The sequence below is a fragment of the Ranitomeya variabilis genome, chromosome 4 (assembly GCF_051348905.1).
Source record: "Ranitomeya variabilis isolate aRanVar5 chromosome 4, aRanVar5.hap1, whole genome shotgun sequence".
NCBI lineage: Eukaryota > Metazoa > Chordata > Amphibia > Anura > Dendrobatidae > Ranitomeya > Ranitomeya variabilis.
Genome location: NC_135235.1, coordinates 318440775 through 318512863, shown reverse-complemented (window position 1 = coordinate 318512863; position 72089 = coordinate 318440775). Strand labels below are relative to the sequence as shown.

Sequence of the window (72089 nt, the reverse complement as noted above, 5' to 3'; positions counted from 1 at the left end):
ACAGTTACCGCAGTGTCCCCCCCCCCCCCCCTTCCTCAGTCATCAGAGTATCCCCTCTCCTTTTCCTGAAGTCACAGTAGCCCTCCAATCCAATAGTTACGGACCGCCTCAATTTTCCAGGGCTCCTCACTCTCAGCGTTGAGAACAAGGTGTCCTCTTCACCCCCAGTCCTTACCCCCTGAATGTTCCCACAATGCTTTCCTTTCACAATGCATGAGCTGCATCTGAACTGTTAGGAGTGCAACTCCATGTGTCCAACACTAGGTGGAAGCACTGACCATTGATTTCCGAAAGAGTTGGGAACAAATCCTGGCACCAATGACCAGAGTTCTAGCCTCCATGACGCCTGTCTTATGTCACCGGAGTCTCTGCAATTATCTCTTTTTTTTTTTTTTTTTTTTTTGAGAATTGTGTCTTATTTTGTACCTGTTTGGATGTTCTCATTCCCTCTGAAATGCAATGTTTTATGGTCACAAACATATGTAAACAGTCCAGGACCCGCCATTTACCCCTGTTTCTGAACAAATACGTTTTCATGTTTTTTTTTGTACATGTGGTTTAAAGAGGTGTGCGTGTGCGTGTGTGTGTGTGTGTGTGTGTGTGTGTGTGTGTGTGTATGTATGTATGTATGTATGTATGTATGTATGTGTGTATATGTATGTATGTGTGTATATATATATACACGTATGGACGTAGCCCATATTCTGTGCAGATGTTCCTGTATACAATTCCCACTACTTGGTTGTGGCGTTCGGCACTCTGTTCCTGTTTGCATTTTGCATGCTGCCACTATGTGTTGGACAGTTTATGAGGTTTCTTTGCATAGTCCGCACCTTGGGACTTGTTTTGAATGGTAGATTCCTGCTTCTATGGATCTGGTACTTAGTGCTTGCTCTTGTGCCGCTATGATTAGTTCCTCTGTGCTGTCTCGGAGTCCTGCTTTCTCCAGCCATTGGTAGGATTTCTCCATCTCAGCCACCTCCATTATCTGTCGATGGTACATCCCAGGCAGTGGCTTGTCTTGCCTTGGCGCTTCATATTCCTGTTCTTCCTTCCAGATCTGTTGTTGTTGCTGCCTTAGGCTTTCTCTCAGCATCTCATCTTTTGGTGGCATTTTCCTGATGTATTCCTGGATACTCCTTGTTTCATCCATCATGGTGACTTGGATGCTTATCAAGCGTCAACCACCCTCCTTTCTGTTGGTATACAATCTTTGGGTGCTAGACTTAGGGTGGAGACCTCCATGCATTGTGAGGAGCTTTCGTGTCTTAACATCTGCAGCTTCCATTTCTTCTTTTGCCAGCCCACTATGCCAGCCGGGTATCTGATAACTGGCAGGACATATCTATTAATGGTGCAGATTTTATTCTTCCCATTGAGCTGGCTCTTCAGGACCTGTCTTACCCTTTGATGGTATTTATATGTTGCTGCATTCCTTGCCTCCTCATCATGGTTACCGTATCCCTGTGGGATGCCGAGGTACTTGTAGCATGTCTGTACATCTGCTATGTGCCCCTCTGGTAATTCCACTCCATCAGTCTTGACTACCTTGCCGCTCTTTATTACCAACCGGCTGCACTTCTCTAGTCCAAAGGACATCCCCATGTCTTCGCTGTAGATCCTTGTCAGGTGGATCAGTGAGTTGATATCTCGTTCGTTTTTTGCATAAAGCTTGATGTCATCCATGTAGAGGAGGTGGATGATGGTGCTTCCACTCTTGAACTTGTACCCATAGCCAGACTCTGACTGAGGGGGTTGAAGCCTATGCAGAACAGCAATGGAGACAGTGTATCACCTTGGTATATGCCGCATTGATGGTCACTTGGGCTAGTTGTCTTGAGTTGACTTCCAATGTTGTTCTCCATAGCCCCATTGAGTTTCTGAGGAAGGTTCTTAATTTCCTGTTGACATTGTAGAGAGCCAAGCATTCACAGATCCATGTGTGTGGCATTGAGTCATAGGCTTTCCTGTAGTCAATCTAGGCTCTGCTGAGATTGGTCTGTCTGGATCTTGAGTCCTGATCGACTGCTCTATCTACTAGGAGCTGGTGCTTAGAGCCTCTGGTCTTGGTCCCAATGCCTTTCTGAGCTGGATTCATGTTCATATGGTTCTGTAGCTTGGTGGCTATGATGCCTGACAGGAGTTTCCATGTTGTTGTAAGGCAGGTTATTGGGCGGTAGTTGGATGGAGCTGTTCCTTTGTGAGGATCCTTCATGATCAGCACTGTGCTATCTTGTGTTAGCCAAGCTGGGTGGTGGCCTGCTCCTAGCTCCTGAGCCTTTGTTTAGCAGTCTCTAGGGCTTCAGTTGGGGTCAGGCCTTTGCACTTGTCTAACTTGGTCTTATTCTTGATCTTTTCACCCTTCTGTATTTGTTAGTTGGCTGACTTCCCTTCGTGTCCCCTTGATCTTGGTCTCCAGTCTTCTTTTCCAAGGGGGGCACATACTTCTGTTGTTCTTGCCGGTTGCAAATGCTGACAAGCATTTCTATGATTGCTGAGGCAGTAGCATAGATCAGTCTATTGGTTTGAGTTATGGTGGTGGTAGGTATTGATGCAAGTGCTCTATTGGCATCTTCTAGCATACTGTCTGGTGGTGTTTCCTTGCTGAGCCTTGGCAGTTGATCTCTGGTATTGATGGTATTTAGTTTATCTAAGATCTTCTGTTTCAGATTTGGCTGAATATATAATTTTTTTTTTAGCTTGGATATTCAAATACTTTATATCTTTTATACATCTTTTTTCATGATACACGGGGCCTAATTGTTATATTTTCACATTCTCTTCTTTATTTATTCATATATCGAATATATGAAGGTCCTTGAGACTTCCTGTTATGCTGTATTAAGAAGCTGATGCATGTACCTCATGTTCTGTGTAGATACAAGTTGATTTACCTCATATAATCTAGTCTCACAAGTTTCCTCTGTGACCAAACAATGCAACAGGGATCACATGATCACTAGGTCAGGAGAAGAAAGTGACATTAGCACTTCCCATTATTGTGTATACAGCGATCAGTAAGGCAAAGACGGTAATAAACCCCCTCTGCTTTCTCTATGGGGAGTCTGGCTGTGCCTGACAGATGGGTCCCTGGTCCTGCAGCTGCCTAATCACTTGTAGTTGCTACTATGCAGTAAAGTTGTAGAACGTCACAGCAGAGTAAAATATGGGTGGTCCAGAAGTAGTTAACAATATCTGTGGCGCCTCTGTGACTCGGGTGAAAGTTATAATGGACCACACTGGGGTGCATGTTCGTTATCCAGCATTAGCAAATGTGTCCATGAACTTGTGGCTTTAAGGAAGATAAAAAGGTTGTCTGAGACAGAATTAGTTTTTCACATATTTGTTCTGTGATATCTGTATTCAGCTGTAGGGCCTCATCTGATTAAGGCCATACTGTAATATATACACACAGTGGGAAAATAAGTATTTGATACACTGCCGATTTTGCAAGTTTTTTCCACCTACAAAGAATGGAGAGATCTGTAATTTTTATCGCAGGTACACTTCACCTGTGAGAGACAAAATCTTAAAAATCCAGAAAATCCCTTTGTATGATTTTTACATAATTAAATTAGCATTTTATTGCATGAAATAAGTATTTGATAGAATAGAAAAACTGAAATCTTTGTTTGCAATTACAAAGGACAGACGTTTCCTGTAGTTCTTGACCAAGTTTGCACACACTGCAGTAGGGATTTTGGCCCACTCCTCCATACAGATCGTCTCCAGATCTTTAAGGTTTTGGTGCTGTCGCTGGGCAACATTGAGTTTCAGCTCCCTCCAAAGATTTTCTATTGGGTTCAGGTCTGGAGACTGGCTAAGCCCCTCCAGGACCTTGAAATGCTTCTTATGGAGCCACTCCTTTGTTGCCCTGGCTGTGGGTTTCTGGCCATTGTCATACTGGAAGACCCAGTGACAAGGGCTTCAATGCTCTTACTGAGGGAATGAGGTTGTTAGCCAAGATCTCACGATACATGAACCCCATCCATCATCCCTTTAATACGATGCAGCCATCCTGTCCTCTTTGCAGAAAAGCACCGCAAGCACACCAAGTATGGTGTTTCCCTAACCATGATTCAGCTTTGGACAATGTTCTTGGGATTGTACTCATCCTCCTTCTTCCTCCAAACATGGCGAGTGGAGTTGATACCAAAAAGTTCTATTTTGGGTTCATCTGACCACATGACTTTCTACCATGCCTGCTCTGGATCATCCAAGTGGTCATTGGGGAACTTCAAACAAACCTGGACATGTGCTGGTGTGAGCAGGAGAACCTTGCGTGCCCTGCAGGATTTTAATCCATGATGAATGAGTGTGTTACTAACGGTAATGTTTGAGACTGTAATCCCAGCTTTCTTCAGGTCATTGACCAGGTTCTTCGTGTAGTTCTGGGCTGATTCCTGACCTTTCTCAGAATCATCCTAACCCCACGAGGTGAGATCTTGCTTGGAGCCTCAGACAGAGGAAGATCTTGTGTTTCTACCATTTTCTAATAATTATGCCAACGGATGCCTTCTTACCAAGCTGCTTGCCTATTGTCCTGTAGCCCATCCCAGCCTTGTGCAAGTCTACAATTGTCTCCCTGGTGTCCTTAGACAGCTATTTGGTTTTGGCCATGGTGCAGAGGTTTGTGTGGACAGGTCTTTTATGCAGGTAACAAGTTCAAACAGATGCAATTAATACAGGTAATGAGAGCAGAGTAAGAAGTTTTTCTTTAAGGGTACGATCCCACGGTCTGTATTTGGCAGCACTTTGGACGCAGCACATGTCCATTGTGTCCAAAGTCTGCTGGCTTTTGAACGCAGGAGATTCCGCATGTGTTTATTGAACTGTGTGGAATCACCGTGTCCAATACATTGTACAGTTCTCCGCAAGATAAATTGACATGCTGCAGTCTGGAGAGACGCGCTGCATGTCCATCTTCGCTGGTGATCCGCAGGTGTCTCAGCACGCATAGTGGACATGGGCTTTCTTGAAATCCCTTCCACTATGCTGTAACATCTGGACACTGCAGATGTACGCAGCGTCCAACCTGCAGCATTTACTGACCGTGGGAACATACCCTAAGAAGCCCAACAGGTCTGTGAGAGCCAGAATTGTCGCTGGTTTGACGGTGATCAAATACTTCCGGTATTTTCAGGCATATAAGACCTTTTAACCCCTGAAAATCTTCTTAAAAGTCAGGGATCGTCTTATAAGCCGGGTCTCGTCTTATAGGACGGGTGCATATGGTGGGTGGTGGGGGGAGTAGTCCCGATGACGAAGAGAGGGGGCGTCTCACTGGGAAGGTGTAAGTGGAGTATCCCCCATTACCTCATTGTAGCAAAGCAGCGATGCTCTCTGTGCTGGGGGGCAGCGTTGGCGTATCTCTGTACAGCATCGGGGCTCCGCCGGCATTTCCTCAAAGCCCGGAGGCACCGGCAGCTCCATTGTTGCGATGCCGTGGCCTCCAGGAAAATGGCCACTGGGGGCGGCGTATGCTCAGATTCAGATCTCGTCCCGACGCCCCCTCTCTTCGTCATCGGGACCACTCCACCCCACCATATGCACATTGGTCACCCGCCATAAGAAGACCCCGACTTTTAAGAAGATTTTATATTTTAACTAGAAAAGTTGGGGGTCGTCTTATATGCCGGAAAATACAGTATTTCATGCAATAAAATGTTATTTAATTATTTAAAAATCATGCAATGTGATTTTCTGAATTTTATTTTTAGATTCGGCCTCTCACAGTTGAAGTGTACGTACGATAAAAATTGCAGATCTCTCCACTCTTTGTAGGTGGGAAAACTTGCACAATTGGCAGTGTATCAAATACTTATTTCTCCCACTGTTTATATACTGCTGTTGCTGACCATCATTATCTGCTCTTTCTTTGAAGGTATAAAGTTCATGGTGCTTTCGGACCCACGACAGGCTGGCATAGATTCATTGCTCCGCAAGATTTATGAACTGTATTCTGACTTCGCTCTCAAAAACCCATTTTACTCCTTGGAGATGCCAATTAGGTAAGGAAAACAATCTAAAATTTAGTAAACCCCTTAGGCTGCTTTCACACATCAGTTTTTTGCTGTCAGTCTCAATCCGGCGAATGTTGCCACCACATCCGTTTTTTTTCTCATAGACTTGTATTATTGTCCTCACGTTTCATCCGTTGTTCGCCGGATCCGATGAAAATTGTTTATCCGCCGGCCGGAGAAAACGGACATAGTAACTTTTTTTGTGTCCGTCGAAAAAACAGACCACGACGCATCCGTCGCCGTCCCTCGTTTGCTAGAATGGAAGCCTATGGCGACGGATTCTGTTTTTTTTTAACTGCGCATGCTCCGATTTTTTTTATTTTTTTAAATTTTTTTTTTTTAGTATCCAATTAGCTGGATCAGCTAATCGGATCCGGCAAAAAAAGGGATCCGTCGCATCAGTTTTTCACAATCTGCGACGGATCTGTATTTTTCAACATTCGACAGATTGTGACAGATGGCAAAAAACTGATGTGTGAAAGCAGCCTTACTATGTCATATATAGGGCGCCCATGTGCACCAGAACAGCAGCCACTTTTACTGGACAGTGTGGCTCATACAGAGCAGCAGTAAACTACTGTCTGTAAGTCGTAATAGATCATATTAACAGACTTCAACTCCCTTTTAACCCCATTGCGCACCCTGCCGTACAGGTACATCCCAGTTGGGGTGCGAGTATATGGAGTATGCTCAGGAGCTGTGCCCGCTCTATACAGGGCAGATACTGGCTGTAATACTCAACCGGCATCTGCCTCTAACAACAGCGATAAGCTCCAGCCACGATTGCTGCTGTATTAATTATTCAAATGCTTTTTCAATCTGTGATAGTGGCATTTAAATGGCGCAATCATCGGTGCTCATGTTCATCAGTGCATCCAGAACAACCACGGGAGACCGATATGATACCTTGGCATTTGGAAGCCTGCTTGGTGGCCCCAATTGCTGCCATCTTGGCCCTCCTTTGAAGCTCAATGCTTTGAGCTTCAAAAGAGACTCCGATTTATACTATATACTGCAAGTTATGGCAATGCAGTATATAGTACAAGCCATCCAACGATTGCTGTATATGGTATAAACTAGCCAACAATTGCTGTACATGGTATAAACTAGCCAACGATTGTAGTATATAGTATAAGCTATCCAACGATTGCTGTATACGGTATAAACTAGCCAACGATTGCTGGATATGGTATAAGCTAGCCAACGATTGTAGTATATAGTATAAGCTATCCAACGATTGCTGTATATGGTATAAGCTAGCCAACGATTGTAGTATGTAGTATAAGCTATCCAACGATTGCTGTATATGGTATAAGCTAGCCAACGATTGTAGTATGTAGTATAAGCTAGCCAACGATTGCTGTGTATAGTATAAACTAGCCAACGATTGCTATATATGGTATAAACTAGCCAACGATTGTAGTATATAGTATAAGCTATCCATCGATTGCTGTATATATGGTGTAAGCTAGCCAACGATTGTAGTATATAGTATAAGCTATCCAACGATTGCTGTATATATGGAGTAAGCTAGCCAACGATTGCTGTGTATGGTATAAACTAGCCAACGATTGCTATATATGGTATAAACTAGCCAACGATTGTAGTATATAGTATAAGCTATCCAACGATTGCTGTATATGGCATAAACTAGCCAACGATTGCTGTATATAGTATAAGCTAGCCAACGATTGCTGTATATAGTATAAGCTAGCCAACGATTGCTGTGTATAGTATAAACTAGCCAACGATTGCTGTATATGGTATAAACTAGCCAACGATTGTAGTATATAGTATAAGCTATCTAACGATTGCTGTATATATGGTGTAAGCTAGCCAACGATTGTAGTATATAGTATAAGCTATCCAACGATTGCTGTATATATGGTGTAAGCTAGCCAACGATTGCTGTGTATGGTATAAACTAGCCAATGATTCCTATATATGGTATAAACTAGCCAACGATTGTAGTATATAGTATAAGCTATCCAACGATTGCTGTATATGGCATAAACTAGCCAACGATTGCTGTATATAGTATAAGCTAGCCAACGATTGCTGTATATAGTATAAGCTAGCCAACGATTGCTGTATATAGTATAAGCTAGCCAACGACTGCTGTATATGATGTAAGCTAGCCACCGATTGCTGTGTATGGTATAAAGTAGCCAACGATTGCAGTATATAGTATAAGCTAGCCAATGACTGCTGTATATGGTATAAACTAGCCAACGATTGCTGGATATGGTATAAGCTAGCCAACGATTGTAGTATATAGTATAAGCTATCCAACGATTGCTGTATATGGTATAAGCTAGCCAACGAATGTAGTATGTAGTATAAGCTATCCAACGATTGCTGTATATGGTACAAACTAGCCAGCGATTGCAGTATATAGTATAAGCTAGCCAACGATTGCTGTGTATAGTATAAACTAGCCAACGATTGCTATATATGGTATAAACTAGCCAACGATTGCTATATATGGTATAAACTAGCCAACGATTGTAGTATATAGTATAAGCTAGCCAACGATTGCTGTATATAGTATAAGCTAGCCAACGATTGCTGTATATAGTATAAGCTAGCCAACGACTGCTGTATATGATGTAAGCTAGCCACCGATTGCTGTGTATGGTATAAACTAGCCAACGATTGCAGTATATAGTATAAGCTAGCCAATGACTGCTGTATATGGCATAAACTAGCCAACAATTGCTGTATATGGTATAAGCTAGCCAACGACTGCTGTATATGATATAAGCTAGCCAACGATTGCTGTATATAGTATAAGCTAGCCAACGATTGTAGTATATAGTATAAGCTATCCAACGATTGCTGTATATATGGTGTAAGCTAGCCAACGATTGTAGTATATAGTATAAGCTATCCAACGATTGCTGTATATATGGTGTAAGCTAGCCAACGATTGTAGTATATAGTATAAGCTATCCAACGATTGCTGTATATGGTATAAGCTAGCCAACGATTGTAGTATGTAGTATAAGCTATCCAACGATTGCTGTATATGGTATAAACTAGCCAGCGATTGCAGTATATACAGGTCCTTCTCAAAAAATTAGCATATAGTGTTAAATTTCATTATTTACCATAATGTAATGATTACAATTAAACTTTCATATATTATAGATTCATTATCCACCAACTTAAATTTGTCAGGTCTTTTATTGTTTTAATACTGATGATTTTGGCATACAACTCCTGATAACCCAAAAAACCTGTCTCAATAAATTAGCATATCAAGAAAAGGTTCTCTAAATGACCTATTACCCTAATCTTCTGAATCAACTAATTAACTCTAAACACATGCAAAAGATACCCGAGGCTTTTAAAAACTCCCTGCCTGGTTCATTACTCAAAACCCCCATCATGGGTAAGACTAGCGACCTGACAGATGTCAAGAAGGCCATCATTGACACCCTCAAGCAAGAGGGTAAGACACAGAAAGAAATTTCTCAACAAATAGGCTGTTCCCAGAGTGCTGTATCAAGGCACCTCAATGGTAAGTCTGTTGGAAGGAAACAATGTGGCAGAAAACGCTGTACAACGAGAAGAGGTGACCGGACCCTGAGGAAGATTGTGGAGAAGGACCGATTCCAGACCTTGGGGAACCTGAGGAAGCAGTGGACTGAGTCTGGCGTGTGCAGGAAATGGGCTACAGGTGCCGCATTCCCCAGGTAAAGCCACTTTTGAACCATAAACAGCGGCAGAAGCGCCTGACCTGGGCTACAGAGAAGCAGCACTGGACTGTTGCTAAGTGGTCCCAAGTACTTTTTTCTGATGAAAGCAAATTTTGCATGTCATTCGGAAATCAAGGTGCCAGAGTCTGGAGGAAGACTGGGGAGAAGGAAATGCCAAAATGCCTGAAGTCCAGTGTCAAGTACCCACAGTCAGTGATGGTGTGGGGTGCCATGTCAGCTGCTGGTGTTGGTCCACTGTGTTTCATCAAGGGCAGGGTCAATGCAGCTAGCTATCAGGAGATTTTGGAGCACTTCATGCTTCCATCGGCTGAAATGCTTTATGGAGATGAAGATTTCATTTTTCAGCACGACCTGGCACCTGCTCACAGTGCCAAAACCACTGGTAAATGGTTTACTGACCATGGTATTACTGTGCTCAATTGGCCTGCCAACTCTCCTGACCTGAACCCCATAGAGAATCTGTGGGATATTGTGAAGAGAAAGTTGAGAGACGCAAGACCCAACACTCTGGATGAGCTTAAGGCCGCTATTGAAGCATCCTGGGCCTCCATAACATCTCAGCAGTGTCACAGGCTGATTGCCTCCATGCCACGCCGCATTGAAGCAGTCATTTCTGCCAAAGGATTCCCGACCAAGTATTGAGTGCATAACTGAACATTATTATTTGATGGTTTTTTTGTTTGGTATTAAAAAACACTTTTATTTGATTGGTCGGGTGAAATATGCTAATTTATTGAGACAGGTTTTTTGGGTTATCAGGAGTTGTATGCCAAAATCATCAGTATTAAAACAATAAAAGACCTGACAAATTTCAGTTGGTGGATAATGAATCTATAATATATGAAAGTTTAATTGTAATCATTACATTATGGTAAATAATGAAATTTAACACTATATGCTAATTTTTTGAGAAGGACCTGTAGTATAAGCTAGCCAACGATTGCTGTGTATAGTATAAACTAGCCAACGATTGCTGTATATGGTATAAACTAGCCAACGATTGTAGTATATAGTATAAGCTATCCAACGATTGCTGTACATGGCATAAACTAGCCAACGATTGCTGTATATAGTATAAGCTAGCCAACGATTGCTGTATATAGTATAAGCTAGCCAACGATTGCTGTGTATAGTATAAACTAGCCAACAATTGCTGTATATGGTATAAACTAGCCAACGATTGTAGTATATAGTATAAGCTATCCAACGATTGCTGTATATATGGTGTAAGCTAGCCAACGATTGTAGTATATAGTATAAGCTATCCAACGATTGCTGTATATATGGTGTAAGCTAGCCAACGATTGCTGTGTATGGTATAAACTAGCCAATGATTGCTATATATGGTATAAACTAGCCAACGATTGTAGTATATAGTATAAGCTATCCAACGATTGCTGTATATGGCATAAACTAGCCAACGATTGCTGTATATAGTATAAGCTAGCCAACGATTGCTGTATATAGTATAAGCTAGCCAACGACTGCTGTATATGATGTAAGCTAGCCACCGATTGCTGTGTATGGTATAAACTAGCCAACGATTGCAGTATATAGTATAAGCTAGCCAACGATTGCTGTATATAGTATAAGCTAGCCAACGACTGCTGTATATGATGTAAGCTAGCCACCGATTGCTGTATATGGCATAAACTAGCCAACGATTGCAGTATATAGTATAAGCTAGCCAACGATTGCTGTATATAGTATAAGCTAGCCAACGACTGCTGTATATGATGTAAGCTAGCCACCGATTGCTGTGTATGGTATAAACTAGCCAACGATTGCAGTATATAGTATAAGCTAGCCAATGACTGCTGTATATGGCATAAACTAGCCAACGACTGCTGTATATGATATAAACTAGCCAACGATTGCTGTATATAGTATAAGCTAGCCAACGATTGCTGTATATAGTATAAGCTAGCCAACGATTGCTGTATATAGTATAAGCTAGCCAACGATTGCTGTATAATAGTATAAGCTAGCCAACGACTGCTGTATATGATGTAAGCTAGCCACCGATTGCTGTGTATGGTATAAACTAGCCAACGATTGCAGTATATAGTATAAGCTAGCCAATGACTGCTGTATATGGCATAAACTAGGCAACAATTGCTGTATATGGTATAAGCTAGCCAACGACTGCTGTATATGATATAAGCTAGCCAACGATTGCTGTATATAGTATAAGCTAGCCAACGACTGCTGTATATGGTATAAGCTAGCCAACGATTGGCTAGCTTATACCATGTACAGCAATCGTTGGCTAGCTTATACCATATACAGCAGTCGTTGGCTAGCTTATACTATATACTATATAAGCTAGCCAACGATTGCTGTATATGTATCAGCTAGCCAGTGATTGCTGTATATAGTATAAGCTAGCCAATGACTGCTGTATATGGCATAAACTAGCCAATGATTGGCTAGCTTATATCATGTACAGCAATCGTTGGCTAGCTTATACCATATACAGCAGTCATTGGCTAGCTTATACTATATAAGCTAGCCAACGATTGCTGTACATGGTATAAGCTAGCCAGCGATTGCTGTATATACACCGTGTGCAGAATTATTAGGCAAGTTGTATTTTAGAGGATTATTTTTTATTATTGATCAACAACTATGTTCTCAATCAACCCAAAAGACTCATAAATATCAAAGCTTAATATTTTTGGAAGTTGGAGTGTCTTTTTTTTTTTTTTTTTAGATTTGGCTATCTTAGGAGGATATCTGTTTGTGCAGGTAACTATTACTGTGCAGAATTATTAGGCAACTTAATAAAACCCAAATATATTCCCATCTCACTTGTTTATTTTTACCAGGTAAACCAATATAACTGCACAAAATTTAGAAATAAACATTTCTGACAAAAACAAAACCCCAAAAAATTAGTGACCAATATAGCCACCTTTCTTTATGATGACACTCAGCAGCCTTCCATCCATAGATTCTGTCAGCTGCTTCATCTGTTTACGATGAACATTGCATGCAGCAGCCACCACAGCCTCCCAGACACTGTTCCGAGAGGTGGACTGTTTTCCCTCCCTGTAGATCTCACATTTTATGAGGGACCACAGGTTCTCTATGGGGTTCAGATCAGGTGAACAAGGGGGCCATGTCATTATTTTTTCTTCTTTGAGACCTTTACTGGCCAGCCACGCTGTGGAGTAGTTGGAGGCATGTGATGGAGCATTGTCCTGAATGAAAATCATGTTTTTCTTGAACGATACTGACTTCTTCCTGCACCACTGCTTGAAGAAGTTGTCTCCCAGAAACTGGCAGTAGGTCTGGGAGTTGAGCTTCACTCCATCCTCAACTTGAAAGGGTACCACAAGTTCATCTTTGATGATACCAGCCCATACCAGTACCCCACCTCCACCTTGCTGGCGTCAGAGTGGAGCTCTCTGCCCTTTACTGATCCTGCCTCTGGCCCATCAACAGTCACTCTCATTTCATCAGTCCATAAAACCTTTGAAAAGTCAGGCTTAAGATATTTCTTGGCCCAGTCTTGATGTTTTATCTTATATTTCTTGTTCAAAGGTGGTCGTTTTTCAGCCTTCCTTACCTTGGCCATGTCCCTGAGTATCGCACACCTTGTGCTTTTTGTTACTCCAGTGACATTGCAGCTCTGAAATATGGCAAAACTGGTGGCAAATGGCATCTTGGCATCTTCACGCTTGATTTTCCTCAATTCATGGGCAGTTATTTTGCACCTTTTTTGCCCAACACGCTTCTTGCGACCCTGTTGGCTATTTGCCATGAAATACTGCAGAAAACGGCGGCTCAAATTATTTTATTTATTTTTGGAAAGTTCAGATTGTTTTCACTTTCAACAATATATAAAAAGCGATACATGTACACAGCACGGTGACGCAGTGGTTAGCACTGCAGCCTTGCAGCGCTGGAGTCCTGGGTTCTAATCCCACCCAGGACAACATCCTTATATGTTCTCTCCGTGTTTGCGTGGGTTTCCTCCGGGTACTCCGGTTTCCTCCCACATTTCAAAGACATACTGATAGGGAATTTAGATTGTGAGCCCCATCGGGGACAGCGTTGATAATGTGTGCAAACTGTAAAGCGCTGCGGAATATGTTAGCGCTATATAAAGATTATTATTATTATTTATTATGTTTGGAATCGCTGTAAACATACTGACCGGGAGAATCATTTAGATTCTCTCCGCCCCTCTCCTCTTGATTGACAGGTCTCTCTCTCTACACATTTGTACGTAGAAATCTGTCACTGAAGTGGAGCATAGAGAAGTTGACTAGTTGCTCGAACATCATGGTCCCTGAATGGTTTTTAAATGTATGATTTCTCTGAAACGCCACAGCATTTCATACCAGAACATGCGTGCCTGAAATGGATCAGGATTCTTGATTCATGCCGCCCATTATCCAGACCGCATGAATCCGCTTCAGGTTCCCAATAAAAGGGGTGTTATGAAGTTATTTCCTATCTATGGGATATTTTGGGTTAGGAGAAGACTTCCCGATCCCTGGGGGTCTGACTGCTAGCTAGGGCCAGCACCAGTCCCAAGAACCCGAGCTCTAAAGAGCCCATTGTGAAAGAAGTGGTGGTCGATCCTGTGCATTGCCGCTACATTTGTTCTTAGTTCGAGCACTAGAGATAGTCAAGCGCAGCATGCAGCCGATCCATCCTCAGCACTCTGATAAGAATGAATGGAGCAGCAGAGCGCATGATCGGGCACCACTCCTTTCATACAGGGCTCCTCAGTCATGTCTCTCGGGAAGGGTGTGTCTGTGGTCGAACCCCTAACAATCAGGAAGTTATCACCTGTCCCACAGATCCCTGACTTGAGAATATCCCTTGAAACATTTTCCATTGATAAAGGGGTTGGGAAAACTGAAAAGCATGTCTCTGCGTGTTGTACCATTTCTGACAAGCATGCGTATTTGAGAAAACATCCTGATACATGACAACTACTTCAGTCATTTCTAAATCTTTTTCTTTTAGGTGTGAACTCTTTGACCAGAACTTGAAGTCTGCCTTGGAAGTAGCAGAAAAAGCTGGAACGTACGGACCCAGTTCTTAGCATCCAAAATCGATCTCTACGTACAATAAACAGGGGAAAGGATCGTCTTTTAATGGCAGCTTGTCTGCGGTGCCCCTTCAGGAGTTACATCCTGTACTATCTATGCTTGTATATACTGTAAAATTAGTAACTTATGACTACGGGTTCAATAAGTAAATGTGACGGATGGTCCTTCTGTGTGGAAGCCGATCTGGCCATTTTGGATATCTGAAAATGGTACAATCTGCAGGTGAAATTACACGATGTACAATATGCCACGTGTGTGATCAGAGTTGATGCCAATCGAAATAACATTGAACTTGGATTTCTGACCATCTAAGTTGCTATTTTATGTACTGTTTTTCAGGCCATCTAAAAGATACTTAAAGGGAACCTGTCAGTAGGCTCAACCCTCCTAAGCTGTCTATATGGGCATGTTGGTCATAGGAAGTTGAATAAAATAATTCAGTGATATCTACAATACAATGTCTTAATCCAGAGAAATTTGTTTCCTATATATAAACGAGCTTTTAAGATCTGTGTCCTGCCCATAGATCTTATTTTGAATGAAAGGAAGTGTTACCAGTGTGAGACATATGACTTATAGTCCTCTCCTCATCACCCGGCAGAGCTGTCTGTGGTTGCAATCAGCATAGTACTGCAGAACTTTACTTTGTCTCATTACAAACACATTGGCTGCAGCAGTTATCCTCTCATAGTGCTGTCAGCTTTGCTGCGGGGCTGTATCCGATTTATAATCCACACAGTACAGCAGAGATGAACCTTGTCTCATTACAAACACATTTGCGTGTCTCTTCTCACAGTCTTCATAGCTCTGCTGTACTGGCTTCCTGTGAGATGGAAGCAGAAGCACTTTGACAGGACAACTGCAGATGTGTTTGTATTGAGACAAAGTTAATCTCTGCTGTATTGTGCTAGTACTGATCTCACTGCAGAGCTGTGTGTGATTATGAGCGCAAAGTGAACAGCTTATTTACATGTAAGAAAACGTAGATTCTCTGTAATAAGACATCAGATCGCAGATATCAAGGTATCATTGTATTCAGCTTCCTATGACCTGCATGCCCATATAGACGGCTTAGGTGGGTTGAGTCTACTGACAGATTCCCCATAACATTCCTAGCAGTCCATATTGTGTACATAATATTTCAACTCTTCATTGAATTTAAATGTATAATAAGAAAAATACTAATCAGAAGAGGAGCTGGAAAAGCAGGCAGGTGGGGGAGGTTTGGTGGCTATGGACTACTGACATGGCTGGTGGACCCGGGGTACTGCAAATCTTTATGGTCAACTGTACTATTAATGTCACTATGATGTAATAAAATATGATGTTAATTAGTTTTATTCCTTTGACTTTATAATGTTTTTACTCACTGTGAAATGCCCAATACTTACCACTGGAGCTTACTTCCTGAAGCATCGCCTGTAACATTGCAGTACTATGACCACTGATGTGAATGTAATGGCGCAGAATCCAGGTCGGGATTGAAAACAAAATGCAATGACAGCACTAATGCTAAAGCCAAAGGCAGCTGATGTCTTGGTTACGTCTACAGCAGACTTCAATAATAGTTTTGATGACTTTAGAAACTGCATAAGGAGAACTGCTTGGAAAATATCGAAAAAAAACTTTTTTTTTTTTTTTGTCTCCATAATTTTTTTTTCCACCATTTAGATAAAAAAAAAACTATATAATCACTAAAATTGTACTGACCTGGAAAATCATGTTGACTAGTCAAGAACAAAACCCAAAATATGGTTTTCAGGAGTTTTTTTTCTAAAATTTCACCAATGTTTTTTCCACTTTTTAATACATTGAATGTTAAAATGAATGGTGTGTTTCAAGACTGCAACTCATTATGGCTCCTGGGGAGAAAAAGAGGGGGTAACAAAACAAAAGCATAAAAATGAAAAGGGGTTAAAAACATTACACGGTTTCATTTATTTTTCAACGCAAGTCTTGTCTGAGAGTTGCTGTTGTTCCGAACATGTCGCCGTGTAGCACCAGCCTTATTCTTATCACATTATTGTCACGGAGTTACCGCAACAGAGAGGAGCCTGAAGACCGCAGTATCTGATTGTTCCTACTCCTGCGCTGAAAAAGAAGTACTTCACCTTATTTTTAAATGGTGTTAATTTATTTTGGCAGAACAGGGGTTAATCGGCCATGTTTGGAGCTCTGGGAGTCTGAGCTCTCAGCTGAGCACAGTGAGCCACTCCTATCCCCTATATAATCTGGGTCCTGACTGAAATACATTGTCAGAGCTCGCATATGCCGCAAGACTTGGAGGAGAGTTGTCTGGAGGTTATCTGAGAAGGAGTTTGGAGCATTTATCTGTGACTGTTGCTTGGGTTTGTAAGTGTGATGATTCCATTTCCTCTCCTGCTTTGGTTTTTCCCCCATCCTCCACTCCCCGATGCATTCCTCTGTTATATGTGGCTGAATATTTGTATGTCTGGTATTTTAAGGTGCTCTGGTTGGTGTACTGCGGTGTACAGCTGCACCCCTGTTCCCTGGGTGGGTGGGGGATACAGATGAAGGGTGGATACAGGAGATAAGGCAAGGTACGTGGCCCCTGCATCTTCTCCTTCAGAAGTAACTCGGGGAATAGGGCGAGTTAGGGTGCCCCCTAGTGTTAGAGACAGGGAAGGAGTCCCTGGACTGGGGTCACCCGACAACCCAGTTGTGACTATTATGGTAAGATACAATGTGTCATGGGATAAATGTAGACTCTTCTGTCTTTTTAAACAGGACACCAAAAAGAAATTAGACATGAATGACATGAAGTACAGTTGCATCTTACAAAATTAGAATGCCATCAAAAAGTTAATTTATTTCAGTTCTTCAATACAAAAAGTGAAACTCATATATAGTCATTACAAACAGTGATGTATTTCAAGTGTTTATTTCTGTTAATGTTGATGATTATGGTTTACAGCCAATGAAAATCTCAAATGTCATTATCTCAGTAAATTAGAATACTTTATAACATCAGCTTGAAAAAAATGATTTTAACATTGAAATGTTGGCCTACTGAAATGTATGTTCAGTAAATGCACTCAGTACTTGGTCGGGGCTCCTTATGCAGCAATTACTGCATCAATGCTGCGTGGCATGGAGGCAATCAGTCTGTGGCACTGCTGAGGTGTTATGGAAGCCCAGGTTGCTTTGACGGCAGCCTTCAGCTCGTCTGCATTGTTGGGTCTGGTGTCTCTCCTGCATCAAAATCGGAACGATTTTTAATGCACTAGTGTGTCTCCAGCCTAACAGGTCTTATTGCACCCGGTTTATTTTGGTAGAGCTGGCAAATTTTCTTTAATCATTATAGATAGATAGATAGACAATAGATAGATAATATATAATAGATAGATATATAATAGATAATAGATAGAAGATAGATAGAATAAAGATAGATAATAGATAGATAATAGAAGATAGATGATAGATAATTGATGGATAGAAGATAGATGGATAGATAATAGATAGAAGATAGAGAATAGATGGATAGATAGATGATAGATAATCACGTGGGGACAAGACAGTATTTTACTCCTCTGACAGCACATTTCATAGGACAAGGAGTTACAAAGACTTGCAGTTCACGTCCGGTCACTTGGATAATGACTAATCCTGAAGTTTTTAGGTTACAGTTACTAAATACACTAATGTATAACAGAGAACCACGTTAACCATTAACAATGGAAGGTCCAGCTTCGGTCAGGATTATGTTCGTTCCTTATTTTCTAACTGACTACAGACAATATCAGTCTTGTGACACAAGATGGATTTTACGGGAGGAGAAATTTATCTGTCCAGCTTTGACCCCAAATCGTACCTGGCCTCCTTTTGTAGTCTGGGATCTGGAAGAGACGACATTCTAACATTTCGCCTGAGAAAGTGCTTTGAGACATTTGGACCAGGCAAGTGCACCTCTTGTGATATAGACCATGCCAGTATACCAAGCATCTAATGGTCTACAATTATATTTGTACAACTGGTATAGGTGATATATTGCCCTGCGTATAGCAATATGGACAGGGCCTGACTGCCCTGTTGTGAATTCCGTCTGGGCTCCCTCTGGTAGCGATACTGCGGGTCTGGAGCTGGGCTCAGCTGCCTCATTTCCTGCTATGCTGGTTCCTATTTAACTCCACCTGGACCTTTACTTGTTGCCTGCTGTCGTTGTATTCAGTACTGGTTCTGACCTCTCCTGGATTTTCCTGGTGACCTGTCTATTTCTGAGAAGCTAAGTCTTGCTAGTTCTTTTTGCTCATTGTTTCCTTGAAATTGTTTCTCAGTATATGATGTGTTCAGTCCAGCTTGCTTATATGTGATTTTTCGCTTGCTGGAAGCTCTGGGGAGCAGAGTGCGCCCCTCACATCGTGAGTCGGTGTGGGGGTTCTTGTACTTTCTGCGTGGATAGTTTTTGTACCGACCGCACAGATCCCTGCTATCTTCTGTCTATTTAGTGTTAGCGGGCCTCATTTGCTTAAACCTGTTTTTCATTCCTACGTTTGTATTTTCCCCTTAACTCACCGTTATTATTTGTGGGGGGCTGCCTAAACTTTGGGGTTATTTCTCTGAGGCAAGTGAGGCTTTGCTTTCTCTCTAGGGGTAGCCAGTTTCTCAGGCTGTGAAGAGGCGTCTAGGTTTTTAGGTAACGCTCCACGGCTGCCTTTAGTGTGTGTGGATAGGATCAGGATTGCGGTCGGTATAGTTCCCACATCCCCGGAGCTTGTCCTATTATTCAGGTTTACCTATCAGGTCAGTTTGGTGATCCTACCACCGGATCATAACACTGCCCATCTCGCAATTCTGGCAAATGCCAGAAGGGCCTGTCTGGTCATGGACTACCTTGTCTGCTACGTTGTTAGCAGAATCTGTTAAGAGCTGTGACGGAGCACAAAGTTGCTGACTCAGTCACTTACCCCAGCAGGCCATCATTAGAAATATTGGTCTTGTAGGTAATCTTGCTTTCCTCCATCCATGGTAATATTAGTAATATAATCCCATCTGGTACTTGGGGACGGGGACAACATGGGCGTGTGTTATTTCAAATGCCAGGGCTGAATTTCAGCCCCAGTCTGTACCTTCTTGTAGATGTGACCAACCCTCAGGTAACACTACACGAAGGTCAATGGACACAGGTGGCTGAATTGATGGAATTGCTTAATCACCCATTTACAGTGACTAAAAAGTTACAAGTTGCGGATTTAACTCCTGGCATTTTTATAAAAGAGTGGAAGAACTTGTTGTTTTGTCTGTCCCAAAGAGGAGGTTTAATCCCAGATGGCATTGCTGCTTCAATGAAATGGAGAGAGACGCTGCTATTAGAAAATACAATTCTTGCAGCTGTTTATGTGGACCCGAGTCATCGTATATTGCTGGATGATCAACAGCTCACTAAAGAAAAAGAAGCTCTGATTGAGGTAGCAGTTAGGATGTGTGGGCTACAGGACAGCCAAGAGCAAAAGGACTCGGGTCCTGCCAGTGCTGCTGTTGCCGTTTCTTCATCCTCATCAGATGAGGAGTTTGATTTCGACAAGTATTTGGACGACATGGAGTAGGCAAAGCATTGCTGCAGGGAAAAAGATTCCACTCCCATAGAAAACAGATTGACCATATTTCAGCAAAATGTTTCACTTGCTCTCAAAGAAGTACAAGAGTTCAATCATTCATCAAAAGTGACTGCATGAGGCAAATCCTTTATACCCTAAAATTGTTAGAGATGTTGCCCATGTGGTTACTGCTTTGCCACCAACCCAAATTAGTGTAGAAAGGTTGTTCTCTAGCCTTAAAATAATTAGGTCAGATTTGAGGTAATCTGTGAAGGAGGAACATGAGCCAAGTATGAAGGAGTCGTGGAGTCGGTGTCATGGAAATTGAGGAGTCGGAGGTTTGGCTTACCGAATCCACAGCCCTGATTGTGTGACTGTGGGTTTCCTCCCATGTTCTGAAGACAGACTTGTAGGAGATATGACCCCTGATGGGTGCAGTGATATCTGTAAAGTGCTGTACAATCAATATGCTTATTTATTATGCTTCATAAGAACATAGTAACATCGTTTTTAAGGTTGAAGGAAGACTATAAGTCCATCTAGTTCAACCCATAGCCTAACCTAACATGCCCTAACATGTTGATCCAGAGGAAGGCAAAAAAAAACCCATATGGCAAAGAACGGTCTCACTTTGCAGACATTATTGCCCCATCAGGACTCACATCCTATCAGTATGTCTTTGGAAGTGGAGCTGCTCATACTCTGCTCCATTAATTTTTTTATGGGACCATCGGCGAATGTAGAGCTCCATTATTTCCAGACAGTCCCATAGACAATGAATGCAGTGGAGGATAAGCCCGTCTACAGTCATGGACAAAAATTTTGAGAATGAGACAAATATTAATTTTTCCAAAGTCTACTGCTTCATTTTTTCTAATGGCAATTTGCATATACTCCTGAATGTCAGAGTGATCAGCTTAACAGCAATTACTGTACTTGCAAAGTCAATATTTGGCCAGAAAATGAACTTTAACCCCCAAAACACATTTCAACATCATTGCAGTCCTGCCTCAAAAGGAGCAGCTAACATCGTTTTAGTGATTGATCCATTAACACAGGTGTGGGTGTTGATGAGGACAGGGCTGGCGATCAATCAGTCATGATTAAGTAAGAATGACATCACTGGACACTTTAAAAGGAGGCTGGTGCTTGGTTGCATTGTTTCTCTTCAGTTAACCATGGTTATCTCTAAAGAAACACGTGCAGCCATCATTGCACTGCACAAAAATGGCCTAACAGGGAAGAGTATCGCAGCTACAAAGATTGCACCTCAGTCAACAATCTATCGCATCATCAAGAACTTCAAGGAGAGAGCTTCCATTGTTGTCAAAAAGGCTCCAGGGCGCCCAAGAAAGACCAGCAAGCGCCAGGACCGTATCTTAAAACTGTTTCAGCTGCGGGATCGGACTACCAGCAGTGCCGAGCTTGCTCAGGAATGGCAGCAGGCTGGTGTGAGTGCTTCTGCACGCACTGTGAGGCGGAGACACTGTGAGCAAGGCCTGGTTTCAAGGAGGGCAGCAAAGAAGCCACTTCTCTCCAGAAAAAACATCAGGGACCGACTGATATTCTGCAAAAGGTACAGGGAGTGGACTGCTGAGGACTGGGGCAAAGTAATTTTCTCTGATGAATCCCCTTTTCGATTGTTTGGGACATCTGGAAAACAGCTTATTCGGAGAAGAAGAGGTGAGCGCTACCACCAGTCTTGTCTCATGCCAACTGTAAAGCATCCTGAAACCATTCATGTGTGGGGTTGCTTCTCAGCCAAGGGAATCGGCTCACAGTCTTGCCTAAAAACACAGCCATGAATAAAGAATGGTACCAGAATGTCCTCCAAGAGCAACTTCTCCCAACCGTCCAAGAGCAGTTTGGCGCCCAACAATGCCTTTTCCAGCATGATGGAGCACCTTGCCATAAAGCAAAGGTGATAACTAAATGGCTCATGGAACAAAACATAGAGATTTTGGGTCCATGGCCTGGAAACTCCCCAGATCTTAATCCCATTGAGAACTTGTGGTCAATCATCAAGAGACGGGTGGACAAACAAAAACCAACAAATTCTGGCAAAATGCAAGCATTGATTATGCAAGAATGGACTGCTATCAGTCAGGATTTGGTCCAGAAGTTGATTGAGAGCATGCCAGGGAGAATTGCAGAGGTCTTGAAGAAGAAGGGTCAACACTGCAAATATTGACTTGCTGCATTAACTCATTCTAACTGTCAATATAACCTATTGGTACTCATAATATGATTGCAATTATATTTCTGTATGTGATATAAACATCAGACAAACACTAATAAAAACCAGAGGGCAGCAGATCATGTGAAAATATAATTTTGGTGTCATTCTCAAAACTTTTGGCCATGACTGTACCTCTACTCCTTTTAAGAATGGGATGGATCTACGACACTTGTGCACCGTGCTCTGGAGACCGTGTCATGGAGTTTATTACGTGATGTTTTTTAGTACGTGGATGTGTCAGAAATATCCCACAGTGAACGGCCCCCCTTGCCGGTCTCTTGTCTGAGAACACAGACTAAAAGCTTTTTGTTCCCATCTCATAGATAAATGCACAGCCTGCTGTTGCTGGTGGTTAACCTCTTTCTGACCTCGGACAGGATAGTACGTCCGAGGTCAGATACCGCACTTTGATGCAGGGCTCCGGCGGTGAGCCCGCATCAAAGCCGGGACATGTCAGCTGTTTTGAACAGCTGACATGTGCCCGCAATAGCGGCGGCTGAAATCGCGATTCACCTGCCGCTATTAACTAGTTAAATGCCGCTGTCAAACGCAGACAGTGGCATTCAACCGCTGCTTCCGGCCGGGCGGCCGGAAATGAGCGCATTGCTGACCCCCGTCACATGATCGGGGGTCAGCGATGCTTCTGTATAGTAACCATAGAGGTCCTTGAGACTTCTATGGTTACTGATCGCCGGCAGCTGTGAGCGCCACCCTGTGGTCGGCGCTCATAGCACACCTGCATTTCTGCTGCATAGCAGCGATCTTATGATTGCTGCTATGTAGCAGAGCCGAGCGTGTTGTACCAGTTTCTAGTCTCCCATGGAGGCTATTGAAGCATGGCAAAAGTAAAAAAAATGTGAAAAAAATAAAAAAATATAAAAGTTTAAATCACCCCCCTTTCGCCCCAATCAAAATAAATCAATTAAAAAAAAATAAAACCTACACATATTTGGTATCGCCGCGTTCAGAATCGCCCGATCTATCAATAAAAAGCATTAACCTGATCTCTAAACGGCGCAGCAAGAAAAAAATTAGAAACGCCAGAATTACGTTTTTTGGTCGCCGCGACATTGCATTAAAATGCAATAACGGGCGATCAAAAGAACGTATCTGCACCGAAATGGTATAATTAAAAATGTCAGCTCGGCACGCAAAAAATAAGCCCTCAACCGACCCCAGATCATGAAAAATGGAGACGCTACGAGTATCGGAAAATGGCGCATTTTTATTTTTTTATTTTTTTTTTTTTAGCAAAGTTTGGAATTTTTTTTAACCACTTAGATAAAAAATAACCTAGTCATGTTAGGTGTACATAGGAAATATAGGAAAACTGACTGTACAGCAATCTAGTCTGAACTGTACTATTTACTATGTACTATTTTTTCTGACTTGAACGCCCCGCCCTTCACCATGCTGTGATTTTAATTACATCCAAACACAGTTGGTTCCGACCTTCCTATAAATGCAGGCTTTACCATGTTATTAGCCATAGGTAAGTGTTCACACTAGGCAGACAGGTCAGGTACCCATCCGATTTGAGATTATCTTGATGTTTGGTGGATGGGCTCACAATTTTTGGGCCAAATCTTGTGCTAAGCATCTCATGTGTTTTTTTCATAGATTTCACAAGCCATTATGCTATTCACATTTCATGTATCGCACATTTCCTTGCTTTAGTACAGTAAAATTGAGTGCAGCCATTGATCTATTTGCGATATGTCTTTTTTGGTTATGTACCAGTTCAGACTAGATTGCTGTTCAGTCAGTTTTCCTATATTTAGAAAATGAAATCAGTGACCACAACGGAACCTGCTCTTCCTCTTCATGACCTGTTGGTGGGCACTGATAGGCATATTGATGACCTAGCCAACAGGTAATTCTATGGTGGCTCAGTGGTTAGCTCTATTACCTTTCAACGATTGGGTCCTTAGTTCAATTCTGGCTAAGGTTGGAGTAATTCTACCTCTCAGTTGTACTTTAGATATTGCAAATGGACCCTCTCTAGTTTTTCATTACATGGCGGTAGGCACTGATAGACATATTGATGACCTTGGTCTTGTAGTAAATCTCCCTTTCCTCCATCCAGGGTAATATTAGTGATATATCCCATCTGGTGCTCGGGGTCGGGGACACCATGGGCCTGTGTGATTTCAAATGCCAAGGCTGAATTTCAGCCCCAGTCCGTACCTGAATATGGACCGTGCCGATATCACATAAATACACATATATACACACAGCTGGTATCAGTAATATAACTTATTGCATATAGTGATATGGATTATTCAGGTATAGCCTTGGCTTCTCCTGGTTTATTATGATGTGCGTGGAGCTTTTGTAAGACAGGTATTTTCTGGTATACCGTATTTTCCGGATTATAAGGCGCACCGGATTATAAGGCGCACTTTCTATGAGCGCCTTATAAGCAATCTTGTTTCATATATAAGGCGCACTGGATTATAAGGCGCAGCACATTACCATTAAATAAACCATTGCTCAGACTGCAAGTCAAAATTTATTACACTTTTTAACAATAACTTGCAACTGGTTCAGCTGTAATTGCAAATCAAAACGTTTACCGTACTTTTTCAGTTCATTCCTCCACCAGAAATCCATCAAATCCGTCATCTTCAGTGTCGGAGTTGAACAGTTGGGCGATTTCGGAATCAAGCATGGGGTCCTCCTCTTCATTATCCGAGTCGGTCTCGTTGCTGCTGCTAGGCTCTTCAGTGGTGATTCCAGCCTTCCTGAAAGCTCTGATGACACTGGAGACTGATACATTCTTCCAGGCATCCACGATCCACTGGCACATAGTGGCATAACTCGCACGGCGTTGCCTCCCTGTGTTGGTGAATGTGTGGTCACCTTCTGTCATCCAATGCTCCCATGCAGCTCGCAATTTAACTTTAAATGACCTGTTGATGCTGATATCTAGCGGCTGGAGCTCTTTGGTTAATCCACCAGGGATGACAGCAAGCTCCGAATTAGTTTTCTTCACTTGGGCTTTGACAGTATCGGTCACGTGGGCGCGCATCGAGTCACAGACCAATAGGGATGGGGATTTGTGAAAAAAGCCACCCGGTCTCTTGACGTAGACCTCCCTCAGCCACTCACTCATCTTCTCCTCATCCATCCAGCCCTTTGGGTTAGCCTTAATGATGACACCAGCAGGAAAATTTTCTTTAGGCAAAGTCTTCCTCTTGAAAACTACCATGGGTGGTAGTTTCTGGCCATTAGCCTGACAAGCGAGAACTACAGTGAAAGATGACTTCTCATTTCCTGTGGTACGTATAGATATCGTACTGGTCCCTGTTTTCTCAACAGTACGGTTTACGGGGATATCGAAAGTGAGGGGAACCTCATCCATGTTAATAATGTGTTCTGGCTGGATATTCTTTTCATTTATCTTGGTTATGCAGTAGGTGCGGAAAATGGCCAGCTTCTCTTCATAATCCTTTGGTAATTGCTGGCACACAGTAGTTCTGGTGCGAATGGAGAGATGACGCCTTTTCATGAAACGAAAGCACCATGAAGGACCTCCTCGAAAGTCCTTGATCTCCATGTCACGTGCTAAAGCAGTGGCTTTGAGTCGAATAGAGACAGTGGAGACGCTTCTACCTGCGTTTCTCTGTTCCATAACCCACTGTTCTATTTTGTCCTCCAACTGTGGCCACCTTGCTTTGTTTCCTCGGAAACTCAGTTTGGTCTTCTTTACTTGGCGGAGGGCATCTTCTTGTTTTCTCCACTTACGCACCATGGATTCATTAATGTTGAATTCTCTTGCAGCTGCCCTATTTCCATGCTCTACTGCATAACTTGTAGCTTTAAGCTTGAAACCTGCATCATAAGCATGTCTCTTAACAGGAGGCATTTTTTGGGGTAGTGGGTATAGTTAACGCTAAAACACAGATATATTGCAAGGATCCTGCGCACAGAGCTGTAAGTATCACTCAGTGTGGCTCCTGACTACGGTGGCCGTAATGCTCAATCCATTTATGGATACTGTAAAAACCCAAGTGAAGAACCCTGACGAAGAGGTGCGTCCCACCTCGAAACGCGTTGGTTGAATCTGACCCTTCGCTGCTTCCGTAGCTAGTGACGTCACTGCCAGGTCGAGCGGCCGACTGATATCGGCCACCGTCCTGTTTCTTGCGTGCATCCAGTGTCGCTACCGGCCGGGGCGCCTCTGGCTCTGCACTGCCCACACCTCCTCCGTCCTACCCGCTGATCCGGAGCGGCGCAGCAACCCTGCACGCCGGTCACATCCACCCTGCGGCCAAAGCATCTCTTCCGCCCCACCTGCTGTATAGGAACGTCACGGGACCCCTGCACGCCAGCCTCATCAACCCTGCGGCTGAAGTAGGTAATCCTCTACCCTTAAGCAGGTAGATGTGAGTAAATATTAATACTGTTGGAGCTAGATTGTGCTGTGGAACCAGGTGCCAATTAGGGGCGTAATATAAGCGTGCACTTTATTTGTACTTTCACTTTCACTTCGGGCCCGCAGCCAGTTGGTCTTATATATACCAATAGGGTATTCATGCACTAGTAGCCTCCTTAGTGGGGCGGTTATAGCGCGGTATTTTTTTGTGTTTGTCCAAGTGAAGAATAAATTCATAGGCGCACGGGGGGGAGGAGCATGGTGGTGCTGTGGTATGCCGCCGCCGACCCCTGCCGCCCACGATAGAGGTAAAGGATCCTGTATGAACCTCTCTCTTTACTGTTGGGTTCATATATAAGGCGCACTGGATTATAAGGCGCACTTTCTATTTCTGAGAAATTCTCAACATTTTATGTGCGCCTTATAATCCGGAAAATACGGTACATTAATGTATGGGCACAGCTGATATCTTTTTGCATATAAAGATATACACTGTTCTGGTATACTTGGGCATCCTCTGGTACGCAATTATATATGTACAATTTCCTATATGTAGTGATATGCACTATGCTTGTAAGGGTGCGGTCAAGCGGACTTCATGTAAAGAAACAGTTACAGACAAGTTAGTTGTAAAAAAAAAAAAAAAATGACTTTTTTAACTTTACAAACTCTGGCACAACAAGCTGGATAGTCCTGAATCTCATATAAGGCACAAGACCTTTTTGAGCTACTTATTGAAATTTCCTGCTCTATTCCTGGCCCTACTCGTAAGAGACCTACCTTAACTGACTCTTACCTACTATGCTTCCAACAGGTGGCGCTATAGAGTTAAGTCCTCTTTTTCTCAGAAGAGGCAATTTGCATATTTAATTTCCCAGAGGAGCTTTGTACGGCAAATAAGCCTCCTTACCTTGACAAGCCAGAGATGGTATGTCACTCTCCATAAGGAGAAACGATACCCCTTAGACCCCAGTCCAGAGCCTCTGACCTAGCCAAATCAGTTCTCATGCTTTGCTCTGACGAGGGCCAACAGCCCGAAACACCATGTCTGCGAATTGAGATACTGATTTGGCTTTTATCCTAAGTCATGTTGCACGACTCGTTAGAGGGTTGATTGTGACTTGTAGGATCGCTACTTCCAACAGGTGGCGCTATAGAGCTAAGTCCTCTTTTTCTCAGAAGAGGCAATTTGCATACTACTATGCTACAGTAATAAGAAGCAGTAAAGTCTCTGAAGAGCTCTTGAAGGATGTGCCATTAATGAGAGACTGCCATCTGCTGGCCAGGCTAAATCAAGCGGAAACAAATTGCTGAAATATTTGCAGGGGAATGACTTTGTGTGCTGAACCTGATCAGGTGACACACGGGAAGACCTTTCTTGATATAAAAGCCCTGCTCGCCAAACCGCAGACAGATTTGTTGACAGAGAAGAGAATGGAGCAGACGCACTCCAGGGATGTCACTGTTGCCAACGTAACAGGCCTCAGCGGAAAGTCTATAACATCCAGGTGTCAGCCATTGCCTGACAAGGCCTGGCTTCTGCACAGGAGGACTTCGAGTTCCATCTGCACTAGTCGGGACATGCCAGTAAAAATCAAGAGACCAGACATCACGCGTCAAGAGCCAAGGCCTGGTCCACTCTTGACAGACTTCTGTGAACGGTCAAGCCAAGAAGATCCAAGAGGAGACTGCAACAGGCGGGACACGCCTGCGACTGCGAAAGAACAGTGCATGTGAGCAGGGCCGTCATTTCCACCAATCCACTACAGTACCGGGGTTGGCTGACATTAGGCTCTCAAGTTGGGAGGGGGCCGGTTGGTGCATGGGAAGGTGAACGGGCTTTGATAGACTACATCAGAGAGAGACTTGCGGCTTAACGGGAAAACCCGGTGACCCCCCGCTAGGGCCAGATTTGCAGAGTTTCTGTTGTGAACAGAACATTAATGTTAGATAGAAACTTACTTTCCTTTTCTAAGTTTATTGTTATCTTTGTTTAAATGTTTTAATCTGCCTAGTTACTAACACTAATTGTCCAGATGCACTTGAAGTCACTGTATATAAATAAAACTATAATGATCCCAGACTGTTTCTGCCTCGTGTATCTGTGCGTTGCATCCAGACACCCACATTACACTGCCATAAAGTTCATTACAGCACAGTGCTAATCCAAGCAGGTCATACTGCAGACCTCGGACCAGCCAACTCCCTGCTAAACACTATTCACTAATCAAGGCAACCCCATTCACTAATCCATCTTAAAGGGAACCTGTCACCCCCAAAATCGAAGGTGAGCTAAGCCCACCGGCATCAGGGGCTTATCTACAGCATTCTGGAATGCTGTATATAAGCCCCCGATGTATCCTGAAAGATGAGAAAAAGAGGTTAGATTATACTCACCTGGGCGGGCGGTCCGATCCGATGGGCATCGCGGTCCAGTCCGGGGCCTCCCATTTTCTTAACATGTTGTCCTCTTGTCTTCACGCTGCGGCTCCGGTCCAGGCGTACTTTGTCTGCCCTGTTGAGGGCAGGGCAAAGTACTGCAGTGCGCAGGTGCTGGGCCTCTCTGACCCTTCCCGGCCCCTGCGCACTGCAGTACTTTGCTCTGCCCTCAACAGGGCAGACAAAGTACGCCTGCACCGGAGCTGCAGCGTGAAGACAAGAGGACGTCATCATAAGAAGATGAGAGGCGCTGGACCTGACCTCGACACCCATCGGACCGGACCTCGACACCCATCGGACCGGACCGCAGCGGGAACGCCCCTGGGTGAGTATAATCTAACCTCTTTTTCTCATCTTTCAGGATACATCGGGGGCTTATCTACAGCATTCCAGAATGCTGTAGATAAGCCCCTGATGCTGGTGGGCTTAGCTCACCTTCGATTTTGGGGGTGACAGGGTTCCCTTTAACCCCGATGTGAATTGAGTGCCACTCAACCCACCTTGACTTCTTCCTTCGCTGACTTCTTTTACAGCCCCAGCGGAATCCCCAGAACTGGCCTCACCACAGACTGAAAAAGCAGTTGAGCGCACACCCTTCAGCAGCAGATTTCAAAGAGTTCCACAAGCTGCTCTCTTTTGCATCTAGACTACCCTAAACCTCTACTCTCTCATAAGGTCAGCTCATTATTTGCTCTTTGTTACACTGTCCAACCTTTGCTATGTGATATTAAGGTTAAAATTTTACCCAATGGGTTTCCTGAAGAACACAAGGTGATCCATTGGGCAGTGCCTCCACAGAACCTGCATGACAGTCCACAGCTTCTGTCCTGTAATAGATAAGACGCTTCAGCTTCCAGTTCATCACAATTAAGGTACCTTCACACGAAGCGACGCTGCAGCGATAGCGACAACGATGCTGATCGCTGCAGCGTCGCTGTTTGATCGCTGGAGAGCTGTCACACAGACCGCTCTCCAGCGACCAACGATGCCGAGGTCCCCGGGTAACCAGGGTAAACATCGGGTTGCTAAGCGCAGGGCCGCGCTTAGTAACCGGATGTTTCCCTGGTTACCAGCGTAAAATGTAAAAAAAACAAACAGTACATACTCACCTTCGCGTCCCCCGGCGTCCGCTTCCTGCACTGACTGACTGAGCGCCGGCAGTAGCAGGGCACAGCGGTGACGTCACCGCTGTGCTGTGCTTTCACTTTCACTTTGCGGCGCTCAGTCAGTGTGGGAAGCGGACGCCGGGGGACGCATGTAAGTATGTACTGTTTTGTTTTTTTTACATTTTACGCTGGTAACCAGGGTAAACATCGGGTTACTAAGCGCGGCCCTGCGCTTAGTAACCCGATGTTTACCCAGGTTACCAGTGTAAAATATCGCTGGTATCGTTGCTTTTGCTGTCAAACACAACGATACACGGCGATCGGACGACCAAATAAAGTTCTGAACTTTATTCAGCGACCAGCGACATCACAGCAGGATCCTGATCGCTGCTGCGTGTCAAACTAAACGATATCGCTAGCCAGGACGCTGCAACGTCACGGATCGCTAGCGATATTGTTACAAAGTCGTTTCGTGTGAAGGTACCTTTACCCCAGTATACCAGCCTGACCTCCAGATCACCGACACTCTTCAAATATACAAACCCCAGGACTAAAGGCCCCGTCACACATAGCGATTTACCAATGATCACGACCAGCGATACGACCTGGCCGTGATCGTTGGTAAGTCGCTGTGTGGTCGCTGGGGAGCTGTCACACAGACAGCTCTCTACAGCGACCAACGATCAGGGGAATGACTTCGGCATAGTTGAAACTGTCTTCAACGATGCCGAAGTCCCCCTGCAGCACCCGGGTAACCAGGGTAAACATCGGGTTACTAAGCGCAGGGCCGCGCTTAGTAACCCGATGTTTACCCTGGTTACCAAAAAAAACAAACAGTACATACTCACCATCTGATGTCCGTCAGGTCCCTTGCCGTCTGCTTCCCGCTCTGACTGAGTGCCGCCGTACAGTGAGAGCAGAGCGCAGCGGTGACGTCACCGCTGTGCTGTACTTTCACTTTCACTTTGCGGCGCTCAGTCAGTGTGGGAAGCAGACGGCAAGGGACCTGACGGACATCAGATGGTGAGTATGTACTGTTTGTTTTTTTTTACATTTACGCTGGTAACCAGGGTAAACATTGGGTTACTAAGCGCGGCACTGCGCTTAGTAACCCGATGTTTACCCTGGTTACCAGTGAAGACATCGCTGGATCGGTGTCACACACACCGATTCAGCGATGTCAGCGGGACCTCAACGACCAAAAAACGGCCCAGGCCATTCCGACACGACCAGCGATCTCACAGCAGGGGCCTGGTCGCTGGTACGTGTCACACATAGCGAGATCGCTACTGAGGTCGCTGTTGCGTCACAAAACTTGTGACTCAGCAGCGATCTCGCTAGCGATCTCGCTATGTGTGACGGGGCCTTACTCTTAACATGGACCAACTGCAAGTTCTCCTGACACCACATGCTGACGATCTGAACACTGGCCCTTTGTGCTCAACCACTCATTATCAGCTTCTCTCTGTCCCTTCTTCTAACAAGCCTGTGGTGCAACATTCTGGCGTTTCAGTGTACCCTCCTACGTCAGTGTCAGGCTTTTCCTGGTCATATGTTGATGTCCCTCTTCTTCTTAGCCAACAGTATAGCATACTATATATTATAGGATCACCTAGTGAGGTGGATCCTTTAAGCCTCAGGTCCAAGTGGGCACATGGACCTCAGGCATTTGTTTATCAGGGACGAAGGCATGTGTGGAGCGAGGTCTTGGAACACTGGAGATCACAGGAGCACAGGTGCAGAGAGGATGCAGGCAAGTCCAAAAGCAATAAGACAGCAGGTATGCAAGTTCACAAGGCAGATGCAGACCAGGAGCTGATAGAGCAGCAGCACAAACAGAGCACAGGACTAGGAGTCTTAATACCTAAACACAGATGATGTGATGGAAGCACGCCAGTCCACTTGTAAAACCCAATGTGGAGCATAGCAAAGGGCAGCAGCCATACGGGAAGGTGGCGAAGCAATGCCGAGCCGAGACAGGTGCATAGCAATATATTTACTTCGCATAAGCAGGACAAGAACAAATAAACTATAAAGCAGTACTTGTGAAACAGCTAATTAGTTTCTCATACAACTAAACAGTCTTTGACGAGAAAACGTTATGGGTGATTCTTTAAGGTATTTAAGGCAGAAATCTGGAGTAAACACCTCAATAAATTGCAATATTTTTGCACAACTCAGAAGTTGCGCAAAAAAGGTGCAACTTTTGGCATCTACATGCCAGCCAATATGGGCATAGCAGGAGCTGGACAGGATGTGGTCATGCCTGTCTGTCAAATGCATCATAAGTAACACCACTAAAGTGTTGTAACTTACTCCGGGAATGTTCGCCAGTCCGCGAATGGTGTACATTTCTGGTGGCAGCACATGCTGGGTAACAGACATGTCCAATTCATTAAGCAATGCACCCTTTTGTACATAGAGTTGGTAACAGTTATTTGTGATAGCCCTACCCTCTTTCCTCAGGGACACAACCGATCATCTCACCAAAAGACATGATATTCATCTTGAACCTGGGACAATTCTCACATCAATTGATGTAGAGTCATTGTACAACAGCATTCCACATGTGAAAGGGATTTGGACTGTGCAATATTATCTCAGTACTAGGGCGACCCACCTGACATCACACAACAGGTTCCCAGTAGAATTCCTGAATTTTGTTCTTGGTCATAATTACTTTGATGGCAGGTACTACAATCAGCTCAGGGGCACAGCGATGGGGAGTCCATGTGCCCCACATATGCCAACTTGCTCATGGGCTGGTGGAAGGATGCAGTGGTGTTCCAGGTTCGAGGATGTCACATGGTGTCCCCACATACAATTTTGGAGATGGTACATTGATGACATCAATACTCTTTTCTTTTTTAGGAGGTATCAAAGGAGATGTTTTGGTTGATATTGGAACTGGACCATCGATCTACCATCTTCTCTCTGCCTGTGAATCTTTTCCACATATTATTGCCACTGACTTCACAGATAGTAATCGCCAACAGCTGGAGAGATGGTTGAAAAGAGAACAAGGAACCTTTGATTGGTCAGAGATTGTGAAGATTGTTTGTGACCTGGAAGGCAAAAGGTAGATTGTTTATTTACTACACTTAATATTTCTTATCTAATTATCTAGGACCTAATGATTCTTAACAATTCCCATAAAGGAACTAACAGTATACAAAAGATGCATATTGATGAGATTCTGGCCCACAAATGCATCTCTGAAGATGTTCCTGTGGCCTCCACTTCAATGGAAGATAACCATGCAGAGTGGTAGCCTTATTTTAGTTCATATGACACATGGAGAAAAAGAATGGGGCAACCTAATTTGGCCCTAAATCTTTAAAGGCGTTGTCCTCTACTAGGACAACCCCTCTTGATCTAAATGTTAGCCTGATAAAATAAAAAAGCTCAAAGTCACCTCCGGTGCTGTCGTCGTTTCAACTGTGTTGGCACTCGTGGTCCCGGGGTTCTCATGTGGTTGCTGTGACACGTGACCCCGGCGCTCAATCAGAGCTGGCATAACAGTCTCTACTTTCGGACGCTTTGAAAACAAAGATGAAGCAAGGGCTGCAGCTGATCTCTAACTTCCTCTTCATGTTAAAAACATCCAGGGACAGTGATGACAGCGCTAATTGGGTGCCCAGATCACGTGTCATAACAACCGCACAAGAGCCCTGGGACCGCGAGCGCCAAAACCGACGGAACGGAGCCAGCATCCGAGGTGGGCATTTTTTTTTTTATTTAATCAAGAAGGGGTTGTCCTAGTAGTGGACAACGCCTTTATTGGCATCAGTAGTTGAATTTGTGGTTGCATTTATTCCATGTACACCCTTACGTTGAAAACTTTCCAACATAGAAAAAGTGACTATGGTCTGAGATAAACACCTAGAGAACTTCTGGACATCTCTAAACATGAAGAAGACTTTTATATACTGTAGCTAATTGTTTCCATTAATAAGATATTTTAATTAAAGGTAACCTATCACCAAGTTGGTCCCATATGAAGTAGGGCCAGCACCTGTACGCCCTCATGTACACCAGTCTAGTTACCAATATGCTCTGCATAGCAGAAAATATAGCCTTCATTATACTCACCTACTGCTTGGTCCAGTCCGATGGGCACCTCTGGTCTTGATTTGGGGTCCCACGTCATCCACACAGTGTCTTCCATTGTGCTCCTGCATATATAGTCTTCTCTCTGCCCTGCTGAGGGCAAAGTACTATAATGCGCATGTGCGTGGAAAGGCCAAAGAGTGCCGGTGCATGTTCACTACATCGGCAGGGCAGAGAGAAGAACACTTATGCAGGAGCGCGATGGAGAACATGTTGTAGATGACGTAAGATACATCATCTACATGAATCAAGAAGGAGGATGGAAATCGCTAACGAGAGGAGGCACCGGATCAAGACCAGAGACGCCTATTGGACCGGACCGCCCTGTAGTTGAGTATAATGAAAGCTCTGTTTTGTGTTATGCAGTGTGCATTGGGGACTTATGCATTCTAGCTTACAGGTGCAGACCCTACTTTATATGGGAAAACCTTGGTGACAGGTTCCCTTTGAAAGAAACCTACATGAAATATCTTAAGCTCAACAGAGTAGACAGGGATCTAATATTAATGATTTACCGTATCTGGTTTTGCTGTGGACTTCAATTTTTTTTGTAACATTTTTTTAATATAGAGATAATTGGGAGGAAAAAGAGAATAAATTACGATCCAGAATCCATAATGTCTTGAAGTGTGATGTAACGAAGAGTAATCCACTAGATCCCGCAGAGATTCCCCTTGCGGACTGCCTGATCACAGCGCTATGCCTGGAAACGGCCTGCAGAGATATTGATGCATATTTCTGCTCTTTGAAAAATATCACAACCCTTTTGAAGCCTGGTGGATACTTGGTCTTGATTGGTGTCCTTGGAGATTCTTTTTATAAGGTGGGAGAGAAGACTTTTTTTTGTCTACCATTGGATGAGCAGACAGTGAGAAACGCTGTCACAGATGCTGGATACAGTATAAAGGATCTGGAGGTTTATTACATCTCTGATCAGGCATCATGTGCCCATATCACTGATACTTATGCCAATATTTTCCTTGTTGCACAAAAAAATGAGACTTAATCAATCTTCCATGTACCATGAAGAAGAGATTAGTATATATGTTATGAGGTGAAAAAGTTTATCGTAGAGCTTTGTCTCGTGTAAAGCTATTAAAACAGATTTTTAAAATTCCATGTCTTATCCCATTCCTGCAGTGGTTTCCTAAGAGGAGGTGTCTTCTCTTGTAATTGACATAGATCCTCAAAATGGGAGCTTTTCATCACCCACAAAGCTAATGGGTTGTTTTACGGGGGGGATTTAGTTTGCTTATTTTATGCTAAATGAAGTCAACGTACAAGACAGAGGGGTAACTTGCATCTCCAAGGGCCCCCCAATATAATCTGCAACATGACCGCCAGCTAACATCTGTATTTATAACACTGATTTATTCTTATGTAGTCTTCAGACATCCAGGCAAAGGTGCAACTAAAACACTTTTGCAACCCCTAAATCTATGCCCCTGATAGAAAGTAAAGCGTTGTGATGGAGATGTCAACCTGGTGGAGCCATTCACAAGCTGGTATGAGAGCAGGAGCATGTATCAAATGGGCAGGGCTGCCACCAGGAATTTCAGAGCCCCGTACTGGCAAAATTTGTCCAGACTCCACCCCAGCATCATCTCCATCCCTCAAACCTTCCACAGTACCGCCGTCCACTCTTGGAAAAACTCCACTTCTGCACATCGCCTTCTTCAATAACACATTAACAGTTCCCATCAAACACCATATCACACACATAGCAATCAACTTTTGTTTTGCGTATGTCAGTGACCAGGTAACACAGGGCTCAACAGTGCCATTATTCACAGGAGTTCTGTATATAGTGTACAGGTAATGCAGTGATCACCAGTGACATAATACACAGGAGCTCTGTATATAGTGTCAGTGTACAGGTAATACAGTGATCACAAGTGACATTATACACAGGAGATCTGTACCTAGTATACAGTGTATAGTGTCAGTGTACAGATAATACAGGGATCACCAGTGCCATTACTCAAAGTAGCTCTGTATATAGAGTACAGGTGAATCAGGGATCACTAGTGTCATTATAAACAGGAGCTCTGTATATAGTATATAGAGTCCAGGTAATACAGTTATTGCTGATGACATTATACACTGAAGTTCTGTATATAATGTCAGTGTACAGGTAATGCAGAGATCATCAGTGAGTGACATTATACACAGGAGCTCAGTATATAGTGTCAGTGTACAGGTAATACAGTGACTCACCAGTGATTATACTCAGGAGTTCTGTATATAGTGTATAGTTTACAGGTAATGCAGTGATAACCAGTAACATTATACAAAGGAGCTCTGTATATAGTGTCAGTGTAAAGATAATACAGTGATCACCAGTGACATTATACACAGGAGATCACAGGAGCTCTGTACATAGTATACAGTGTATAATGTCAGTGTAAATGTAATACAATGGCTCACCAGTGACATTCACAGGAGCTCTGTATATATTGTACAGGTAATACAGTAATCACCAGTGACATAATACACAGGAGCTCTGTATATAGTGTACAGGTAATCCAGTGATCACCAGTGCCATTATTCACAGGAGTTCTGTATATAGTATATAGTGTAAGTATACAGGTAATACACTAACTCACCGGTGACATCTCTAGTTGAAGTAATTTATTTTCGCTTTTCTTCTTAATCCAGAGCAGACTGCCATCACTTCTTCCGGCCAGGCCTTATCTCTACAGAAAATAACAAACAGTTACCTAGAGCCCCGCTTCCAGAGCACATTCCGCACTTTTTCCCCAACTTCTACGCTATGCAGCTGAATACAGACATACACCTACCATTAATATACATTTGGTTATTATGCAACTTACCATTCTAAATGGAAATTGTAATCCACCAATGTGCCCCCACTAACTGTAAATAGCCACTTTCCCTACCCAATATACATAATTTAATTAGCACTTGTACTCTTTCCCACAATTCATTACCAGTCATACCCCTGCATCCTCAAGGCCCCCCGCTCTGCACCTCCTGCTCCACCGATTCATTATATTTACATGACATCCTCAACCCCAATTTTATTATGTCCTCTCTCTCTCCCACCCTCTATTCATCATCAACCGCTCTCCCCCCACCCTCAGTTCATCATTTGCTCTCCCCCACCCTCAATACAGCACCATTTTCTCTTCTCCATCCTCAATATATCATTATTTGCTGACCCCACTTCCAATTCATCATCTTTTGTTGTCCCCCAACCTCTACCTTCAATTGATCATCATTTATTGTCCCCCATCACCCAGTCTCAATACATCATCATTTACTCCCTCACCCTCAATTTATCATTATCATTTGCTCTACACACCTCCCACCTTCAATTCATCATTTGAAGTCCCCCACCCCAATTCATCATTGTTTGCACTCCCCCACCTCAATACATCATCATTCACTGTTCTCTATCCTACATCCTCAATTCATCATCATTTTCTCCCCCCCACACACACCCAATTACTGTATATACTCGAATATAAGCCGACCCCCCTAATTTTGCCACAAAAAACTGGGAAAACTTAATGACTCGAGTATAAGCCTAGGGTGGAAAATGCAGCAGCTACCGGTAAATGTCAAAAGTAAAAAATAGATACCAATAAAAGTAAAATTAATTGAGACATCAGTAGGTTGTGTTTTTGAATATCCATATTGAATCAGGAGCCCCATATAATGCTCCATCAAGTTTATGATGGCCCCATAAGATGCTCCATATTAAAATATGCCCCATATAATCCTGCATAAAGGTTAATAATGGCCACATAAGATGCTCCATAGACACATTTGCCCAATATAATGCTGCACAAATGTTGATTATGGCTCCATAAGATGCTCCTTAAAGTTTATGATGGGCCCCATAAGATGCTCCATACAGACACTTGTCCCATATAATGCTGCACAAACCTTGATTATGGCCCCATAAGATGCTCCATACAGACATTTGCCCCTTATAATGCTCCACAAACATTAATTATGGCCCCATAAGATGATCCATAAAGTATTTGCGCCATATAGTGCTGCACAAATGATGATTATGGCCCCATAAGATGCTCCATACAGACACTTGCCCCATTTGCTGTTGCTGCGATAAAAAAAAAAATCATATACTCACCTCTCATCGCTCAGGCCCCCGGCACTTTCAATATTCACCTCTCCTGGTTCCGGGCGCCGCTCCATCTTCAGCGTCTTCTGCACTGACGTTCACGTGACCTGAGCGTCACTGCAGAAGACGCTGAAGACGGAGAGGCACCGGAAGGAGCAGGTGAATATCGCGCAGCACTCCCCGTTATACTCACCTGCTCCTGCTGCGGTGCACTCCCTGTTTCCTCGGCGCCGCAGCTTCTTCCTGTATTGAGCGGTCACCGTTACCGCTCATTACAGTAATGAATATGCGGCTCCAACCCTATGGGAGGTGGAGCCGCATATTCATTACTGTAATGAGCGGTACAATGTGACCGCTCAGTACAGGAAGAAGCTGCGGCGCCGGGGAAGCAGGGACCTGCAGGGCCCACGCCAAGAGAAGGTGAGTATAATTAGACAGCCCCCGCTCCCCCTCCCCTGCCAACCCCTGGGTATGACTCAAGTATAAGCCGAGAGGGGGACTTTCAACCCCAAAAAAGGGGCTGAAAATCTCGGCTTATACTCGAGTATATACGGTAAGTCAATTTATTAAAAGAAAAAAAAAAGCTTTTCATACTTACGGCTTATACGATACCCTGTAAGCGCAGCTCCACTTCTGGTATTCTAGCGAGTGGTGCGCATACGCAACGTCATTTTTGCAGACGCCGTCATGAGCGCATCACAGAAGAGGTGGAGGGAGTTTCTCTGGACCTACCCTGCTGTTCTGTCTTGACAGCTGTACAGCACCAGGAAAGCTCCCTGGGCTGAGATGTGCGCCGTCTATGGTGCACCATACTTTATTATACCATGGAGTCCGGTGAGCAGAAGCAAAAGGGGGGACTTCTTTTTCTTTTTAATGTACACTCTGCACCCCATCTTGACTGTAAAAAGCAGAAATGTAGACATTTTTGCAAATTTAATAAAAAAGAAAAACTGAAATATCACATGGTCATAAGTATTCAGACCCTTTGGTCAGACACTCATATTTAAGTCACCGTCACATGCTGTCCATTTCCTTGTGATCCTCCTTGAGATGGTTGTACTCCTTCATTGGAGTCCAGCTGTGTTTAAATAAACTGATAGGACTTGATTTGGGAAGGCACACACTTGTCTATATAAGACCTCATAGCTCACAGTGCATGTCAGACCAAATGAGAATCATGAGATCAAAGGAACTGGCGAAGGAGCTCAGAGACAGAATTGTGGCAAGGCACAGATCTGGCCAAGGTTACAACAGAATTTCTTCAGTACTCAAGGTTCTTAAGAGCACAGTGGCTTCCATAATCCTTAATTGGAAGAAGTTTGGGACCACCAGAAGTCTTCCTAGACCTGGCCGTCCAGCCAAACTGAGCAATCAAGGGAGACGAGCCTTGGTGAGAAAGGTAAAGAAGAACCCCAAGATCACTGTGGCTGAGCTCCAGAGATGCAGTAGGGAGATGTTCCACAAAGTCAACTATCACTGCAGCCCTCCACCAGTCGGGACTTTATGGCAGAGTGGCCCGACGGAAGCCTCTCCTCAGTGCAAGACATATGAAATCCTGCATAGAGTTTGCTAAAAAAAACACATGAAGGACTCCCAGACTGTGAGAAATAAGATTCTCTGGTCTGATGAGACGAAGATAGACCTTTTTGGTGATAATTCTAAGCGGTATGTGTGTAGAAAACCAGGCACTGCTCATCACCTGCCCAATACAATCCTAACAGTGAAATAATGACCCTAAGCACACAGCTAGAATAACAAAGGAGTGGCTTCGGAACAACTCTGTGACCATTCTTGACTGGCCCAGCCAGAGCCCTGACCTTATCTCAATTGACCATCTCTGGAGAGATCTGAAAATGGCTGTCCACCAACGTTCACCATCCAACCTGACGGAACTGGAGAGGATCTGCAAGGAAGAATGGCAGAGGATCCCCAAATCCAGGTGTGAAAAACTTGTTGCATCATTCCCAAGAAGACCCATGGCTCTACTAGCTCAAAAGGAGCTTCTACCCACTACTGAGCAAAGGGTGTGAATACTTATGACCATGTGATATTTCAGTTTTTCTTTTTTAATAAATTTGCAAAAATTACTACATTTCTGTTTTTTTTCAGTCAAGATTGTGTGCAGAGTGACATTAATGAGAAAAAAAGCACTTGTTTGAATTTAACAAATGGCTGCAATGAAACAAAGAGTGATAAATGTAAAGGGGTCTGAATACTTTCCATACCCACTGTATATATGCCACATGAAATGCTGAATTATACAAGTCAGCCTATACAGAGATAGCCAATATAGAAAAAAAGGAAAAATATACTCTATATTCGGTCTGGTGCGACCTTGCCTTGCTGTGAAGGTTGCACACTGGCGCCCCTGCTCGGATGTCGACTCACCCTAACTTCTCCTATAAGGCCCTGAAAGGGGAGGAGAAAGATAAAGAAAAAGGTGAGTGACCTTATAGGCAACTTGTCAGCAAGATTGTGCACAGTAACCTCTAGACACTGTCAGGTCAGCGCCGTTATACTGATTAAAATGATACCTTGGTTGATTAAATCCGTCTTGTGGTTGTTGCTTAATCTTTACTTTCAGTTTTGTGTTAATGATATTATGACTCCAACTATAAATATCAGTTCAATTCTACATCTATAAAATAACGCTGGGAGCGTCACTCTGTCCGAAGCCTTTATAGACTGTGCAAGCGCCGGCGCAGTCTGGACCCCACAGAGTGACGCTCCCAGGAGATCGCGGTATGCGTAAGCACTGAACGCACACCGCGATCTCCAACGGAGAAGCAGGGACGAGCCAGGAGGGTGAGTATGCAATATTTACCTGTCCCGGCGTTCCACCGATGCGCGCTGCTCCATCCTCTGCCTGTGACGTTCAGTTCAGAGGGCGCGATGACGCGCTTAATGCGCGCCGCCCTCTGACTGAACAGTCACAGCCAGAGGATGTGGAGGATGGAGCAGCGCGCATCGGTGGAACGCCGGGACAGGTGAATATAGCAAGTGCCGGGGGCCTGAGCTAGCGGCGACTCCGGCACCTGACCCCCACAGCGCGCCGGTGTCCCCGCCTGCTCAGGCCCCCAGCACTCGGCGCCCAGCACAGCCACGCACAGCCGTCCGCACTCACCACAGCCACGCACAGCTGCCCGCACTCACCACAGCCGCCCGCACTCACCACAGCCACACACAGCCGTCCGCACTCACCACAGCCACACACAGCCGCCCGCACTCACCACAGCCGCCCGCACTCACCACAGCCACGCACAGCCATCCGCACTCACCACAGCCACGCACAGCCGCCCGCACTCACCACAGCCGCCCGCACTCACAACAGCCACGCACAGCCATCCGCACTCACCACAGCCACGCACAGCCGCCCGCACTCACCACAGCCACGCACAGCCGCCCGCCCGCACTCACCACAGCCACGCACAGCCGCCCGCATTCAGCACTGCCACGCACAGCCGCCCGCACACACCACAGCCACGCACAGCCGCCCGCACTCAGAACCGCCACGCACAGCCGCCCGCACTCAGCACCGCCACGCACAACCGCCCGCACGCAGCACAGCCACGCACAGCCGCCCGCACTCACCACAGCCACGCACAGCCGCCCGCACTCAGCATTGCCACGCACAGCCGCCCGCACTCAGCAACGCCACGCACAGCCGCCCGCACTCAGCACAGCTGCCCGCACACAGCGCCGCCACGCACAGCCGCCCGCACTCAGCGCCGCCACGCACAGCCGCCCGCACTCAGCGCCGCCACGCACAGCCGCCCGCACTCAGCGCCGCCACACACAGCCGCCCGCACTCAGCGCCACCACGCACAGCCGCCCGCACTCAGCCCGCCACACACAGCCGCCCGCACTCAGCACCGCCACGCACAGCCGCCCGCACTCAGCACCGCCACGCACAGCCGCCCGCACTCAGCACCGCCACACACAGCCGCCCGCACTCAGCACCGCCACGCACTCAGCACAGCCGCCCGCACTCAGCACAGCCGCCCGCACTCAGCACAGCCGCCCGCACTCAGCACAGCCGCACTCGGGCAGTAGAGCCGGAGAGAGAAAGATGGGAGCAACATACGGCAGAATGGAAACAGGAACAGGCAGAATGGGTGCAGCACATTACAACAGAATGGGGGCGCAGGATGGGAGCAGCACATGATAGAATGGGGGCACAGGATGGGAGCAGCACATGACAGAATGGGGGCGCAGGATGGGAGCAGCACATGACAGAATCATTGTGCACGATGGGAGCAGCACATGACAGAATGGGGGCGCACACATGACAGGATGGGGGTGCAGGATGGGAGCACATGACAGGATGGGGCGCAGGATGGGAGCACATGACAGGATGGGAGCAGCGCATGACAGACGGGGGCACAGGATGGGAGCAGCACATGACAGAATGGGGGCACACACATGACAGGATGGGGGTGTAGGATGGAGCAGCATATGACAGGATGGGGGCGCAGGATGGGAGCACATGACAGGATGGGGACGCAGGATGAAGCAGCACATGATAGGATGAGGGCGCAGGATGGAGCAGCACATGACAGGATGGGAGAGCAAGATGGGAGCAGCACATACCAGTATGGAGACCATATACCAATATAAATGCTCACACCCGGGCGTAGAACGGGTTCAATAGCTAGTCTAATATAATCATATTGACTCAATTGTACCTAATCCCAGTTTAGCACAGTGAGTCAACTATTTGTCAATAATGATTATACGGACACAAAGTGGAAAAAAGAAAACCATATACAGTACAGACCAAAAGTTTGGACACACCTTCTCATTTAAAGATCTTTCTGTATTTTCATGACTATGAATATTGTACATTCACACTGAAGGCATCAAAACTATGAATTAACACATGTGGAATTATATACTTAACAAAAAAATGTGTGAAACAACTGGAATTACGGTATGTCTTATATTCTAGGTTCTTCAAAGTAGCCACCTTTTGCTTTGATGACTGCTTTGCATACTCTTGGCATTCTCTTGATGAGCTTCAAGAGGTAGTCACCGGGAATGGTCTTCCAACAATCTTGAAGGAGTTCCCAGAGATGCTTAGCAGTTGTTGGCCCTTTTGCCTTCACTCTGCGATCCAGCTCACCCCAAACCATCTCGATTGGGTTCAGGTCTGGTGACTGTGGAGGCGAGGTCAAATAGCCCTTACACAGCCTGGAGGTGTGTTTGGGGTCATTGTCCTGTTGAAAAATAAATGATGGTCCAACTAAATGCAAACCGGATAGAATAGTATGCCGCTGCAAGATGCTGTGGTAGCCATGCTGGTACAGTATGCCTTCAATTTTGAATAAATCCCCAACAGTGTCACCAACAAAGCACCCCCACACCATCACACCTTCTCCTCCATGCTTCACAGTGGGAACCAGGCATGTAGAGTCCATCCGTTCACCTTTTCTGCGTCACACAAAGACACGGTGGTTGGAACCAAAGATCTCAAATTTGGACTCATCAGACCAAAGCACAGATTTCCACTGGTGTAATGTCCATTCCTTGTGTTCTTTAGCCCAAACAAGTCTCTTCTGCTTGTTACCTTTCCTTAGCAGTGGTTTCCTAGCAGCTATTTTACCATGAAGGCCTGCTGCACAAAGTCTCCTCTTAACAGTTGTTGTAGAGATGTGTCTGCTGCTAGAACTCTGTGTGGCATTGACCTGGTCTCTAATCTGAGCTGCTGTTAACCTGCGATTTCTGAGGCTGGTGACTCGGATAAACTTATCCTCAGAAGCAGAGGTGACTCTTGGTCTTTCTTTCCTGGGACGGTCCTCATGTGAGCCATTTTCTTTGTAGCGCTTGATGGTTTTTGCTACTGCACTTGGGGACACTTTCAAAGTTTTCCCAATTTTTCGGACTGACTGACCTTCATTTCTTAAAGTAATGATGGCCACTCGTTTTTCTTTGCTTAGCTGCTTTTTTCTTGCCATAATATAAATCTTAATAGTCTATTCAGTAGGACTATCAGCTGTGTATCCATCAGACTTCTGCACAACACAACTGATGGTCCCAACCCCATTTATAAGGCAAGAAATCCCACTTATTAAACCTGACAGGGCACACCTGTGAAGTGAAAACCATTTCATCCATTATAAGTTCATGCTAAAAACATACAACTCTGCCCTTCACCTCTCCAAACAAACCTATTTCAACACCCTCATCACCTCACTGTCCAATAACCCTAAACGTCTCTTCGACACTTTCCAGTCCCTACTCAACCCAAGAGAGCAGGCCCCAACCACAGATCTCCGTGCTGACGATCTGGCCAATTACTTCAAAGAAAAAATTGACCACATTCGACAGGAAATCATCTCCCAATCTCTTCAAACCAGGCACTGTCCTCCCTCCCCAACTGCATCTAGTTCACTCTCTGACTTTGAACCAGTTACTGAAGAAGTAACTCCTCGTGTTCTCTCCCTCTACTAACCTACCTTTGCCTGACATTGCCATCTCCGTGTGCGGTTCCACCAATACTCCCAAGCAACATGCCCGCTGCCTTGGGGTCATCCTTGATTCCGAGCTTTCATTCACCACCCACTTCCGATCACTGGCTCGCTCTTCTTATCTGCATCTCAAAAATATTTCTAGAATTCGCCCTTTTCTTACTTTCGACTCTGCAAAAACTCTTACTGTCTCACTTATTCATTCTCGTCTGGACTATTGTAACTCTCTACTAATCGGCCTCCCTCTTACCAAACTCTCCCCGCTCCAATCTGTCCTGAATGCTGCTGCCAGGATCATATTCCTCACCAACCGTTACACCGATGCCTCTACCTTGTGCCAGTCATTACACTGGCTACCCATCCACTCCAGAATCCAGTACAAAACTACTACCCTCATCCACAAAGCACTCCATGGCTCAGCACCACCCTACATCTCCTCTCTGGTCTCAGTCTACCACCCTACCCGTGCCCTCCGCTCCGCTAATGACCTCAGGTTAGCTTCCTCAATAATCAGAACCTCCCATTCCCGTCTCCAAGACTTTACACGTGTTGCGCCGATTCTTTGGAATGCACTACCTAGGTTAATACGATTAATCCCCAATCCCCACAGTTTTAAGCGTGCCCTAAAAATGCATTTGTTCAGACTGGCCTATCGCCTCAACGCATTAACCTAACTATCCCTGTGTGGCCTAATTAAAAAATAAATAAATAAATTAAAAAAAAAAAAAAACATAATCAGGTTCCTCGCATCGTGTTCTCATACACTTTATGCAGTCAATAGCCTCTGTGTCTGTACTGCTACATACTTAGGCTGTTAACTGGTTCATGCAGCTTTACATGAACACCCGAGCCTTACACTATGGCTGGTCCAAATAACTGAAGCAATTGTTACCATCCACCTCTCGTGTCTCCCCTTTTCCTCATAGTGTGTAAGCTTGCGAGCAGGGCCCTCATTCCTCCTGGTATCTGTTTTGAACTGTGATTTCTGTTATGCTGTAATGTCTATTGTCTGTACAAGTCCCCTCTATAAGTTGTAAAGCGCTGCGGAATATGTTGGCGCTATATAAATAAAATTATTATTATTATTATTATTTCCGGTGACTACCTCTTGAACCTCATCAAGAGAATGTCAAGAGTGTGCAAAGCAGTCATCAAAGCAAAAGGTGGCTACTTTGAAGAACCTAGAATATGAGACATATTTTCAGTTGTTTCACACTTTTTTGTTAAGTATATAATTCCACATGTGTTAATTCATAGTTTTGATGCCTTCAGTGTGAATGTACTGTACAATTTTCATAGTCATGAAAATACAGAAAAATCTTTAAATGAGGTGTGTCCAAACTTTTGGTCTGTACTGTATATATCTTTGCTAATAGTAACAGATTATAGTGATATCAGCTGCCCCACGATGGAGGTGTCCTCATGCTGTATTCAAAGCCTCCAAACAGTATGCTTATTTCTCAACGCGTTTCACCCCTCTTTGGGTTCATCAGGAGAGCATGCTTAGCAAGTAGCGATTAGAAAGCAATATGATGGACTTAGCTTAAATCATAGTCACAGATCCAGTCTAGCTGTAGTGGGTGGCACAGTGTCCTTCTATATTCACCAGTAGGTCAATGTATGCCATGAGTAGTAGTGATAAGTGATCTTCCATTTGTACTTCCATCTCAGAGTTCCTCTTCTCGTTCAAAGTGTGCTTAGCCGCGGTGAAGCGCACTGCTTTCTAGATCGTGTATGCGCACTCAGTCATTTTCTATGAGATTAACCATCATGATTACTCAGCTGATTTTACTTGTTGACTGTTCTCCTTACTGCGCGTGCGCGCCTTATAAGTCTGGTGGATTGTTACGTTTGCGCATGTGCCTTTGATAGACTGATGTTTAGCACTCAGTGCTTTATTCTCAATCTAATATGGGAGATTGGAGCCGACATGTAGAAGCTCCATTTCAGTAGTTAGTCATAGGGCATGATGAGGTGCAACTCCCAGTTGTGTTTTTCATTAGTATGGTATATTTTTGGGTTCCATATTTAAAGTTGATTGCACATATATGGCGGAAGGGACAAAAAAAATTCACCCATGGTAATAAGTAATTTAATAAACCTGTACTTATAATATGGCCAATAATAGATGTACGGTATAAAATGTAAATATCCAAAATAAATTATGGCCAGAACCTCTTATGGTTAATGGGCCATTTTGATAGATTTTATCTCAGAAACTCAGAGATCCAGTGAATTTAATAATCAATTCTGATGGCAGCTACAGGATTAGATGTATTTTGTGGGGGTATTGTATAGTTGTAGAGTAAAACCTATATGAAACAGCCAAATTGTGGTTGGTCATTGAGGACATCCGGTTTGCCACTTTTCAAGCGGTAAGTTTATCTGGTCTCCTTTAGTAAGATTATATGATCTCACTCAATCCTCACCTCTATTATTTGGTTTGATCACCTCAATCACCTAGAATTTTATGCTTTCCACATTGCCTTCATGTATCTCCTCCTTATGATTGGAGATCGGGGTATCTCGGGCATTCAATATGTCAGCTACATGCTCTCCCACCCTCCTCTTCAGCTCCCGCCTCGTCTTCCCCACATAATCCTTGGGGCACGTGCATTGACAGAGATACACCACCCCCATTGTTCTACAGTTTGTGAAATGTTTGCACTGCATGTTTGTCCAGTGGTTGTAATAGAAAAACTTTTTGATTTACAAATATATTTGCAAAATTTGCATTTCCCACATCTGAAAGTGCCGCATTCTCTGTTCTCCAGCCATGTGGACAATCGTTTTATTGGGGAATAGTTTCTATGTACCAATTTATCTCTATACGTTATAGATGGAAAATTCAGGACAAGATCACAAATGTCTGGATCAATATTAAGTACACTCCAATATTTCTGGACTTCTTGACTTCCCCCGCTTGATCATCAAATGTACCATTGATTCTCATTTGAGATTCTGAGTCGTTGTCATATTTCTTTGTGAGCAGAGTGTTCTCACTCTAGAATTTGTTGTCGGTGGATATCACCTTTCCAAAAATCTATTTTTGAGTTCCTGGACCTGTTGATGGAATCTGGAGGCTGAGGAACAATTCTTCCTAATTCAAAGGTATTGCCCATTCGATATCCACTTTTTCAGGCTGGAATCGTGATGGCTATACCAAGGTAATAGATTATTGGTGGCAGTGGGTTTACGAAAATCTCAGTGGTGATATGCCCTGTGGTATCCCTGCTGATCCTAAAGTCCAAGAAGTTGATTGAATCATAATTGATTTCATAAGTCAATCTAAGACCCACATCATTTAAGAAGATCCCCCACAAAATTTGCGAACCCCGACTGAAGATAAGGATATTTTCTGTGTATCTACCCCAAAAGAGTATCTTGGAGTTCCATCAGGATGACCCAGTCTCAACGAACACAATAGTGTCCTTCCACCAGCCCAGGAACAGGAACCCCAAGACACTCTTTTAGTGAAGATACATAGATGATGTCTTTATCCTGTGATGTTTTAACATAGTTATTTGTAAATAGTGGCAACCCTAGTCAATTGTAAATCGGTGACATTTGTTCCACTACACACATAGGAAATAAACATGTGCAATTGCAATAGTTTTTTGGGAGAAATACTTCATTTTCTGGAACAATTTCAAGGGTGCCACTTCAATTCAATTTCAAGGGTGACACTTTCAGCCATGACTGTATATTATATTTAATGAGAGAAGACTTTTTAATATATTCCATACCTGAGAATTATATCTGCTCCCTGTCATTTATGGATGTAGCTGCTGTAACTAGGCTTGCTGGATGGGTGTGATACTATTTCTGTGAGCACTTCTGGGAATCAGATTGTGCCAGCGGCAGCCTGGCACACCCATCATCCTCATAACAGCACCAGCCGAGGTCAGGTATAATTATAGGATCAGGACACAAAGGATCGAGTGGTAATAATATTAATAATGACATCAGAAATACTGCAACCTATGTACACAGTAGTGGATTATAGGGGCCATTATAGGCACTACAAGAAGGGATATTATATGACCCATTCTATTCACAATACAAAATAGATGTCAGAGCATGCAGGCAGCCCAGAGATTGGCTAATATGGAAAATGGTCTCCATGCATTCACAGATCCACCATCAAGATTTGGGGATGAAATCAATAGTTGGTCTACTGGGTGTGAAGCCAGATCGGTTAGAGGCTGTGATGGAATTTTCAAACTGGCCATTAATAAATTTTAAAGGGATTGTCCGCTCCAAATCGATAAGTCTGCAGTCACTCTGATTCTCCGGTTTCTGGGCCGGGACTGGAGAGTACCGTATGTATGAGTTATATCTACCCCAGTCAGAGCCCGTCTATCGATTTTGACAGGACAACCCCTTTAAAACCACATCAGTTCTCCGCCACAGTCCAGCTGCATTATGCCCCAAATGCCCCATCCAGCCTTACCCTTAGAACATATGGATTAATTATGTAATTCATATAGACAAGCAAACTGTGATGTGGTCGCTGTGTCTGCTACTGATATCAAGACCTCTGGATGATACGGTTATGGGGCTGGCTGCCAGTATTAGGGGTACTGAGGCTGCCACTATTGTAAATGATTTATTGCAGCCATTATTATGAGTACTGAGGCTGCCATTATTAGGGGTACTGAGGCTGCCTCTATTAAGGGTACTGAGGCCGCCACTATTAAGGGTACTTAGGCTGCCATTATTAAGGCTACTGAGGCTGCCACTATTGTAAATTATCTCTTGCTGCCATTATTAGGGGTACTGAGGCTGCCAGCCTGCCACTATTAAGGGTACTGAGGCCGCCATTATTAAGGCTACTGAGGCTGCCATTATTAGGAGTACTGAGGCTGCCATTATTAAGGGTACTGAGGCTGCCACTATTGTAAATGATCTGTTGCTACCATTATTAGAGGTACTGAGGCTGCCACTATTAGGGGTACAGAGGCTGCCACTATTAAGGGTACTGAGGCTGCCATTATTAGGAGTACTGAAGCTGCCACTATTAGGGGTACTGAAGCTGCCATTATTAAGGGTACTGAGACTGCCACTATTAGGGGTTCTGAGGCTGCCACTATTAAGGGTACTGAGGCTGCCATTATTAAGGGTACAGAGACTGCCACTATTAGGGGTACTGAGGCTGCCACTATTAAAGGTATTGAGGCTGCCATTATTAGGGGTACTGAGGCTGCCACTATTAGGGATACTGAGGCTGACACTATTAACGGTACTGAGGCTGCCACTATTAACGGTACTGAGGCTGCCATAATTAAGGGTACTGAGGCTGCCATTATTAGGGGTATTGAGGCTGCCACTATTGGGGGTACTGAGGCTGCCATTATTAGGGGTATTGAGGCTGCCACTATTGGGGGTACTGAGGCTGCCACTATTAAGGGTACTGAGGCTGCCACTATTAAGCGTACTGAGGCTGCCACTATTGGGGGTACTGAGGCTGCCACTATTTAGGGTACTGAGGCTGCCACTATTAGGGGTACTGAGGCTGCCACTATTAAGCGTACTGAGGCTGCCACTATTAAGCGTACAGAGGCTGACACTATTAGGGGTACTGAGGCTGCCACTATTAGGGGTACTGAGGCTGCTACTATTAAGCGTACTGAGGCTGCCACTATTAAGCGTACTGAGCCTGCCACTATTAGGGGTACTGAGGCTGCCACTATTTAGGGTACTGAGGCTGCCACTATTAGGGGTACTGAGGCTGCCACTATTAAGCGTAGTGAGGCTGCCACTATTAAGCGTACAGAGGCTGCCACTATTAGGGGTACTGAGGCTGCCACTATTAGGGGTACTGAGGCTGCCACTATTAAGCGTACTGAGGCTGCCTCTATTAAGCGTAGTGAGGCTGCCACTATTAAGCGTACAGAGGCTGCCACTATTAGGGGTACTGAGGCTGCCACTATTAAGCATACTGAGGCTGCCACTATTAAGCGTACTGAGCCTGCCACTATTAGGGGTACTGAGGCTGCCACTATTAGGGGTACTGAGGCTGCCACTATTAAGCGTACTGAGGCTGCCACTATTAAGCGTACTGAGCCTGCCACTATTAGGGGTACTGAGGCTGCCACTATTAGGCCAGTGTCACACTAGGCGTAGGGAAATACGGTCCGTATTTTACATGCACAATATGCAGAAATGTTCCCGAAACAGTGTGTGGCAGCGTATTTTGCGCATGTAATTCTGCGTATGTAATCCGTATGACATCCGTAATGCGTTTTTTTCTCGCAACCTTACATAATGGACATTTAACGGTTTTCTGGCCTGAAAATAATCTAAATCATCATCACCAACCCTATTTAAAGCCTCTACAACAGGTGGCACCCTCCCATCTGGCCATTTTGTTGTTGTGCATCTGTTGGTGTATTGTTGTTACGTTGGCACCATGTCTGAGCTGCTGCATTTCACCCCAACTCAGCGGGTGTTATTTAACTGGGTCTTGTCTCGTCGCTTTGGGCAGCCATACCCCGTGATAGTAGATCCGCGAAGGAGGAGAAGAATGTGGGTGCATCCACTTTTGAGACAACGCGTCACTAAAGGCCATTTTCAGAGGCTCTATACAGCTCTGCGGGCACATCCTGACAAATTTTATCTATACTGTCGAATGACAATACCAACCTGTGACCTTTTGTTGGAGACAGTACGTCCAGGAATAACGTTTCAGGACACCAGGATGCGAAAATGCATATCCGCAGAGGAGCGTCTTCTCCTTACCGTACGGTATGTATTCACCATCCTCACATACTGTATGTTGATGATGTTTTTTTTGTTGTTTTTTCTTAGCAGCTTCTTAAAATTATATGTGTAAATTAGAACAAAAGCGGATACAAAATATGTAGTTAAAATGTTCAATTACATAGCCAGTGTAGAGTTTGTAAGTTACACTGTTAATCCTGCCTTTTTACATATACAAATTACTTGTGTTTACTAAGGTTTTTGTGAAGTATTTTTACCTAGCTAATATTATTTGTTCTGTGCTTTCAGCTTCCTGTCAACTGGATTGTCCTATGCCGGACTACATCTGGAGTTTCTCATCGGGCGATCCACTATTTCTGGCATGTATGGAAATATGGGACAAACTCCACGAACTTGTCATGCCTGAGCCCCAAACTGGATGATTGGATGAAAATAGCCCGAGGCTTTAATGACACTTGCGATTTACCACACTGCATCGGAGCCCTGGATGGGAAACATATCAGGGTGCGTAAGCCGCCGAACTCTGGCTCCCAATTCTACAATTATAAGCAGTTTTTCTCTGTAGTTCTGCTGGCTGTAGTTGACAGTAACTACAGGTTTATAATTGTAGACATTGGGGCCTATGGGTGAACTGGAGACTCTAGGGTCTTCAATTCGTCCATTATGGGTCGGCGGCTACGTGAAAACCAGTTAGACCTCCCACCACCACAACAACTCCCAGGCTACAATGCTGAAGCAGTGCCATATGTTCTTGTGGGAGATGAGGCCTTCCAATTGACCAGGCATGTCATGAGGCCTTATCCCCGGCGCAACCTGGACCACCGGCGGCGGGTGTTTAATTCGAGGTTTTCCCGGGGGCGGCGACTGGTGGAGTGCGACTTCGGCATTCTGTGTGCCAAATGGCGTGTCCTCCAGTCTGCCATTCAGCTGAGGGAGGCTAATGTTAATGAAGTGATAAAAGCGTGTGTTGTTTTACACATCTTTACGAGATTTCATGATTGCTCCTCCGCTGCTAGTGATGAAGACATGTTGACCAATGTGGGTAGCCCTACACCACAAGGCCTTCCTCATCGGCGTCCCCTTTCTGGCCTAAAAGTGAGGGATATTTACACAAATTATTTTTTGTCTCCTCAGGGTGCTACTCCCTGGCAAGATTATGCTGTTTCTCAGTTGTAATTGTTTACTTTATAACTATATTTTCTGACAAATATAAAACATTACTTACTGAACTCTGTGTGTTGTATTGACTTAATTAATATATGTTTAACAACATATTATTGTGTATGATGTAATAATGATTGTGCAAACACAAAGAAATTTGCTTAAAAATTATTTTTTATAAATGAGATTGCAAGCCATTTTTTAAATTTCAAAAACCATATTGCCATCATATGGCTTTTGTAGCCATTGTAACTTGGCCAGAGAAAAAAACCAAACAAAACATTGCTATCACAGCAGATTAACAATTTGTGTATATCACACACAATTTGCAAGGCTAAACAAATTTTTTTTTTAAAGATTCTGATATGTTGGTGGAGGTGATGGCGGCAGTTCGCGTTGCCGTTCTTGTGGCCTTTGTTGGACTAATTGTCCTTCACCCTGTTGGTGTGGTCTGTGTTGGCCATGCTGAAAAATCTGGCCCTGCTCAGATTGCCCAGTTGAGTACTGCCCATAAGGGTTGATACTATGGGCATCATGACGATAGTAGTAGTCACGTGAGTCATAACCCCCACCAATATGGCCATGTCGTCCTAACCCAGGTTGGGACCAGCCTCCAACACTGGGTCTAGACAAGTGGCCATATTGGTAAGGTTGCTGTAAGGATGCCATTTGGTAAGATGTAGCCATTGGTGGGTTCTGTTGGGGAAAGGGTTGGGATGTAGCCATTGGTGGGTTCTGTTGGGGAAGGGGTTGATGTGTAGGTCCACGTGGAGAAGGTGCTTCAGATCCCTCTTGAGCATGCACTGGTTGATTTCTTGGCATACGTAAGAGGTTACATGGTTACAGCTGCCACCTCTCAATGTAGTCAAACAAAATATTAGGGTCATTTGGGGGGTGCATGCATCAAGAACGATTTGAATGCACCCTCTCACACGTAGCCTCACCTCACGGGGAATGGGAAGGATATACCGGGCCAGGTTCCTCGCATAGGCCTCCTCACCCTCATCCTGAGTAGCCCTGGCCAAATAATTTAAAACACCAGTGTCCACATTCCTTCGGCTTGCAAGAATCTCTCTCCTTCTGCGGCAACAGCGTGAGGTCACAGTAGACTGTGGGGAGGCCTTAAGCAGAACAGTGGGGCTGCGGCTGTGTCCAGTATCTTCAGCCATCACTGAAGCTGGTGCATCTGCAGCGCCCCAGAGTCCTGGTCGTTGCAGTAATGTCATTCTTCCACCAGGGGGAGTGATATTACGTCTGATGGCAATAAAGGAGCTCTTCCTACCAGGTATCACAAACCATACACCACACTTCATACTCCAGACCACCAGGGGGAGCCTTGCTCCTATCTACTAGGGCACTCCTCACAGAAGGGTAAAACTGGTGGGCTGGATAGAAAGTTAGAGAGAAGCTGGCTAGGCTTTGCCCAGGCAACACCTGTCAGGCAGACAGGGGGAAAAGAGGAACATCGAAGCTGCAGACAGAGGGTCCCTGACAGGGGTGGGATCCTGTCAGAGGCCTAGCAAGACAGAAAGATACGGAGCTGCACCTGCCCCACGTGCGGCAGCATCCTAAGAAAGGACACAAAGAAAATTGTGTTGTAGAGGGGGAGAAACAAAGTCATAGCACAAGGAGATAACACCAGGAGGAGTTCTGCCCTGTAAAGGCTGCCTCCTTCTGAGGCGCGTAGCCGGTGGCCGAAAAACCGAGGGAGCAACCATCTCCAAGCCTTGCTCCAGAGATCGGCAGGACAGTCAATTCCAAGTTGGCTGCCCGACCTTAATACCTAAGAAGACACAGTGGCAATTTGTGGGGGTCGGGGCGTCTCTAGGGTCCCTATAAAAAAGCCTCAGGCCATCAGTCATACGGGTTTGTCCTATCCACACCATCTGGGGGACAGAGAGAAAAAGACATAACATCTAGAACACCAACATCAGTTGTGAGGACCTTACCAAGAAGCTCAGCAGGGAGGTACTACAACACACAGGCGCTAGAGGAAGGCTACTGATTTCCACCTGGATAGGGGACTCTGGATTTGCCTTCAGACCGGCCGGACTCTGCCTACCCTGTGGTCTGTACCCTGGACTGTGGATGCTGAAGCCTTCAGTAAACGTAAAGAGACTGCAACCTTGTGTCCCCGTTCTTCACTGCACCTTACATCATCCACCATCACCATCTACACTTCTGGGAAGCCCTGGGGTTACACTTCACCTGTGGGAAGGTATACCATCTAGCTGCCATAACATCACCCCAGCGGACCCCTAAGCAGCGTCGGTCACCCTGACCGAATAACACAGGTGGCGTCACGAACTTCCCCTTTTAAAGACCTTTCCCTTTTAATACGGACGTCCCTAGGGCCACGGACTGGGTCAGCCACCATGACAACCCCCTTGAGAACCGAAGGGCCCAGCTCCGAGTACCCCACTGCACTACTGGGGGCGCTCCAACCTGGCATCACGAACAGGATCTACTTAAGCCTGAAAATCGGGTCATGTGCGCCTAAGAACTGTGCCAGAACTGTATTTGTTCTGATATGGTCCGTGTGTAATCTGTATTTTTCTCTCCCCCATAGACTTTCATTGGCGGATTTTTTGCGCAATACGCTGACAAACGCAGCATGCTGCGATTTTCTACGCCCATAAAATACAGCTGAGAAATATACAGCAGATAGGAGCTGCCCCATAGAAAATCATTGGTCCGTGTGCAATGCGTAGTTTTTGCGCCTCTCATACGTCCGTAAAACTCTCTAGTGTGACGCCGGCCTTAGGGGTACTGAGGCCGATATCATTAAGGGTATTGAGGCTGCCATTATTAGGGGTAATGAGGCCGACATTATTAGGGGTACTTAGGCTGCCACTATTAGGCTGCGTGCCCATGATCAGGACTAGCAGCGCTATGGAATCCAATTCCCACTGTGTTTCTATTTAATGCTGCATAAACTCTCCCGCGGTGCGGGTTTGTGAGCCTCAGCATGTTAATTTGGGGTACTGTTGCTGCCACTTCTATGTTGTGCTATGGTTGCTACTATTATAGAGATCACAGTGTTATGGGGTTCAGTGGTTATGTGGGACACCGCGGTATTCCCGCTGTCCCCTGACTGCAGAGCCTTAACATGGCTCTTACCCGGTCTCCCACGGGGTGACGTTGCTGTGCTCCTGGCGGGGGGTCGGGCTTTCTAGTGGGGCGGGGCCCCAATCAGAAGAGGTGGATGCGTTCCCCATGCTATTTCCGGATCCCCTCACTTGGACCCGGACCTGTCTTGGGGCTGCCGGTAATATGGACCCGCTCCAGGAGGCGGTGAGGGAGAAGATCAGCAGGGAGGGTAGCGATTGGCTAGCAACGCTATTGGCCGCGAGCGGCTCCCTCCCTGCAGCGAGCCAGGCGTTGCCGTCGGGCGGGCGGCGATCTGGCAGAGCCTCCCGGCCGCCGGCACGCCTGAGCCCGCCATTAATTTCAAAGAGGAGCGCGCGCGGCTCAAGCGCGCGCGCGCATCCTCACACGTGGCCAGGCAGCTTAGCGCGGCGGCGGCGGTCGGACAAATACAGGAGGGGGGAACTCAGGGAATTGTCGGCTCCGCTCCTACGGCCGTACTAATCCCCTGGGGAGGAAGCAATCAGCTGCAGCCTTCAATCACCCCAGCTGCACAGGAATCACTGGCGGTCGCTGGCATGGGGGGAGTTCAGGGTTCAGCGGCTTCTGCATCGTCGCAGGAGAACGAAGGGATGGGGGAGTCCCAGGAATTGTTTTCCCCTACTCCACAACCTTTGGGGGGTAATGGTAGTAATACTGGGAGGGGGCGGGAGTTGGGGGCAACGGCCCTGCAACAGGTGCATTCTGCCCCCATAATTGGGCAGCAGCCGGGGGTTGGGCACACAGGGGTTAGAATTGAGTCCCCTTTTCCTCCATTCCCAGTAATTTTTTCAACACCCCATCAACTTACTACTGGAGGTCAAATAGCCCAATCGCAGTTAGCATCTGGTTTGGGAGGACATCAGAACGCCTCGGCAGGCATATCGCCGATGGCAACCGATGTTGGACCCCCAGTACAGGGTGCTGGCACCTCGGCTCTGGTTGGCGTTCAGAGCGCGAGCAACCGCTCCGCGCGCAGCATCTCCTCGTCTTCGTCATCCGGGCATGGCCGCCGTCACCGGAAAAGGCGTAGGGAATGGTACGGTAGCAGGGGGCACTCCCACAGGTCCCGATCCAGCCGTCGCAGCAGGCGGTCTAGAGCGTCAAGATGGCGCTCTCCATCCTCCTCGGGTAGTTCATCCAGCCGGTCTCGTCATCACGGTGCATCGCAACACAGGTCCACTTCACGGATCGAACGGCGAGGTGCTACCACCCACGTACCTCAGGAACAGAGTCGCTCGGAACCCAGTACGCAACCCGGTGAGTACGCCTTTACTGGTGCTTGGGGCGGTGATAGGGGTAGTACGGGTAATGTAGCAGACGCGGCTCCTTTTAGCGCGGGATGCGGCAGGGTTTTTGTAAATCCCAGGCTGTTGCAACCCGCCGCGCAGCCAAAGCCAATCCCTCCCACCCGCCCTGATATTTACAAGGATGGTCTGTTTTGCGGTGTACCACCACTGGGGTCACACCTAGATATTGGCGTAAAGGAGCAAATTTGGGCTAACGAGTTCATAGACATTTGGTCCCTTGTATCCACAGAGCAACACTCGGTGGATAAGGAGAGACGAGTAGGTGAGAGAGTTTACGACAGAAAACCGAAGGTAGCCAAAACTATCAACAATTGGCTGCAGGCTTTCGCAGTTCTAGGATGCGTGATGGGGGAGAAACACCCGGAACGATGTTCCGAGCTTTTCATTTATATGGACAGCATTTACAGTTCATATAAGTCCCATGGCTGCTCGGCCTGGTGGAAGTATGACGAGGATTTCCGCCGCAGGCTCGCCGTCAATCCACATTTGGGGTGGGGGGTAAAAGCCACCAACTCATGGTTGCGATTGATGATGGCCCAGAAGACCCTGCAGCCCTTTCCCGGGTCGCCCGCCGGCCCGGCCAACAATGCAGGGTCGGCAGTCGTACGTAGACCAGGCACTTGTTGGCTTTTCAACGAGGGCCACTGCAAATTCTACGGCTTGTGCAAGTACAAGCACGAATGCTCCGCGTGTGGGGGACCCCACTCTGCATCAAAATGCTCCAGACCCCCTCAAAAAACGAACAGCAATAAGTCATCCGCGGGGAGTGAGCCACCTGACACCGGTGAGCGTAAAAAGCATGGAACCATGGTTGTCCAGATACCCCAATAAACCAGCTGCAGCGCAGCTAATTTTTGGTTTTTCTTTCAGTTTTTTCATTCCTTTTATTTTTTCAAGAAAACCCCAGTTGTCCAATAATTTAAAATCGGCCAGGGATTTCCCAGCTATTTTACATGACAAATTGAAGAAGGAGATTCGAGCAGGTCGCTTCCAAGGCCCGTTTGAGGCTCCCTCCTTTTCTAACTTACGGGTTTCCCCTTTGGGCATTGTCCCTAAGAAAGAGCCGGGTAAGTACCGGCTTATCCACCATCTGTCCTACCCAAAAGGCAGATCGGTAAACGACGGCATCCCCGACGATGACACCGCGGTTACGTACATACCTTTCGACAGAGCTGTCGAAATGGTCAGGAAAGCGGGACCAGGCGCCCTCATGGCCAAATCAGATATTGAGTCTGCATTCCGTCTGCTCCCGGTTCATCCGGACTGCTACCACCTGTTAGGAGCCATGTTCGAGGACAAATACTACTTCGATACATGCCTGCCTATGGGATGCTCAATTTCTTGCCATTATTTCGAAATGTTTAGTACATTTCTGGAATGGGTAGCTCGCAAGGTTACGCGTTTGCCATCGATTACGCACTACCTCGATGATTTTTTACTTGTGGGTCCGGCTAATTCAGAAGTTTGTCATCATGCCCTGGTCCAATTTAAGGATGTCATGTGCCGTTTTGGAGTTCCTTTGTCTCCGGATAAAACTATCGGTCCCGTCTCCATAATCACGTTCCTAGGGATCGAGATTGACACGGTTGCCATGGAATTCAGGTTGCCCCAAGACAAGATCTCAAAATTGCTAGACCTAATTGCGGGGTGTTTAGCGGTCGGTAAGGTGACCCTGGTCCAAATGCAATCCCTCCTTGGATCCCTGAATTTCGCCTGTAAGGTTATGCCAATGGGCAGAATCTTCTCTCGCAGGTTAATCTTGGCCACGAAAGGCGTGAAGCAACCTCACCATAGGATCAGGATCACGGCGCAGTTGCGCTGTGATCTGATCATATGGCAGCGTTTTCTCTTTTCCTACAATGGCAAAATGTGTTTTCAGGAAGACGAATGTGACAGTGACATATTGGGGCTCAGTCTTGGCACAGTGGACATGGTGGGTTTTAGCGTCAGCTTTAGGGATCAGACGTGCGCGGACACATGGCCCGAATCGTGGGTGTCCAGAGCCTGGACTCAGGACTCGGTATTACTGGAACTACTTCCCATGGAGCTTTGGGGCCAGTTCTTGTGCAACAAGCGTGTGCGCTTGCAGCTAAAATCGGTCAAGGCTATACATGCCCTTAATTTTCTGTCATCTTCCTCGTTACCGGTCATAAAGGTCATCGCGTTCACGGTGTTAAAATGCTTGGAGAACAACACATGGTTAAAGGCGAACGCCCATAACATTGTAAATGAATGCTTTACAGGTGTTAAACTTCGTTCTGATTCACAGGTGCGATATGGTCGGCAGCCATGGGTACAGCAGCAAATCCTGGGGTGCCCGCATTCGGTCTGGGATGTCCTGGAGAACTGATTCCTCTGTTAAGGTCTTCCATCGCTCCTTCCACCTGGAGAGCATACGGTAAGGCATGGGATGAGTGGTGTATGGTGGCAGCCGAAAAACCGGTAGGTAGCTCCGATTGCTTGAGACTTCAGGTTACATTGGCTTTTCTAGCGCGTTTGCAGGCTTTTGGGGTTTCGGGAGCAGCGGCTCGCAAACGCATATCGGGGTTGGCTTTTCATTTTAAGCTTCGCGGTTGGCCAGATTCTACCAAACATTTTTTGATTACGCAGGTTTTGAAAGGCTGGCGGCGGGCCAGCGCGCGCAGCGACCAAAGGAGGCCTATTTCTTTCACTCTCCTGTCCAATTTGGTCAGGGTCTCGGGCTCCGTTTGCGACTCCGCTTACGAGGCTACGTTGATTTCAGCGGCTTTCAGCCTGGCTTTCTTCGGGGCGATGCGGGTTAGCGAGATTCTCCCCTCGTCCCGCTGCAGGGCAGGCGGCCTGCAGTTGGAAGACTTAGTGATCTGTGACGACGGGCTGAGGGTGAGGGTGCGCAGATCCAAAACCGACCAGGAGGGCAGGGGCATCTGGTTTCCCCTTTTTTGCCATCAAGGGATCGACTTGCCCATTAGCATTGATTAAAAGTTACTTGCAGATTAGGGGAAATGGTCCGCAATTTTTCATCCACGAGAACCGCTCTCCCCTTTTTGCATGTCAGTTCCTAGCGATCCTTAGACAGGCATTGGCGTTTCTTGGTTTGCCCGCGGCAGATTTTGGTACTCATTCGTTTAGGATCGGCGCGGCAACGGAAGCCTCCAGGGCGTGTCTTTTTGAATCGGAGATCCAGAGGGTGGGTAGATGGAGATCCCGCTGTTTCACCAGATATATCAGGCCGGAATTAGTGCTGCAATAAGTTTTGCCAAGAATGCGCTATTATGTGATTTTCGGGTGTTTTTCTCCCCTTTTGTTCGTTTCTCTCTCTTCTGTTCCAGTTCGAGTTTTCATCTTGCTGAATAACGGTTTTGTTTCTGGTTTCAGATGGTATGCGGCCCAGCATATGGCTGGTGGGCCATTCTTACATATACTGGGCAGCACGGCGTGCGGAGTTGTGCCCAGTAGGTCGTTCGCTCGGCCTTACAGGGATGGACGTCATCTGGCGTGGAACAAGAGGTCTAACGTGGTCACAAGTCCTGCCGGAAGTTGTGCGTATCGCAAGAGTAGCATCCTCACCTACAGTGGTGGTTATCCATGCCGGAGGGAACGACCTGGCCTCTTTTCCTCTCGCCGAACTTTTGACCCTGATGAGAGCCGATTTGGACAAACTCCCAGGTTTCTTTCCAGTGATGTGTTTGGTGTGGTCCGAGTTGATCCCTAGATCGGTCTGGCGAGGCGCCAGGGAACTGAGCGCCATGGAAAGATCCAGACGCACGCTAAACCAGCGGATATCTCGCTTCATCAGGTTTAAGAACGGTGTGGTGGTAAGGCACCATCGATTAGAAGGGGATAACTCTGGTTTTCTCCTGCCGGATGGGGTTCATCTCAATGATGCGGGTTTGGACATTTTCCTGGATGGGCTTAGAGAGGGCGTGGTTCAGGCGCTCCATTCTTTGGGTGGGTCGTAGCTCGTGTCACGGGCTACTCCGTGGCGGAATGGGTGGATATGATGGTGGTGATGATACCTGCACCGGGAGTCCGGAAGGCAGTCAATCTCCCTACACCCGATTGGTTGGCAAATTTTTGCCGGTTTTAAGCTGCGACCTTAATTATTAAGCCAAAAGAGAAAAAATTGAAGTTGATATTAGCAAGTTATTTTATAAAGAGAAATAAAAGAGTTATATGTGAAATATCCATGTGTGGCGTCACTTTGTGGGAGAATAGTTTCTATGGGTCTCTGCAGTCTGTGGGACACCACGGTATTCCCGCTGTCCCGACTGCAGAGCCTTAACATGGCTCTTACCCGGTCTCCCACGGGGTGACGTCGCTGTGCTCCTGGCGGGGGGCCGGGCTTTCTAGGGGGGCGGGGCCCCATTCAGAAGAGGTGGATGCGTTCCCCATGCTATTTCCGGATCCCCTCACTTGGACCCGGACCTGTCTCCCTCCCTCCCTCCCTTGTGTTTTTGGTTTTCCTTTCAGTCGCAGCGGCGGAATGGGTGGATATGATGGTGGTGATGATACCTGCACCGGGAGTCCGGAAGGCAGTCAATCTCCCTACACCCGATTGGTTGGCAAATTTTTGCCGGTTTTAAGCTGCGACCTTAATTATTAAGCCAAAAGAGAAAAAATTGAAGTTGATATTAGCAAGTTATTTTATAAAGAGAAATAAAAGAGTTATATGTGAAATATCCGTGTGTGGCGTCACTTTGTGGGAGAATAGTTTCTATGGGTCTCTGCAGTCTCACTGTAATCCATTCACCCACATCTGCATTCCAGGTAGCCAGACATTACGCCCTGAATCACATGGGAACGCGTTAAATTTCTTTGGAAGAAAATTAGCATAGCTGTAGATATGTCCTTGCTGTCTGATTTTTAGGATATTCTTGCCAAAATCAGGACTTCTGGTAAATAACAGGGACTTCTCACTGCTCATGGGAATAGGGATAAGATAAGTGGAGGATCTCCATCCTGAAGTGGCTGGTAACAGGGAACAGTAAACTGCAATGAAAAGCCCAGCACATGGAGATAGAAGAGACCATGGATTTAGAATATATTCATGAAACTTAGTGTTACTAATACAAGCGGTTACATAAGAAGAGGCTGTGATGTAAGGAAACATTGATGGCAGTGAGATCATGGATTTATAAATATACTGCATATATCATGTCCATATATTATCACAGCCGTGTAATCCATTATATCACATTATAATCAGGATGACATCATGTGTTTCACATGCTTTAGCGCCATCGATAAATTTAGATCCTGGCACATGTGACCTATAGAGAACACAGGGTTCCACCCAGAACAATGATGACTCCTGCAGAATAGTTTTTTTTAACTTGGTGTGTTTATTGCAGCTAATGATAATTCTATCCTTGCTGTGATGGAATAGAGTTTCGCATTCACCGACTTTCTCCTATGCTTCTGTTTATATGAAGCAGGCTGTATGAAAAATCAAAGTTGCAGTGTAAAGCATAGCGGCAGAAGAGCACTCTGAGCCTCTAGTGAGATCAGGTCGACATCAGACAGCTCAGCCTCCTATTGGACGATGTAGCTGAAGTCACTCTTAGTGTATGACGCAGATTTCACACACCTGAAAATGAATGTCCATGGTATGGTAATCTGTTACTAGGTTGATTCAGCCTGATTTTATGTCAATTATGTAAGAACAGAGACCCTGACTCTAATGTTGTCACATATGTACAGTAGATGTAAAAGTGAACACACCCCTATTAAAATGCCAGGTTTTTGTAGTGTAAAAAATCATACTGAGAATAATTATTTCAGAACTTTTCACACCTAATGTCACCCATAATCTGTACAATTCATTTGAAAAACAAATTGAAGTATTTGTGAGTATAATAATAATAAAAAGTACTAAAATAATGAGGTTGCATAAATATGCACACCCTTAAGCTAACACTTTGGGCTCATGCCCACTTGCGATGAAATCGGACGAATTCAATCCGATAAAAAAAATCGGATTGAATTCAGGCCAATGGTAATCTATGATTGTGTGCTCATCTGCGTCTTTTTTCCAGCTCGGATCGGATCACGGAAAAAATTAGCAGCATGCTGCAAATGTAATCAGAAAATGGATTGCATCCCACAATAGAAGTCAATGGGTGCGATAAAAAAATCACACAGCATGGTGCGAGTGCTGTGCGATTTTTACGCACCGGTGTCCTTTGCAAAGACGGTAATTCATATGTGGCTACTGTAAAAACACACTGACAGGTTAGAATAGAAAACATAGATTACATACAGTACAGACCAAAAGTTTGGACACATCTTCTCATTTATCCCCACCCCACAAACTTTCACACCCTCGCAGAAATCTTAAACATCTTGACCTACATTCATTCTCTGAATCCCTCCTCCCTCTCACAGACATAAGTTCCATACACAATGCGGATGACGCTGCCGCTCTATATAACACCACAATAGCTGTAGCTTTGGAATCTGCTGCCCCACTTACACATACCAAAGCTCGCAAAATCAACAGACAGCCCTGGCACACCAGCCTGACCAAAGAACTGAGGCAAGCTTCCAGGGCTGCTGAGCGCAGATGGAAAAGATCCCACTCCAACGACCACTTAATCGCATTCAAACAGTCCCTCACTACTTTCAAGACCGCACTCGCCACAGCTAAACAAACCTACTTCTCATCTCTCATATCCTCCCTGTCTCACAACCCTAAACAGTTATTCAACACCTTCAATTCTCTCCTCCGTCCCCCAGCACCTCCTCCCTCCTCACTTATCTCTGCTGAAGACTTTGCCTCATTCTTCAAGCAGAAGATTGATAACATCAGAGACAGTTTTGGTCAACAAGCCCCAGAGCCCTTCCTCCCAACTTCCCTACCCTCCACCTCCAAAACCAACTACTCCACCATTACAGAAGATCAACTCGCCACTCTACTCTCAAGATCGCATCTCACCACCTGTGCACTTGACCCGCTCCCATCCCACCTCATCCCAAACCTCACCACAATCTTCATCCCAACCCTAACCCATCTCTTCAACCTATCACTAACAAATGGTGTTTTCCCCTCAAGCTTTAAACATGCCTCCATCACACCTATCCTCAAAAAGCCCTCTCTTGACCCATCCTCTGTATCTAGCTATCGCCCTATATCACTTCTCCCCTATGCCTCAAAACTACTGGAACAACACGTCTACCTTGAACTGTCCTCCCATCTCTCTTCTTGCTCCCTCTTTGACCGCTTACAATCTGGCTTCCGGTCACACCATTCCACTGAAACTGCCCTAACTAAGGTCACCACTGACCTTTTAACCGCCAAGAGCAAGCGACACTACTCTGTTCTCCTCCTCCTCGACCTGTCGGCTGCCTTTGACACAGTGGACCATTCCCTATTATTACAGACCCTCTCATCCCTTGGCATCACAGACTTGGCCCTATCCTGGATCTCATCATACCTAACAGACCGGACATTCAGCGTCTCCCACTCACACACCACCTCCTCACCTCGCCCCCTCTCTGTCGGAGTCCCACAAGGTTCAGTCCTTGGGCCCCTGCTCTTCTCCATTTACACCTTTGGCCTGGGACAGCTCATAGAATCTCATGGCTTTCAGTATCACCTCTATGCTGATGACACACAGATCTACATCTCTGGACCAGATATCACCTCCCTACTAACCAGAATCCCTCAATATCTGTCCACTATTTCATCCTTCTTCTCCGCTAAATTTCTGAAACTTAACATGGACAAAACAGAATTCATCATCTTTCCCCCATCTCACGTGACCCCCCCAACGAACCTATCCATTACAGTAAATGGCTGCCCACTCTCCCCAGTCCCACAAGCTCGCTGCCTCGGGGTTATCCTTGACGCTGATCTCTCCTTCAAACCACATATCCAAGCCCTTTCCACTTCCTGCCGACTTCAACTCAAAAATATTGCACGAATCCGTTCATTCCTCAACCAAGAATCTGCAAAAACCCTAGTCCATGCCCTCATCATCTCTCGTCTTGACTACTGCAACCTCCTGCTCTGTGGCCTCCCCTCAAACACTCTCGCACCCCTCCAATCTATTCTAAACTCTGCTGCCCGACTAATCCACCTGTCCCCCCGCTATTCTCCGTCCTCTCCCCTCTGTCAATCCCTTCACTGGCTCCCCATTGCCCAGAGACTCCAGTACAAAACCCTAACCATGACGTACAAAGCCATCCACAACCTGTCTCCTCCTTACATCTGTGACCTCATCTCCCGGTACTTTCCTACACGCAACCTCCGATCCTCACAAGATCTCCTTCTCTACTCCCCTCTTATCTCCTCTTCCCACAATCGTATACAAGATTTCTCTCGCGTATCACCCCTACTCTGGAACCCTCTACCACAACACATCAGACTCTCGCCCACCATCGAAACCTTCAAAAAGAATCTGAAGACCCACCTCTTCCGACAAGCCTACAACCTGCAGTAACCACCGATCGACAAAACCGCTGCACAACCAGCTCTACCCTCACCTACTGTATCCTCACCCATCCCTTGTAGATTGTGAGCCCTCGCGGGCAGGGTCCTCACTCCTCCTGTACCAGTTATGACTTGTATTGTTCAAGATTATTGTACTTGTTTTTATTATGTATACCCCTCCTCACTTGTAAAGCGCCATGGAATAAATGGCGCTATAACAATAAATAATAATAATAATAATTTAAAGATTTTTTCTGTATTTTCATGACTATGAAAATTGTACATTCACACTGAAGGCATCAAAACTAAGAATTAACACATGTGGAATTATATACTTAACAAAAAAGTGTGAAACAACTGAAATTATCAACAGACTTTGAGCGCACCAAGAAATGGGAATTTTCCATGCCTTGGTTGGGCCTGCTGTAATAACATGTTGAAAGGAGAATATTTTTGTCATCCCCTTACTGGGAAGAAGATTTATTTGAAGGAGAGATATACCTGTACATCGAGTTATGTCAGGGTCGGACACAGACTGCTTGGGGCCCCTGTGCAGGAAATGTGCCTGGGCCCCCCTCCTTTTAAGGCGACAAAGCTAAGGGACTGTGCTATACATAAGTGAGTACACTTTATACTAAGGGACTGTTAGACATAATAATCGATAATAATGTCTTCCTCCACCTCCACCTCCCCCTGTTCTTAAACCCATTATAAATCCCCCGCATCCCATTATTGCCCTCTCCCCCACTCCCCATGATTGACTTCTTCACCACCTCCATTATTGCTTTCTCCCCCACCACCCCATATCATTGCCCATTCCACCACCTCCATCATTGCCTCCTCCCCATCACCCCCATCATTGTCCTTTCCACTGCCACCATCATTTCCTCCTCCCTCTCCATCAACCCAATCATTGCCTTCGGCCCCATCACCCCCATCATTGCCCTCTCCTCCACCTACACACACACACAGCACCATTCACCTCTCTGCACACACACACCTCACCTCTGCTCACACAGTATCCTGAAGCCGCACCATCGCTGGCAGCTTCCTGTCTCACACAGCCGTGGCGCTAAATGATGATGTCATTCAGCCGCTGCTGTGTGGCAGGAAGCAGGATGGATCCATTCCCTGCAGCTCCGCTGCCTTTTTCTCTTGCAGGCAGCGGAGCTGCAATCCCATGATGGCAATCTGGTCAGGGGCCCCCCGGAGACGGATAAACTGGCCAGATTGCCCTCATTATTAGCCACCCTGCAGGCAGGGATGGTTTTAGGCAAAGTGGGGCCCTAGGCAAAGTTTAAAATGGGGCCTCAAATCCTAACATATTGCACATCACACAGAAGCATTTCTGTTGTATTTACAAGCGCTGAGTTCAGGCCACTAAAGGAATGTGATCGACAATACTGAAGTTGTTCAACGCTTGTTTCCCGGCCTCTTTACACCGTCTGAGAAAGAATGATGGGAACAGAACAATCACTAATAGATCACTAACAGATCACCATACAGTATCATGTTACCAGCAGCACACCTACAGTTTACAATGGCGATGTGCTGCTGAGAACAATGATTTCTGTTCCGGCATAACCAATCCAATCAATGGATGAATAGGCAGCATTTTACTTGTTTAGTATAATACACTTCATAGTCCTCAATATATTATAATGTGCACCACAGTCCTTCATATTGTAAAATACACACCGCATAATCCTCCATATAGTATAATACACTCCTCAGTCCTATAATTCACTTCCCACAGTATAATGCACCCCATAGTTCTTCATATAGTATAATGTATTCCCCATAGTCCTTGATACAGTATAATGCAGCCCACATATAGTATAATGCAGCCACCCCATAGAGCATAATGCAGCCACTCCACAGAGTATGATGTAACCCCCATGGAATATAATGCAGCCACCCTCATATAGTATAATGTAGCCCCCCCCATAAAGTATGATGCAATCACCTCTCATAGAATATAAATATAATACAGCCCCCCATAGAATATAATACAGCCCACCTCCCCATAGAATATAATGTAGCCCCATCAAAGAGTATGATGCAATCCTACCTCATAAAATCTAATACAGCCCCTATAGAATATAATACAGCCCACCTCCCCATAGAATATAATGTAGCCCCCATAGAATATAATGCAGCCCCCCGTAGTATATAACACAGCCTTCCCCATAGAATATAATGCACCCCCCATAGTATATAACACAGCCTCCCCCATAGAAGATAACGAATAATGTACCACCTTAGTATACAACACAGCCCGCATAGTATACAGCACTTCACAAACAGAAGAAGAAAAGGAAAAAATCAGCACCGCTGCAGCTGACTTACCCCTCGTGTGTTAGCCTTGTTGCCATCATGCTGTTATTCCAATGCCTCCTATTCTGGCCACTTCAGGTGCTGCATCCAGGAGTAATGATAGTTGTCCAAAGGTAAAACACAAGAAGATGATGCGCACTCACGGGTCCAGTACTAAATGTCCTTTATTGAAACATGGAGACAAAAATCCGCGGGGAAGATAGAAGAACGTGCAAAAGAAAGGATAGTATACAGCACTGCCCGCATAGTATACAGCACTGCCCGCATAGTATACAGCGCAGCCTCATAGTATACAGAACAGCCTCATAGCATACAGTGCAGCCTCATAGTATACAGAACTGCCCGCATAGTATACAGCACAGCCTCATAGTATACAGCGCAGCCTCATAGTATACAGCGCAGCCTCATGGTATACAGCACTGCCTCATAGTATACAGCGCAGCCTCATGGTATACAGCACACAGCCTCATGGTATACAGCACACAGCCTCATGGTATACAGTGCAGCCTCATAGTATACAGCACACTGCCTCATAGTATACAGCGCAGCTCTCCCCCCCAGAATGGCCCCACAGTCCAGTACTCACTGTTATAGAGTAAAAAAAACAACAACACAGCACACTCCTCACCTCTCCTCGTGCCCGCGCTGCTTCCAGTTCCTTCCTGCTCCTGCCGGCACACAGTGAGTGCGCGGCAGTGTCTGTCAGAGGCAGAGGGGAGGATGATGGGAGAGGGAGCATTGTTGTGAATTCTGTTTGTGGGCTCCCCCGGTGGTGTTTTATGGTAGTGCCACTTATTTGCCTTCTTCTATCCTTGATCACCTGTTGACACCCATTAGGGGAGTTTCCTATTTAAGGCTGCTTGGCTGCTGGTCTGATGCCGGCCAACAATGTATCAGTAGCATTCTGTTGCATTCTCCTGCCTCAAGATCCTGTTCAGCTAAGTTGAATTTTGTTTCTAGTTTATGCTATTTTTGTCCAGCTATTTGCAATGTGACTCTCTGTAGCTGGAAGCTCTCGTGGACTGAAATTGCCACTCCAGTGGCATGAGTTGTCACTGGAGTTTTAAAGTAATTTCAGGATGGTGTTTTTGAGTAGTGTTTTGAAGTTGACCGTGAAGTGACTCTTTCCTGTACTTCTGCTATCTAGTAAGCGGACCTCACTGTGCTAAATCTGCTGTTCATCCTACGTATGTCTTTTCCTCTTGACTCACCGTCAATATCTGTGGGGGGCTGCTATCTCCTTTTGGGGTTCATCTCTGGAGGTAAGGCAGGCCTGTATATTCCTCTGATAGGGGTAGTTAGATCTCCGGCTGGCGCGTGGTGTCTAGGGCATCGTAGGAAACACTCCCCGGCTACTTCCAGTGTCGTGTCAGGTTCAGGTCACGGTCACTTTAGTTCCCATCACCCGAGAGCTAGTCCGTTGTTATTTTGATTTCCCTGCCATTGGGAAAATCATAACAGTTTGGCCGGCCACATGTGTTTAAACTATGCACAAAAGCAGGAAAGGATATGAAAAGGTTTTTTTTCCTTCTGTGTTTGGAAAGTGCACCTTAGTGCTTATTTGTACTCCTTGCTTAAACTGCAGTCTTCAGCCTTTTTTTTTTCCTCTCCTCTTAATCTCTGAATGGCTTTGGTTACACCTGTTTGAATCATGGATCCACAGAGTTTGGTTGCAGGTCTGAATAACCTGGCTACAAAGGTCCAGAACTTACAAGATTTTGTTATACGTGCTCCAATGTCTGAACCTAAGATCCCTATGCCTGAATTTTTTACCGGAGACAGATCCCGTTTTTTGAATTTCAGAGAGAATTGTAAATTGTTTTTGTCTCTGAAATCTCACTCTGCTGGTGATCCTGCGCAACAGGTTAAAATTGTTATTTCTCTATTGCGGGGTGACCCACAAAGTTGGGCATTTGCATTGTCGCCAGGGGATCCTGCGTTATTAAATGTAGATGCGTTTTTTCTGGCTTTGGGGTTGCTTTATGAAGAACCTAATTTAGAGATTTTGGCTGAGAAAGCCTTGATAGCTCTTTCCCAAGGGCAAGATGAAGCTGAGATATACTGCCAAAAATTTCGTAAATGGTCGGTGCTTACTAAATGGAATGAGTGCGCTCTAGCAGCTAATTTCAGAGAAGGTCTCTCTGATGCCGTGAAGGATGTCATGGTGGGGTTCCCTGTGCCTACAGGTCTGAATGATGCCATGAAATTGGCTATCCAGATTGATCGGCGTTTACGGGAGCGCAAATCTGTGCACCATATGGCGGTATCTTCTGAGCAAAAACCTGTGCACCATATGGCGGTATCTTCTGAGCAAAAACCTGTGCACCATATGGCGGTAGCTTCTGAGCAAAAACCTGTGCATCATTTGGCGGTGACCTCTGAAAAGGCACCAGAGCATATGCAATGCGATAGTGTATTGTCTAGAGGCGAACGACAGAATTACAGGCGCAAAAATGGGTTGTGCTTCTATTGTGGAGATCCAGCTCATGTTATATCAGCATGCTCTAAACGCATAAAGAAGGTTGATAAAAAGGTTGATAAATCTTTTTCTATGGGTACCTTGCAGTCTAAATTTCTTTTGTCCGTGACATTGATTTGTACTTTATCATCTGTTACTGTGGATGCTTATGTGGATTCTGGCGCCGCTCTGAGTCTCATGGATTGGTCCTTTGCCAAGCGTTGTGGGTTTGATTTAGAGCCTCTGGAGGTTTCTATTCCCTTAAAGGGTATTGATTCTACACCTTTGGCTAGCAATAAACCACAATATTGGACACAAGTGACTATGCATCTTTCCCCAGACCATCAGGAGATTATTCGTTTCCTTGTGTTATATAATCTACATGACGTATTAGTACTTGGATTACCATGGTTACAAATTCATAATCCAGTCTTGGACTGGAGATCAATGTCTGTGCTGAGCTGGGGATGTCAGGGGATTCATGGGGATGCACCTTTGGTTCCCATTTCTTCATCTACTCCCTCTGAGATCCCAGCATTTCTGTCAGATTTTTATGATGTCTTTCAGGAGCCTAAAACTGATTCTCTCCCCCCTCACAGAGAGTGTGACTGCGCTATTGAGTTGATTCCCGGTAGTAAATTTCCTAAGGGTCGCTTGTTTAATTTGTCTGTACCTGAACATACTGCTATGCGGGAGTATATCAGAGAATCTTTGGAAAAGGGTCATATTCGCCCCTCTTTGTCTCCACTGGGGGCAGGGTTTTTCTTTGTGGGTAAAAAGGATGGTTCATTGAGACCTTGTATCGACTATCGACTTCTGAATAAGATTACAGTTAAATAGCAGTACCCGTTACCTTTACTGACTGATCTTTTTGCTCGCATAAAGGGGGCGAAGTGGTTCACTAAGATCGATCTACGTGGTGCGTATAATTTGGTGCGGATTAAGCAGGGGGATGAGTGGAAGACCGCATTTAATACGCCTGAAGGCCATTTTGAGTATTTGGTAATGCCTTTCGGTCTCGCGAATGCCCCTTCCGTTTTTCAGTCCTTTATGCACGATATTTTCCGTGAATATCTGGATAAATTTATGATTGTGTATTTGGATGATATTTTGATTTTTTCGGAGGACTGGGAATCTCATGTTCAACAGGTCAGGAGAGTTTTTCAGGTTTTACGAGCTAATTCTCTATTTGTGAAGGGCTCAAAGTGTATTTTTGGGGTTCAGAGAATTTCCTTTTTGGGATATATTTTTTCCCCTTCATCTATGGAGATGGACCCTGTTAAGGTTCAGGCTATTTGTGATTGGATACAACCTACTTCTCTAAAGAGTCTTCAGAAATTCT

At 45.3% G+C, this 72089-nt stretch overlaps 2 protein-coding genes across 3 annotated transcripts in view; both read left to right on the top strand.

The window, feature by feature from the left end:
- Positions 1 to 16154, top strand: part of TRAPPC4 (trafficking protein particle complex subunit 4) — a 26152-nt gene extending 9998 nt beyond the window's left edge. Inside the window, exons 4-5 of the mRNA XM_077250454.1 lie at positions 5885 to 6011; positions 14729 to 16154. Coding sequence (XP_077106569.1) covers positions 5885 to 6011; positions 14729 to 14807 — 206 coding nt within the window. The 3' untranslated portion in view covers positions 14808 to 16154. The remainder of the gene's footprint in view (positions 1 to 5884; positions 6012 to 14728) is intronic.
- Positions 16155 to 18528: 2374 nt separating this feature from the next.
- LOC143768898 (nicotinamide N-methyltransferase-like) lies at positions 18529 to 61635 on the top strand. 2 transcript variants are annotated; one of them, XM_077257513.1, is made up of 5 exons: positions 18529 to 18731; positions 33403 to 33610; positions 34140 to 34249; positions 59809 to 59937; positions 60897 to 61635. In XM_077257513.1, exons 1-5 carry the CDS (start codon positions 18593 to 18595, stop codon positions 61478 to 61480), a joined length of 1170 nt encoding a protein of 389 aa, XP_077113628.1. In that variant the 5' UTR covers positions 18529 to 18592; the 3' UTR covers positions 61481 to 61635. The 2 variants fall into 2 exon arrangements, with proteins under 2 accessions (XP_077113628.1, XP_077113629.1); XM_077257514.1 differs by lacking the exons at positions 34140 to 34249; positions 59809 to 59937; positions 60897 to 61635 and adding an exon at positions 35212 to 35752 and having other exon boundaries at positions 18538 to 18731.
- Positions 61636 to 72089: the final 10454 nt, after the last annotated feature.

Excerpts from the sequence above, each read along its gene's own strand:
- LOC143768898 (XM_077257513.1), top strand. The coding sequence starts at position 18,593 with ATGGATTTTACGGGAGGAGAAATTTATCTGTCCAGCTTTGACCCCAAA. Across the intron at positions 18,732-33,402 it reads CTTTGAGACATTTGGACCAG|GAGGTATCAAAGGAGATGTT; the intron begins GCAAGTGCACCT and ends TTTCTTTTTTAG. Across the intron at positions 33,611-34,139 it reads TGTGACCTGGAAGGCAAAAG|GGACAGTGATGACAGCGCTA; the intron begins GTAGATTGTTTA and ends AAAAACATCCAG.